This window comes from Hyla sarda, chromosome 3 (assembly GCF_029499605.1).
Source record: "Hyla sarda isolate aHylSar1 chromosome 3, aHylSar1.hap1, whole genome shotgun sequence".
NCBI lineage: Eukaryota > Metazoa > Chordata > Amphibia > Anura > Hylidae > Hyla > Hyla sarda.
In genome coordinates this window covers 316828578-316900666 of record NC_079191.1, presented here as the reverse complement: position 1 = coordinate 316900666, position 72089 = coordinate 316828578, and the positions used below count along the sequence as shown (strand labels likewise).

Sequence of the window (72089 nt, the reverse complement as noted above, 5' to 3'; positions counted from 1 at the left end):
AAGTCTATGGGCACATACATGATTGTCAGATTCAGTATGAATCTGAGAAAAATCACATAATGGCATTCTATATTGCAGTCCCCTTATATGGTTTCCTACGGATAATCCCATTGCACTATGCGAGTGCTTTACTTTGTAGAACCAGAGTGGCAAGGACTTTGTGTACCTCCATATAACCTCATGCACATGTCTCTGCAATGTGCACATGGCTTTAGAATCATTTTCTCCCATCTTGTAATTGTTTTTTACAGCACAACAAGTAATACAAAGTTATTCTTACTTTTATATTAAGTTATTGTAACAAAGTTTTGAAATTTCATTCTTGATTCCTAGAAGTATGTATTTTTTAACATTTGGTTTTTCTATCCACAATTTTCTCTGGAGATTCATTTTCTCAAAGTTTATTTTTACACTTTCTGGCATAAACAAGTCAACTATTTTCTGTTTCAATAAACTTCTGAGTTTTGAGTCATATCGAAGCTGGGATTGCAAACAGGATACAGTGGTCCCTCAAGTTACAATATTAATTGGTTCCAGGATGACCATTGTATGTTGAAACCATTGTATGTTGAGACCAGAACTCTATGGAAACTGGGTATTTGGTTCTGAAGCCCCAAAATGTCATCCAAAAATAGGAAAAAGTGAGGATTATAGAAAAATAAGTAGATAATAAAGCAAGTCCTTACATATAAAAAGTAAAAAGAGCTGCTGGGAGCTGTAAATCACTGTCTATGTCAGTGTTTCCCAACCAGGGTGCCTCCAGCTGTTGCAAAACTACAACTCCCAGCATGCCCGGACAGCCATCGGCTGTCCGGGCATGCTGGGAGTTGTAGTTTTGCAACAGCTGGAGGCACCCTGGTTGAGAAACAATGGTTTATGTAGAGGAAAGGAGCTTCATCAGGGTCCTATACAGTACACACAGTGTGCCAAATGGAGCCGCCCTTACTTGGTGTCCAAAGGAGCAACTAACCCTGGCACAGGTAAGGAGTAGTACAGAACTTGTAGTTCCTCCCTGTATTGTAGGGGGCGCTACCAGACAGCCAGTCAGTGCATGCACTTCAGTAATAGAGGTGATTTACCAGTAAAATGCCCATTCTGATTGGTCAGTTCCTCCAGTTGTGACACATTTCACAGATCTGGACTGTCCATAGCATTGTATGTTGAGTCTGGTTTCAAGTTACGATGGTCCAGAAAACACCATTGTATGTTGAAACTATTGTATGTTGATGCCATTGTAAGTTGAGGGATCACTGTACTACATATTTTGTTAGTATATTCTGTGTTTATCAATTTTTATGAATAATAGCAGTTTTTATCTTGATGACATATCACAACACTAAAGGATCACAGTGGAAAATGTGAACATTTTAGATGCTTTTCTTTTCCACCCAACAAGACATGTGTATGTTTCTTCCTTTCTTCACACACACACACACACACACACACACATCAAAACTAATACAGAAGATGCCAAATTAAATGCTCTACTTTCTTCATTCTACTGTAACATACCCAGAAAACACATTAAAATATGCATTTTGGATTGTGCAGACCATCTTGCTGATATATTATATTTTATTATTTGATATATTATAGATTAATGTATGCAGAATAACTTTACAATTGCATGTTATTAAAAAATATGCTTCTTTCTATTTAATTTTCCACTTTGAAGAAATGACCACTAGGGGTCTCCCTACCAGTCCTGGCAGCAAGCATTTCAGACTCATGCTGGAGTCCTAAACACTACGAGCTGCCAGTCTGCTTTGTTCACAAAGGAGAACACTCAGAGCTGCCAGCCTGCTTTGTTCACAGCCTGTTTGGCTGTGAACAAAGCAGGCTGGCAGCTCTGAGTGTTTAGGACTCCAGCATGAGTCAGAAATGCTTGCTGACAGGACTGATCGGGAAAAATACAATAGAAAGAAGCATATTTTTCATTAACATGCTATTGGAAAGTTATTCAACATTCATTAATCTAAAATATATCAAAAGTTTATTTGATGAGAGGTACCCTTTAAATATGTCTACCTCTAGGTGAAATCTAATGTTGCATTTGATGTCATTGAGTAAAAGTGCTTCACGTTGCTCATGAAGGGGTATTTACTTAAAGGGGTGCTCCACTGGAAAACAAATGTTTTCAAATCAATTGGTGACATAAAGTTAAACAGATTTGTTACTTCTATTTAAAAATCTTACCCTACATTTTCCACTTTCCCTACACTTTGCTTTTTTTACACATGCTCTGATCTGTAGGGTTTTCCTAAGCTGAAATCCACATTTTCTGTAGAAACCTTAGTAAATATGTATTTTTTTTTGTGTGTGTGAAAATGTTGAGAACGTGCCGCTTTTCGGTGACCGCGCCCCCTTTTCCCAACGGTCAAGCTTCTTTTAGTTGTTAGTTGTTTTTTTTCAGTTCTGGTGCAAATTCTGGTGCAGACAGAATTTCTGGGGCAATGCGCCAGAATCTGGCACACAGCCCGACAAAATATGTTGGGTTTGCAATAGTAAATGAGGGCCATAGTGTGCTATAGTATTACAAGAAAAATGTATGAATAGTTTTGAAATGCAACAGAATTTAATCCACAAAGTATGCAAAGATACAGATCATGGCTGAATAAAATGTTATTTGTCATTTGTTTTGTATACACTAGACAGATGTCTACTATTACACATGTAAAGTGACATCTTTCAATTACCTGGTTATCTGTATATATATGCAGTGGTCCCTCAACATACGATGGTAATTCGTTCCAAACGACCCATCGTTTGTCGAATCCATCGTATGTTGAGGGATCCGTGCAATGTAAAGTATAGGAAGTTATACTCACCTGTCCCCGCCGCTCCGGACCGGGTCCTCACCGCTCCCGATGCTGTCCAAGGGGCTCCCGATGCTGTCCCGCTGCTCCGGTGTCTTCTTCGCGATCCTCCGGCTTCTTCCGCATCTTCTGCAGGGTCCGGGCCTCGCTTTCTGGTGACGTTATTACGCTGCTGCGCCGGCGCGGCGTGCGTAGTGACGTAATAACGACGCCGGAAAGTGAGGCCCGGACCCCAGACAAGATGCAGAAGACGCCGGAGGATTGCAATGTGGACCCGGAGCAGCGGGAATAGGTAAGCAAACCTGCCAGGGATGCTTAAACTGCTATCCGACAGAAGCTTAAGCATTTTGCGCTGTCGGATAGCAGTTAATGCGATGGTCCCGACATATAAAAGCATCGTATGTCGATTTTATCATATGTTGGGGCCATCGCATGTCGGGGGTTACTGTATATATATATATATATATATATATATATATATATATATATATATAAAATATGTTACTTTTTTTCCAAGCTTTGTGTTATCAGGACATATAAAAAGTATTATGATCATTATTAAAGCTTTATTTCTTATCTTGCCATGGCACAGTGAGACCACTCATGCCTGCACCAAACTTCGCCGTAAACTCTGCCAAATCATCTGCACAAAGTCTGAGGCCACCAAAAACAACAGGACATACAAAATGAAGGGGCTATACTCCTGCACAACTGAGAATGTGGTCTTCATGGTACAATGTTCCAAGTGTGACATAGGATGTTACATTGGTAAAAACAGCTAAAAACTCAATAAAAGGATGAACCTACACAGATCTTCCACCAACAACCATAAAGAGAAAGACTATTGCACCCCAGTTGGACACCATTTCACTTAAACGGGTCACTCAATACATGACCTTAAAATCAAGATTCTGAAAGGAAATTTCAAAAACACCCAAGAAAGACATTTAAAGCATGTTTTATGATTCAAAGAACAGAGGACTTAACCCCTTAAGGACCAATACAGGTAAGTCTGTACGCCCCTGAAAGACCAGGGCTGTTTTTTCAAATCGGGAATGTCTGACTTTATTAGAGAATAACTCTGGTAACGTTTTGCCAATCACGATAATTCTGACATAGTTTTTTTGTCACAAGTCGTCCTTCATGTACATAGTAAAAGTAAGCCGATATCATTTGTAGTTTTTTTTTTTACAATGCAAAAAATCCTTAAATAAAAATAAATAAAGATTTTTTGCTATTTTAACACTAATAGGTTGCAAATATTTATACTTTCTGACCAAATAGTTTATGAAACTTATACTTTCAGATGTCTACTTTATTTTTGAAAGCATTTCTATTGTTTTTAATTAACATTTTAAATTAGAAGCCTAACAATTTAACTTGAAATTTTCAACATTTTAGAAAAGTACAGTACATCTTTTTTTTATGTGCTATGCAAGGTTTGCAGAAATTTGAAGGTGGTAGAACATAGGAACACCCTCCCAAATGACCCCATTTTAAAAACTAGACCCCTCAAGGTATTTGCTAGGGGGTACAGTGAGTATTTTAACACCACAGTTATTTGGCAGGAATTATTACAGTCAGTGTTAAAAATGCGAAATGTTCTTTTTTTCACAAATGCATCATTTGTGGGACATATTTTTTTCCCTTCTGATTTTGAAAGAAATGCACCCTATATTTTATTGAGCTGTTCGGCCCGTGTTTGGAAATACCCCCGGCAGGAGAGGAGAGCCATTTGGCTTTCAGGGAATCATTTTAGGTCAAATGGATTATAGGCCACACTTCATGCCTCACAATTGACCCCATTTTGGAAACTACACCCCCTAAAGTATTCACCTAGACCAAAAGTGAGTACTTTGAGTGCTTTTTGTGTGTTTGGAATGGTTACAAAGTCAGTGGAAAAATTTTAATTTTCTTTTTTTTCCTCAAATGCATCATTTGTGGGACATATTTCTTGTACATTGCATCTGAAAAGTAGAAATATGCGCCCCATTTTTTTTTACGCTGTTCGTCCCGTGTTCGTTAATACCCCGCTTAGGTCATATTTGGTTGCATGGCCAAATGGTGGGTCCCAAAAGGAGAGGAGCCCCATTCAGCTTTCAGGATATCATTATACAAATTATAGGCCACACTTCATCTTGCAAAGCATTCTAGCAGAAAAATACTGCACCCCCAGAAGTGACCCCATTTTCGTAACTACGCCCCCTAAAGTATTCACCAAGGGCAAAAGTGAGTACATTGAGCCCTTATTGTGTGGCTAGAATTATTTCAAAATCAGTGGGAAAAAATTAGCAATTAGCTTTTTTTCCCACAAATTCTTTATTTGTGGGACATCATTTTGGTAAGTCGCTTTTGAAATGGAGGAAATGCGCCCCATCTTTTATCACGGGCTAGGCCGTACCCCTACTTAGGCCATATCTGGTTTCCTGACCACCTGGTTGGACCAAGAAGTAGAGGAGCAACCTCCCTCTGTCAAAACATTTACAGCCCGCGGTCACTTCCGACCGCGGCTGTAAGGGTTAAACTGCCGGGACCGAAGTTTACTTCAGTTCTGGCAGTGTGGCAGAGTCCTGGCTGTGTGTTACTGCCAGTGCACCCACGAGATCGCGGCAGGGACTCGTGTATACTGGTGCGGGAACGTGCATCCTGCCTGGACGTGTATACACGTCCATGGTCGTTAAGGGGTTAATGTGGATTTGAGCTTCTTAGTCCATTATCAAAACTTCCTAAACCTGCGCTGCATTGTCTTCTGTTTCTCATCATGTCCTGCTGTAACACCATTCTCACCCCTGCTCCCAGACACCCCCCCCCCCCCACACACACACACACACCCCCGTCTCATCCTTATCGACAGAGTCTAACATCCTCTAGCTGGATTGTCTTCTCTCCTGCATCTCCCCATGTCCTGGTTAATGTAATCACCATTCTCACCCCTGCTCCCATTCCCACCCCCTTCTCATCTTTATCTATGTAGTCTATTGTCCTATAGCTATACAATTTATAGCCCAACTTAGTGTGAGTTATTTTTTTTAATAGTAACCCATGAAATTTAATCAAAAAAGCTAACTCCATCCCTTTTTGGATCGCTAAAGCAAAAAAATAAAATAAAAACAAAAAAAAAAGAATTAAAAACGCCTGCAAAAACACATGTTAAAACCCAGAAAGCTTTTTTTTTTTTTGCCCTTTTTTTTTTGGGGCCTTTTTTCACACCCATGGACTTCTATAGAAGAAAAACGCCAAGATTTTCAAAAACTGGTCATTTTTCAAAAGCTGCCAGGGAGCCCAAATGGCAACAAAAAATTGCCCAAAATTTGCCAAGTTGAAAAACACCAAGTGGATATGGCATTTTGTAGTTCCCGATTGACTTGCAGCTAACATCTGGCCACAGCGTTTTTTCACAGAAAAAATGCAGTGCAGCAGAATGGGCGTTATTGTAGTTTTTTGCAAAAATAAAACCAGTGGAAACCTAGCCTCAAGGGGAAAGGACGACTATCCTTATACAAATTAGATTGCTGTTAGTTCCTTATCTAGGGATTCTTACGTAATATTGATTCAGCCCTGAATTTGGTTATCCCCATGCTCCCCTGTTCCTGTAAAATATGTATCACAAATGGAAATAAGATTTTTAATCCTGAGTACCCCACAGAAACCCACCAGCATATAAACATATATTAGCCCCCCACCTCCACAAAAAATCTATCAACTCATATACATGCCGGTGGACTCCATGGTGTCCCTAAATAAACACGTAGGATATAATGTACATCTTCTGACAGAGAAATGAAACATCAAACTTATTTTTCTAAGACAGTCACCTCACAAAACACATGCAGGGCCCAGATTTATCAAACTGTGTGAGAGAAAAAATGTAGTGATTTTTCCACAGCAACCAATCACAGCTCAGCTAACAAGCTCTGTTAAAGTGAAAGCGGAGCTGTGATTGGTTGCTGTGGGAAAATCACTCCTCTTTTACTCTCACACAGTTTAATAAATCTGGGCCATGCATGGGTTATATTGAACCATGAAGCAAGGTAAGAAAGGACACATCTGTATGCTGTTGCTATTAAAATGTATCAGAAGTTTCTTTTATAAAGTGGTCAATAGTGATGAGCGGCATTGACCATATTCAAATTTTTCGCGAATATATAGACGAATATTCATCCTATATTCGAGAATTTTGCGTCTTCGTTATATTCGCATATGTGAATATTCACATATTCGCGTATTCGAGGAAGAAAACAGTGAGGGGGTGGGCAACTTTACTATAAGTTGCTAGGGATGTTGTTGATAACCTCTGACAAGTGTATTTGCATCATTCTAATTGGCCCACAAGTGAAAAGAAGGAATATGCGAATATTCACATATTCGTAATTTGGAATATATAGCGAATATAGTCACAATATTTGCGATATTCGTGAATTTGCGATATTCGCGATAAAAATTCGAAATGCGAATATTCGCGCCCAACACTAGTGGTAAAATCTGTTGTGAATAGGGATGCAAAGGGTCAAATTCTGCATTTGTTTACAAAGTTCTAGGCCTCAGCTACTGCCTTCTGACCTTATGTGGAGCAACAAAATCTTTCATTAGAAATGCATTGTACTTTATTACACTTGTATTGTGCTTCCTAGCCCAGAACTATTTCTTTACTCATCTGTTTCCTATTAGAGCCTCAGCAGTAGCAGAGAAGTTCAGTAGAGCCAAAGTTCCTATGAACATTGACATGCTTATTGTGTTTTACGAAGAAGAAGCCAAAAGTGAACAAAAATTGTTTCATGCTGTTTTTTTTTTTCAATGTACACATGCATTTTTGTATCTATTTTACTGTTTCCATTACCCCTTTGCTGTACAGAAAAAATGGTCAACCATATTATTATTTTGTAGGCCAGAAATAAATATATACGTTACAGTTCCTTCCCCCCCCCCCCCCCCCCCCCATAAAATTCTGTTTATGAAAATCATTGGCCCAGATCACGGCCCAGTCACAGCTCAGCTTTCTCATCTGATCAAGCTCTGGTAAAGTGATTTGCAATGCCCCGCCACCACCACACCTATCCCTCCTACGTCAGCACTGGGACCACTGTGTGACACACACACAGGTCCTCAGTGCATGCCCCCCCTGCTGTTAATGACGTGCATTTTTCGTGAATTCACAGACCACTAGCGCTCGCGGTCTGCATATTCTTGCCAGGCGGGACGTATGCACGTCATTAACAGCAGGGGAGCATACGCTGAGGACCTGTGTGTATCAAACAGCAGTCCCAGCGCTGATGTAGGTGGGATCGGCGCTGAACACCAAAATAAATAGATTTTCAGGCTGACAAAGTGAGGAAAAGTGCAGCCGAAGGTATGGCTGCATTGCATTTGTTATCACCAATGCAATTATGGCAGTAGTTTGGGGGGTTATAAATTGATGACAGTTGCGCTTTAACCCCTTAAAGGAGTACTCCAGTGGAAAAAAATTTTTTTTTTAATCAACTGGTGCCAGAAAGTTAGACTTCTTCCTTGTGGAGTGTGGAAGCTGGTGAGCAGAGTGCCTGGAGGCTTGGAAAAGACTTGCTTGATGCCACATGGCATGGACTTAGGTGTGAACGCAGGTGGACTTTTGTTACTTTTTCTTTGATCTGCATTTAAGACTGTTTGCCAAGTGTGAATAAAACACTGAACTTTGATTTGAAAAGTCCTGTTTTCGTGCCTCTATACTGCAACCGCACCTATCTGTAAGAGCGGGTCATCACAAGACTTACAGTAAACGTTTGACCTCTTTCAATGCCAAACAAGGGTATATAACAAAGTATTGAGATGAAATTTTGTTATTGACCAAACACTTATTTTCCACTATAACTTGCAAATTAATTCTTTAAAAATCAGACAATGTGATTTTATGATTTTTTTTTTTCTCATTATGTCTCTCATAGTTGAGGTTTACAGGCCCAGGGGTGAACAAATCACATGTGCAGCATGTTCAGCTGCACAGGGGCCCGCCACTACACATGGGCCCTCAGGCACTGGCCAAGGGCCCCCTTGAGAGAAAGGTGCAGCTGGTGAGGATCCAGGACAGTTGTCCCGATCCCCACTCAGACAAGCGCTATTTTTTTTTTACAATCCCTGCGCTACTCCTGCTCCGGTATCATTAGGTAGACAGGCAGTAGCACAGGGATGAAGGTATCTGATTCATGGCTCCGCCCCCAGCACAGGAAGAGGACGGAGGCCGAGAGCTGACAGGCCTCCCAGGAGCACAGCGGCTGTGAGGGGAAGTTATGTCCCCTGTCCTGCCTCTCTTCTCACTAGCAGTAAACCTGGGGCTGGGGGGTAGCAGCCCAGTGGGGTCACTTTCCCTGCTCCGGTGTCCACAGGTCACCTACAGGTCACATTACAAGAACAATTTTTGGGAAAAATTGTGGCAAAAATGGCGCGGTGTTACTGTGATTTTTCGAAATCGCGGTAAAACTGCACCATTTTTGCCGCGATTTTTCAAAAAAAAATTCTTTTAATGTGACCTGTAGGTGACCTGTGGACCCCGGAGGAGGGAAAGTGGCCCCACTGGACACACTGCTTGTTTATTTATCATCAATCCATTAAGGCAGTGTTTCCCAACCAGGGAGCCCCCAGCTGTTGCAAAACTACAACTTCCGGACAGCTAAAGACTTTTCGGGCATGCTGGGAGTTGTAGTTTTGCAAGAGCTGAAGGCACACTGGTTGGTAAACACTGAGATAGATAGATTGACTGGGCATAGATCAGTGTTTTCCTACCATGGTGCTTCCAGTTGTTGCAAAACTACAGTCAAGGCATGCTGGGAGTTGTAGTTTTGCAACAGCTGGAGAAACCCTGGTTGGAAAACACTATCTATCTACCTATCGATCTATCCATCCCACAGGGTGCCTCCAGCTGTTGCAAAACTACAACTCCCAGCATACCTCAACAGCCAAAGGCCCAGGAATTGTAGTTTTTTAGTTTTGCAACATCTGGAGGCACCCTGGTTGGTAAAAATATATCCATGTCCTATCTATCTATCTATCTATCTACTGTATCTATCTATCTACTGTATCTATCTCATATCTATCTATCTATCATCTATCTATCTACTGTATCTATCTCATATCTATCTATCTATCTATCATCTATCTATCCATCTAATATCTTTCTATCTATCTATCTACTGTATCTACTGTATCTATCTTCCATTTATCTATCTATCTATCTATCATCTATCTATCTATCCATCTAATATCTTTCTATCTATCTATCTACTGTATCTACTGTATCTATCTTCCATTTATCTATCTATCTATCATCTATCTATCTATCCATCTAATATCTTTCTATCTATCTATCTATCTATCTCACATCTATCTATCTATTCATCCATCTCATATCTATCTATCTCATATCCATCTCATATCTATCTGTCTATCTATCTCATATCTATCTATCTATCTATCTATCTATCTATCTATCTATCTATCTATCTAGCAACAGAAGAATGCAGCAGCACACTGCCAGCACAAGGATATAGGTGCAACATGAATATGCAGTTAAAACATGGAGAGCTATACAGCTATGGTGTAATAGATGCAAATGTGAAACTATGAAATAGTGAGGCACTTAGCTCACAAATTTGTCTCCGCCGGCGGTCAAATAGCTTGGACCGTCCCACCGCGATAAGGTGGCCTCATTGGGACGGACCCTACACTGTGAATATGCCTCTGTGTGAACAGTTCAGTAAGCATGGCAGGATCTGGAACATCCAAGACACCTTATATACACACCTGATAGAGGTGGGTGGGGTGCAAGGCCAACATGGAGGTAGCCACTCCCCCGTATGTGCAATACAGACAAAGAATTAGTCAGCCAGCACTTTAGTTGATACCAAACTATTATATGGACCTGGCCTACAGGTGTATCTATCTGTATCTATCTATCTATCTATCTATCTATCTTTCTATGCAAAAGGCAGCGGCACACCAATTTCCAAGTGAAAAGAATGAATGGCTTTTATTTCAACCAGACATCTATAGGAGCGACGTTTCGCCTGTCTCACACAGGCATTGTCAAGCCTGTGTGAGACAGGCGAAACATCGCTCCTATAGATGTCTGGTTGAAATAAAAGCCATTCATTCTTTTCACTTGGAAATTGGTGTGCCGCTGCCTTTTTGCATAACTACTTTGGACCTGGGACCGGGTTATCCTGCGTGCACCCCCCTTTTTGCCTATGTGTGCTGCCAAAAATTTATTTTCAATATCTATCTTTCTATCTATATCCATCTCATATCTATCTATCATTCATCTATCTATCACATATCTATCTATCTATCTATCTAATATCTATCTATCTATTTCATATCTTTCCATTTCATATCTATCTATCTCATATCTATCTATATATCTATCTATTTATCTCATATCTATCTCATATCTATCTATCTATCTCATATCTATCTATCTATTTATCTATCTAATATCTATCTATCTATTTCATATCTTTCTATCTCATATCTATCTATCTCATATCTATCTACCAATCTCGTATCTATCTATCTATCTATCTATCTATCTCATATCTATCTAATATCTGTCTATCTATCTCATATCTATCTAATATTTATCTCATATCTATCTCATATCTATCTATCTCTTAACTAACTATCTCTTATCTATCTATCTCATATCTATCTATCTCTTATCTATCTATCTATCTCATATCTATCTATCTCTTATCTATCTATCTCATATCTATCTATCTCATATCTATCTATCCATCTATCTCATATCTATCTAATATCTGTCTATCTATCTCATATCTATCTCATATCTATCCATCTCATATCTATCTCATATCTATCTATCTCTTAACTAACTATCTCTTATCTATCTCATATCTATCTCATATTTATCTCCTACCTTGACAATTGATGTATGGGGGGGGGGGGGGCAGGCACGTTCTTTGCACAGGGGCCCTATGCTGTCTGTGTCCGCCTCTCATCTGTTTAAGTGGGAGAACTTGCATAATTGGTGTCTGACTAAATACTTTTTTTTCCCACTTTATGTTCTTTTAAATGATTCCTCCTGCACTCAGGTGCATTTATACTCAAAAAGGAAATGCATAATGCTCTCTCTAGAGCTACTGTATGCCAGCAGTGTCAGAAAGGTGCAGGCAGTGATTAGGTCAGTGTCCTAAAGTCCCAACTAATAGCTGCAGAATAGTGACCATGTTGTGGGACATTGAGGGGGGTATGGCATGAGCTGGTATTCTGTAGGTATGGTGTACAGAACACGTTATGTCCTTTTTATTCAGAGGATGTAGTATAACACTACAGAGAATGTAAAGAACAAATTGCAGTGAACAATCTGAAAATGTATGCCACCACACGTGTGTTCTTTGTTGCACTATTTATCTGGGTGAAGAACTTTATGTACCATCTGAACAAGCTTTTGTATATACTATCTACTCAAATCTTACTTATTATTTAGATACTGTATTTACCTGTATTTATTTTAGCCTTGAATTTACTACTAGGAATATTTAAGCACTTTATAGCGTACTTTCTATTCATCAATGCACTGTATAGAACCAATAGGACAATGGATATTTTGAAAATACATGTTACTTTGCAGGCAATGTGTGGCATATAATCATGGCAATATGTGGACTATTTGGCTGTTATTAAGACTTTATCTGGGCAATCAATATGACAACTCACTATAAGGCTAAGTTCACACAATGTAAAGTCAATAGCAAAATACAGACATTAAAGGAATAATAGGAATATAATATGGGCACTTTTTTTTAGCAAATAATGTGCACAATGAAAGTCTATGGATAAGTGGCTGTCAGTGCACTCATTGGGGCCATTTACTAATATCATTCTGACTGGTTTTTATAGGGTTTTGTACCCAAATTATGTTGCATGCTTTACGTGCCAAAATTTGCCAGAAAAATCACCAAATTAGTAAATACCATGAACACAAAGAAAACTCCACTCTTAGTAAATCAGGGCCATTGTTTAACCTTTTCAGGACGCAGAGCATGTGGGTACGCCCGTGGGAATTCCGGTCCCTGCCGCTAGCCACTTTGGCGGAAAATAAGAGGGGTCGGGGATGTCCAAGACACCCCCGGTCCCCCTGAAGGGATAGGAGTGAGGTGGCAGGGGTGCCATCTCTCCTATTCCTGCTATTGGTCAGTCAGAAGACTGACCAATAGCAGATCAGGGGCAGAGGGGTTAAAGTTTGGTTTCCCCATTCTGCCCACCAACGGTAATCCGGGCAAAAGGGGGGAACTGTAGTGTGACCAACGGTGGCGGTGGAGGTCCCTTACCTACGATTGGCGGCGGGTGGTGATGACGTGCAGCTCCCTGGTTCAGCTCCCTGGTACAGACTACGGAAGACGATGAGCAGTTGCCTAGCAACATCTGGAAGGCTACAGTTGGGTACAGTCTCTAAACTGTAGCCCTCCATATGATGCAAAACTACAACTCCCAGCATGCCCAGACAGCCATTTGGGCATGCTGGGATTTGTAGTTTTGCAAGATTGAGAGTGGTACACTTTGGAGATCACTGTGCAGTGGTCTCTAAACTGTGGCCCTCTAGATCTTGCAAAACTACAACTCCCAACATGCCCACACAGCAGTTTGCTGTCTGGGCATGCTGGGATTTGTAGTTTTGCAACATCTGGAGGGCCACAGTTTGGAGATCTCTGTGCGGTGGTATCCAAACCGTGGCCCTCTAAATCTTGCAAACTACAACTCCCAGCATGCACGAACAGCAAAAGGCTCACCATTCTGGGAGTTGTAGTTGCGTACCTCCAGCTGTTGTATAACATCTCCCAGAGTGCCCTTCGGTACATGCTGGGAGTTGTAGTTTTGCAACAGCTGGAGGCACACTGGTTGGAAAATACTGATTTCAAAAGTACAACTCCCAGCATGCACGGTCTGTCTGTCCCATATGTGGGTGTAAAATGCTCTGCGGACGCACAACAAGGCTCAGGAGTGAGAGTGCCATGTATATTTGGACCTAAATTGGTGATTTGCACAGGGGTGGCTAATTTTACTGCGGTTTTGACATAAGCGCAAAAAAATAAATAACCACATGTGACCCCATTTTGAAAACTACACCCCTCACAGAACATAACAAGGGGTATAGTGAGCCTTAACACCCCACAGGTGTTTGAAAATGTTTTGTTAAAGTTGAATGGGAAAATCAAAAAAACTATTTTTAGTTTTATTTATAGCATTTTAGTGAAAAAAAAATCATTTACACATCCAACTTTAATGAAAAGTTGTCAAACACCTGTGGGGTGTGAAGGCTCACTGGACCCCTTGTTATGTGCCTTAAGGGGTGTAGTTTCCAAAATAGCATGCCATGTGTTGTTGTTGTTTTTTTTTGCTCTCCTGGCACCATAGTGGCTTCCTAAATGCGACATGCCCCCCAAAAACCATTTCAGCAAAATTTGCTTTTCCAAAGGCAAATGTGACTCCTTCTCTTCTGAGCATTGTAGTTCGCCCCTCAAAGCATTTTACGTCCTAACATGGGGTATTTCCATACTCAGAAAAGATGGGGTTGCAAATTTTGGAGGACATTTTCTCCCCTTACCCCTTGTAAAAATGTAAAATTTGGGGGAAAACTGCATTTTTGTGAAAAAAATAAAAATTCATTTACACATCCAAATTTAATGAAAAGTCGTCAAACACCTGTGGGGTGTAAAGGTTCACTTTGCCCCTTGTTACGTTCCTTGAGGGGTGTAGTTTCCAAAATAGTATGCCATGTGGTTTTTTATTTTTTATTTTTTTTACTGTTCTGGCACCATAGGGGCTTCTTAAATGTGACATGCCCCCCAAAAACCATTTCAGAAGAACTCACTCTCCAAAATCCCATTGTCGCTCTTTCCCTTCTGAGCCCTCTAGTGCAGCAAGAGAGCCCTTGACATACACATATGAGATATTTCCTTACTCGAGAGAAATTGGGTTAGAAATTTTAGGGAGATTTCTCTCCTTTTACCCCTTGAAAAAATTCAAAAACTGGGTCTACAAGACATGCGAGTGTAAAAAATTAAGATTTTGAATTTTCTCCTTCACTTTGCTGCTATTCCTGTGAAACACCTAAAGAGTTAATACACTTAGTGAATGTCATTTTGAATACTTTAAGGAATATTTTATGTGGTATTTCTAATATGAAGGCCCTTCAAATCCACTTCAAAGCTGAACTGGTCCCTGAAAAATTCAGATTTAGAAAATTTTGTGAAAAATTGGAAAATTGCTGCTGAACTTTGAAGCCCTCTGATGTCTTCCAAAGGTAAAAACTTGTCAACTTTATGATGCAAACATAAAGTAGACATATTGTATATGTGAATCAATATATAGTTTATTTGGGATGTCCATTTTCCTTAGAGAGAGTTTAAAAGTAAAAAAAAATGCTAAATTTTTACATCTTTCATAAAATTTGGGAATTTTTACCACTAACATAAAGTAGAATATGTCACGAAAAAATATTCTTGGAATCAGAATGAAAAGTAAAAGCATCCCAGAGTTATTAATGCTTAATGCTGATGCCTGATGAAGCAGTCTTACTGTGAAATGCGTTGCATCATGGGTGAAGTAACCTTGTTCCCTACATGTGTGCCCAGCGCCTTTGAATCCCGTTGTTGTATTGGAGGTTACTTTTGCATTCATATCGAATTGGACATGAAGCAGCTGCAGGCACCTAACACCATTGCTTTTATCCATGTTACACTTGGCGTAGTGTAACTCTGTGTGGTAAGCACCGCTTTTACCATTTCTATTCCATTTTAATAACGGTATCACACAACGGAGCGCTGTTTGTTTCTTGTTTTAATGCTTAACCTCTTAAGGACCCATGAAGTACCGGTACGTCATGAGTCCGCTCCCGTTCTATAACGCGGGGCCACAGCGGGCCGGGACCCGTGGCTATTAACCCTTTAGTTAGCTAAAGGGAAAGTAAAACCATGCCCATTAGCTCAGGGAGCTGTTTGGGATCGCCGCGGCTAAATCGCGACATCCCAAACTGCTTACAAGACAGCTGGAGGATCCCTACCTGCCTCCATGCTGTCCGATCGCCGAATGACTGAGATCCAGGCATGAGCAGTCAAGCGGCAGAATAATCTATCAGTGGTTTCTTATTAATGTAAAAGATCAGTGTGTGCAGTGTTATAGCCCCCTATAGGAGCTATAACGTTGCCAAAAAAAGTTGGGGAAAAAAAGTGAATAAAGATCATTTAACCCCCTTCCCTAATAAAAGTTTGAATCACCCCCCCCTTTCCCATAAAAAAAAAAACAGTGTAAATAAAAATAAACATATGTGGTATCGCCGCGTGCGGAAATGTCTGAATTCTAAAAATATATTGTTAATTAAACCACACGATCAATGGCGTACGCGTAAAAATAATTCCAAAGTCCAAAATGGTGCATTTTTGGTAACTTTTTATATAATGAAAAAATGAATAAAAAAAGTGATCAAAAAGTCTGATCAATAAGAAAAATGGTACCGATAGAAGATGACAATTTTAAACGTATACATTTTCCTGCATGTAGTTATGATTTTTTCCAGAAGTACAACAAAATCAAACCTGCATAAGTAGAGTATCATTTTAATCGTATGGACCTACAGAATAAATGTTTTCAATTTTGTCTCACAATGATTTTTTTTTTTTTTATTTCGCTGTAGATTTTTGGGTAAAATGACTGACATCATTGCAAAGTAGAATTGGTGGTGCAAGAAATCAGCCATCATATGGATTTTTAGGAGCAAAATTTAAAGGAGGAAAAAACGAAAATGCAAAAACGTAAAACCCCCGGGTCCTTAATTAGGTCCTTAAATGGGTTAAAGTGACAGTGGTCAGATTTGCACTTTCACTTTCCCATACACTTTCGTTGATGGGGCGGGTGTGATGTCACGAGGGGGTGGGCGTGATGTCACAAGGGGCGGTCCTGAAGCCGGAAGCCCGCACACACATCGTTTGGAACAATAACTTCCGGACGCTGGAAAGCGGAGCTCCGACAGCAAGGTAACGGAGTACCCCTTTAAGGTGAAAATGAGCTGCGTCTTTAAGGGGTTAAAAAAACAGGTGTAATTTGAATGCTGGAAGTGCGGACACTTTTTGAATTAGTGTGTGCACTAACAGATACTTTTCAATAAACTTACATTGTGCAAATTATTACATTAAAAATACATTTGCACTTTATTCCTATTTTACATGTGCATTTTGCTGTTGACTTTAGCAAACCAGTGTCGTTTTTAAATTAATTAACAAGTATGTAAAATCATTGAAATTGCGCAGCCCATTATTTATATGTTATAGCATATAAAGCGATATCTTAAAACATTATGAAATTGTGTCTCATTTATAAATTTGAATTGATTATTTTTTGCACATATGCTTTGTTCTTTCCACAAGCGAAATAGTAGTATTGCTGTTTTTGCTACATTGCCACATTTAGACTACGGTACCTTGAATAAAGACAGTTATCATATATCCTTATGCACAGCTAAATTATAGTTTTTTTAACTCTGGAGTTTCTTTAAGAGCAGAGCGGAGCTCACTTCTGTTGTGCAGGAGAGACTGTAACTAAATGCACAGTGTATAAACATATGAATCACCGCAAGCATAGTTTTCCCTCCGCTCTTTGTAAAGGCCGGTCTTTGACTTGGGGTCCCTGGGTACAGAGGGTAGTTATTACAACTCACACCCTAAAAAAAAGTTTAGATAAACTGAGCTGGGCTAAATTGTGTACAGTGACATAAGGTATGTTAACCCATTAAGGACAGAGCCCATTTTGGCCTTAAAGGGGTACTCCAGTGGAATTTTTTTTTTTTTTTAAATCAACTGGTGCCAGAAAATTTAACAGATTTGTAAATTCCTTCTATTTAAATATCTTAATCCTTCCAGTACTTATCAGCTGCTGTATGCTACAGAGGAAGTTCTTTAAAAAAAATGTATTTTCTGTCTGACCACAGTGCTATCTGCGGATACCTCTGTCCATTTCAGGAACTGTCCAGAGTAGGATAGATTTGCTATGGGGATTTTCTATTTCTCTGGACAGTTCCTGCCATGGACAGAGGTATCAGAAGAGAGCACTGTGGTACAACAGAAAAGAAATTCAAAAAGTAAAGAACTTCCTCTGTAGTATATAGCAGCTGATATGTACTGGAAGGATTAAGATATTTAAATAGAAGTAATTTACAAATCTGTTTAATTTTCTGGCACCAGTTGATTTAAAAAAATTGTTTTCCACTGGAGTACCCCTTTAAGGGCACAGACAATTTCATTTTTACATTTTCGTTTTTTCCTCCTTGCCTTCTAAAAGCCATAACTTTATTTTTCCATCCACAGATCCATACGGGGGCTTGTTTTTTGCGTGATCAACTGTAACTTGTAATTGCATTTTTAACCCCTTCAGGACCAGGCCAATTTTGGCGTAAAGAACCAAAACTCAGTTTTCAAATCTGACCTGTCCCACTTCATGTTGTGGTAACTTCGGGAAGCTTTAACTTGTCAAAGGGATTCTAAGATCGTTTTTTCGTGGCATATTGTACTTAACAATAGTGGTAAATTTTGGTCAATAGATTCTGCAGTTTTGTGTGGAAAATGCCAAAATTCCATGGAAAATCGGAAAAGCTTCAATTTTTTTCTGAATTCCAGATTCTCTTCTTGTCCAGATAGTCATGCCACATAAATTGGTTATTAATTTACATTTACATTATGTCTACTTTATTATGTTGACATCATTTGTTAAATGTCTTTTTCCTTTTTTTAGGACATTACGGGGCTTAGAAGTTTGGCAGAAATTTTTTTAATTTTAGAGAAAATTTCAAAATCAGAGATTTTTTGGAACCAATTCAGTTTTGAAGTAGATTTGAGGGGCTTGTATGTTAGAACCCCTATAAATCATCCCATTATAAAAAAAAGTGAACCTCTCAACGTAATTAAAATGACATTTGGGAAGTTTATTAACCCTTTAGTTGTTTCACTGAAATGAAAGTGTGGTGTCCCGGTACCGTATTGCATACCGTACCTTGTATGGTGGTCCCCAAAGTCACAGTAACTACGTTCAGGTAGGGTCCCCCAGGTGGGACAGCCCCTAGTCGCCTCTCTTCTACTCCAATGTTGTAGTGTTTGCATGTACGTATTTAATTAATTTAATAATAATAATAATAATAATGCATATTTAACCCCTTAAGGACTGAAGGTTTTTCCGTTTTTGCATTTTTGTTTTTTCCTCCTTGCGTTTAAAAGATCATAACTCTTTCAATTTTGCACCTAAAAATCCATATAGTGGCTTATTTTTTGCGCCAACAATTCTACTTTGTAATGACATCAGTTATTTTGCCCAAAAATCTACAGCAAAATGGAAAAAAAAATCATTGTGAAACAAAATTGAAAAAAAAAACAGCTGTTTTGTAACTTTTGGGGGCTTCCGTTTCTACGTAGTAAATTTTTCGGTAAAAATTACACCTTATCTTTATTCTGTAGGTCCATGCAATTAAAATGATATCCTACTTATATAGGTTTGATTTTGTCGTACTTCTGGTATTTTTCCTCGTATGGGACGGTATGAGAGCTAATTTTTTGCGCTGTGATCTGAAGTTTTTAGCGGTACTATTTTTGTATTGATAGGACTTATTGATTGCTTTTTATTCATTTTTTCTTGATATAAAAAGTGACCAAAAATGCACTATTTTGGACTTTGGAATTTTTTTGCGCGTATGCCATATGCGGTTTAATCAATTATATATTTTTATAATTCGGACATTTCCGCACGCAGCGATACCATATATGTTTATTTTTATTTACACTGTGTTTTTTTTTTTTATGGGAAAAGGGGGGTGATTCAAACTTTTAATAGGGAAGGGGTTAAATGATCTTTATTCACTTTTTTTTCACTTTTTTTTTTGCAGTGTTATAGCTCCCATAGGGACCTATAACACTGCACACACTGATCTATTACATTGATCACTGGTTTCTCATAGGAAACCAGTCATCGATGATTCTGCCGCTTGACTGCTCATGCCTGGATCTCAGGCACTGAGCAGTCATTCGGCGATCGGACAGCGAGGAGGCAGGTAGGGATCCTCCAGCTGTCCTGTAAGCTATCCCGAACAGCTCCCTGAGCTAACCGGCATGCTTTCACTTTCACTTTAGAGGCGGGGTTCAACTTTGAATGCCGCGTCTAAAGGGTTAATAGCGCGCGGCACCGCGATCAATGCCGCGCACTATTAGCCACGGGTCCCGGCCGTTGTTAGAGGCCGGGCCCGACCCGCTATGACGCCGTGGCCCCGCGTTATAGATCGGGAGCAGACTCATGACGTACCGGTATGTCATGGGTCCTTAAGGAGTTAATATAATGTATAGTACTTACCTTGTTAGCGTCGCAGGACCTTCGGTCATGTGACTATGTTTAATCCTCTATGGTATGTTAGAGGACCTTTGTAGGTCCTTGGGTCACATTCTACCCATAATTCTGTGTAAAGGTGATTGACAGCAGTATTGGACCAATCAGCTCTAGTCCAGTCCCTGCCCATATAAGGGAGCTGTAGCCAATTATCGCTTTCTTGGGTTGCTGCTCTCGTGGATGCCGGACTAGCAGGACGGATCTGCGCAACTTTCAAAGACAGTGTGTTCTAAACTAATCCGTGACTACTGGACTGCAACTAGCGTGACTACTGGACTGCAACTAATTCCCCTAAATCCAGTGGAACAGCGCATATCAGTCTAAGGACTCAAAATTGCTTAAGGTCCCAACCTTTGTCAATCTCCAAGAGAATTTGCATTTGCAGAGACTGTTCCTGTTTTGAAGCTTGCATAAAATCTTCAGTAAAAGTTCCAACTGTTTTCAGCAAAAACTCCGGTTGTGGACATTTAATTATTCTATACCTCCCTATCGCTCTTGGGAAGGGTGGCGGTAGAACAAGCATTACAGATAAGCCCTCACCCTGGCATCACGAATAACAAGGGTTAACACATACCCTTTAGTAACCGCACAGCTACACCCCATATACCCTACTCCCCCATGCTATCACAAAAGCAAAGTCCCCACCGCTGGGGACTTCCTAGATCTCTCCTGCAGCACTCCCGTTCATGAGCATCACAGATCGACGATATCTCGGCCCCTGGATCTTTGCTCCATGCAGCTCATGAACAGGGGTGCTGCAGGAGAGATCCCGGGGGGTCCCCAGCAGCGGGACTGCGGTGATCTGACATTTTATCCCTTATCCTTACCCTTTAAGCTCCTGAAATGCTTGCACTACTCTAGGCTGTAATCCACAAATTTCAGGCATAACAAAAAGCTGTGTTTCCTTTAACAATCATAAAAATGCAACCTGTCTGCAATTGCATTTGTGACTCCCTTAACAATAGAAAGTATACAGTATGTATCCACAGTGAAAAACATTGGCATCTGGTTATACAAGGAACATTAAATTAAATTTACTCATTTATCTTTACTTACTTCATAATAATAAATCAGCCAAAATTTAAATAAAGCAAATTTCTTTTTGTATGAAACAAAAAGGGCAATTGTTGAGAAGTAGTAGACTTGATGCCGAAGTTTCTGTGACTCATTTTCATCTGAATTAAGTTTTGAAATATCCAAATATCCATATAAACGCTGCAGAAACCACCCTGTTCACACATATGGAACTCATTTTTAATCATAGAAATTTCTGTATTTTATTAACTAAAATGCCATTTCATGTGATGCAAAATGGCAGACTTCTGATAATACACAATATAATATTTACAGTTTAACCCCTTAAGGACACAGCCCATTTTGTCCCTAAATGGGCACTGTCAGATACAAAAACTTTTTATATTTTGCACTTCTTTGCAAAACATTAACCTTTCTAATATACTTCATAAGAAAATGTTATTTCCTTTTTATAGAAATCATGGCTTCTAAAATCATGGCTTTGTCCAAGCTGAAGCACAGGCATGGACAAAGTCCAGTAAGTGAGGGTGAGCTAGATCCTCTGTGTTCTCTCCTGTCTGATAGGACTCCTCTGTGCTTTCTCCTGTCTGATAGCACTCCTCTGTGCTCTCTCCTGTCTAGTTAGTGTAGTTCATAATATAGTGTCTGTACCTGTGTGTGACGGTGGTCTCGCAATTCTTCTGTGATTTTTGCCCCACTATTCATTTTTAACAGAATACAAAATGACTGCTGTGTCAGGTTTTTCCAGGTTGCAATGTGGCCGAGACCTGATATCACAAGTCAGCTGATGACAGGGAGCCTGTCTGCTTCAATGGGTGGAGCGATTGCTTGGTGGAAAAGAGGGCATTCTGCAACTAATTGTATCTTTTCAACAGCTGTAGGCACTCTGGTTGGAAAACACAGGTCTTTTGAATGAATGCAGCTCATTTATGTTTCAATGGGGGGGATGGCTGATGCAAGGAAGGGAGGAAAATGGAATTATGGGATTTGTAGGGAAAGAAGGAAACTCAAACAGGAGATATCGTTTCACAAAAAGATAGCCACAGTGTTATGGTAATCTTACAACATAGCCATTTAGCCCTAAGACAAGCACATATCCTTCCTAAGCATGTCCATTACTGTCTGGCAGGTACGTGCTAAAATCACCTTATGGTGGATAGCCCCTTTAATGTTTTGCCAAGAGGTACAACATATAAAATGTTTTTTAATCTGACAGTGTCCATTTAAGGACCCGGCCAATTGTTACAGTTGCGCTCTGGCAGGACTCGTCGGCCGTGAGCGCTTTCTGTCCCCGCTGCTGGCGGGGCTGAGATTCGCATCGCGGGACGTGCCCGCATTCGAATCTCAGCCCGGTTTCACTTACGGTCCTGTGTCTCTGTTCTTTCTTAAAGGGCCAGTAGCCAATTAGTTAAAGTGCTTGCACCTGTCCCTGCTCCTTGAGTATCTGCTCCTCTCTGCTCCCTGGGTCGGATCTTGGTTGTCTGTCTTAGTCTTTGTTTGTCCATGAGTCAAGTCCTGTTCCGAGTCAAGTCCTGTTCCCGAGTCAAGTCCTGTTCCCAAGTCAAGTCCTGTTCCCGAGTCAAGTCCTGTTCCCGAATCAAGTCCTGTTCCCAATTCTGTGTACCTGTTCCTAGTTCTGGCCTGTCCTGTATCTGTGTTCCTGCCTTGTCCTTCTGCCCTGCAATGCCACGTACTGCCCGCCACGTCCTGCCTGCCACAGCAAGACCATCCCACTTTGCGGAAGGCTCTGGTTAAAACCAGTGGCACCTTAGACCCCGCTCCCTTGCATGGCTCAAGTCTATATCCACACAGGCCCAGAGAATCCACCTCCTGTTTTCATCTGCCGTGATCCCTAACAGTAAGATCCGGCCTGTTCTAACACCAATTTTAGTTTAGCATTTAGTTTTTTCCTCCTCATTTTCTAAGAGCCATATTTCTTTTATATTTCCATCCACATGTATTCTCTGGGTCAATACGATTAAAATAATACCCATACTTTTCTATTATTGTACTGCTTTAAAAAAAAAAAATTACTTTCTAATATTTCAGAAAATGAAGCTGTATGAGGGCAAATTTTTCACGCCCTGATCTGTAGTTTTTTCTTTTGTACAACTTTTGCATATATGTGACTTTTTTTAATCACTTTTCCTCAGTATCATCAGCGATCTTCTTCTCTGGTCTGTTGGAATGCTGACCAGAGAAAAAGGCCCCATGATGACGGCAAATGGCAGGTAAAGGGTCCTCCGTCGGTAACCTTTGCTGAAAAGATCACCATGGTTGTGCTGCAGGAGATCGGATCAGACATATGAAGCGCGTCATTGCCGCAGATGCCATGATCAGTATTGATCATGGTTAATGCTGATCATTAGCTGATGTCTGCCATTACCGACAGGTCCACGGCTGCTAATAGCAGCCAGGACCTGCCACGTATGAAGCAAGCACAGCTCCTGTGCTCCCTTCATGTATAGGCTGTATATGTAGATCTAGAGAATTCTGTCTCTAATAACAGAGAAAGCAGAATGAAACACAGGAATTGGGAAAGGGCTCAGCTGTTTCTATGTGTACGTGTGTTGCCCACGAGGTGGATGAGGGCAGAAGTTCAGGTTAGCTGGGTGTAGGGTGAATAAAAAATCCATCTGCTGCCATATCCCCACTGGACCTGCGCTGCACCCCCTTAATTTAAATGAGCCGACAGAGTCAGATAGTGACTAGACATGGAGAAACTACTGTGGCTAGACACTATAGTGAATTTACACATACCATCTGTGAATTAAAATGGTGAATATTAGAAGCAGTACCGGTATTGGCAAATGAGCATCTGAACAAAAAGCGTTAATTGCAGAGGGAATGTTATTCGATAACTGAACTCAATACTGTCGTTCCAACAGGACTGAATGAGATTTGTAGTTTTAAACCTTTTCTATGACCCGTATACTACATGTATATCATGTACATCACATTTTTATGTGTCTAGCACCTTTATTTATTTTTTTATTACACTTTTAATTTAGCTCACTAGTCAGAATTCCTCTCAAAGGGAGGGTGTGTGGCCTCACTGTGCAGGTCTCCGCCCCCTCTCTAAGTATGCTGTCTGCTCACATCTTCCCTAGCATTAGCAAAACTACAACTCCCAGCTTGTCCTCACTGACAGTAGCGGGACACAAGCTGACAGTGGGAGGATTTTTCCTCCAGCTGTGAGCCCTGTGCTCACAGCTGTCAATCAAGGAAGTGTGTCCATGATGCATGGACACAGCAGGACTAGTGTGTATCCAGGCAGGCGGGGGGGGGGGGTAGGGGGGGGCTGTTGATTTTGAATGCTTTACAAGATATCAAAAGTTTTTGTATCTGACAGTGCCCATTTAAATGCTGGATGTGTCTAAAGTACTATTTTAATAATGCATTGTGAATGTTATAATATTTTGTATATTTGTACTTGCATAATTAGGTCTATGGGAATATAAACCCTCCTATTTCCAAAACCTGCCATGCATGATTAAGGGGGCCCTTCTTCGAAACGCTGCTGCGTCCACAGTGTGAGCAATGGATATGAGCTGAAACTGTGGATCTTCATATTATGCTTGTATATGCTTGAAAGATGTAAATTTATTTAAAAAGAAAATGCAATAGAAAGAAAATATATAGAAGAGAGATGACTACTCATATAATATCTGCACTAGCTGGCAGAATATCCTGTTTTCCCTACTTATGTCTGGATTGAGTTACTAAAGGGGATTACTGTGGAGCTCTCATACATAGGGGACATTGTGATAGAATATTGGTCTATACTTGTGATAGTGAGTGAGTTGTGTTATACAACTACCAGACTTTGTCCATCTCATTCAAATAAATAGAGTGTGGCGCAGGTCTGGCAAGGATACGGCAGCAGACGATTTTTAAATTCACTTTGGCACAGAGTTGCAAAGTTACAGTTTTGTGGTAGGATTGTTGGGTCTGTAATATTCTGATATATTGATCGCTATATCTATACTCATATGCCTTTGCTAAATTCTATATACTCTTGCTAAAATATTGCAGAAGAACTTTGTTTTCCTTAATTCAAAAATTTCAGCTTGCTCTTTGCCTGTAATTAAGATGAGAACCTTGGATGGAGCCAAGATAAAAGAAGTTAGCAGTTGAAGTCTAAACATTGGGCTTTGTGGAAGGATGGAAAAATTTCAAGATAGAGAAGATGCAACATGAGTGACCTATGCTACGCCATGCTCAAATGACCAATAAGCATATAAAATCATGATTTGATGTGATAGTTTTACCCTCTCCTTTTTTTCAATTGAAAAAAACTAATGTGATTTTTTAATAAACGGCAGAGATCCTTGGGAGTCAGTGCTGAGAAGGGGATTTATACCAACATTGTCTGGTGTGAATTTGCTTATGTCGACACTTAGCAAAATAGCACAGCGGTAGTCACTCACAGTTTAAAGCCTCACTGCAAGGCATCCTTGACAGTTGGTGTCAGAAGTGGGATTGCGGTTCCCTGGATCACACTCGACGGAAGAGCCAAGTCTGGTATGCCAACACCTCTAACCGTTCAGGGCAATCTAGGGGCCTGATCAACTCCACGGAATGCGGTAAGTCTGCTGATTTCTTTATAAATCTGTAGCTTATCAGTGTTCATTGGATGGCTCTACAAGCCTGGGGGATGGTAATTATCAACCCGCTAGGACTAGCCCAAGCGACCAGGGATTTCCCCGCTGTGTGTGATTTCAATTTCTAAGAGTTCGGAGAGTTTCTGGTCGCCGGTGACTGACTGCCGCTTTAAATAAGCTCAGAAGGCATGAAAGCAGGGGAGATTTTTGCAGCCTTATAAAAAAAACTATTTCTTTCTCCTTTTCTCAGCACACTGTGAATGCCTTATCAAAAACTCTAAACACAGTGTACCAAAGCAAGGTCAAATGTACTCCTTAATGATAACAATGATTATCATGGAAATTTAACTATGAGAGACTTTTTTTGAGTCTTTAAAAATATAGTTTTTTTTCTTGCTTGGATTTAATTAAAATGTTTTGACTTTTTGATCTATCCAGTGGATTCGGTCAAGGGAGTTAAGAGTGCCGTAGATTTTTGTGTTTGAAGTCCCTGGTAACATTTGGTTGATTGTATTCCTGATATTTTTGTATGTATCAGATCTTAATCTGATAGCTTTTGATTTGTATCAGCTGAGTATCTTTTTCTGTATCAGAACACTTTTTGTGGCGGCTTACTGATATCTTTTATGGCGTACTTGAGCAAAAAATTGGCTCTCGTATCTTTTGTGGTGTATCAGTAAAAGATTTAGAGTACAAGATAATAGTAGTATCAGAGAAAAGCTTTAGTTGTCACTGTACACACCCTTTGTTTGGTGTTTAGTATAAATTTTTGTTTGGCCAATCCACTGAGAGTTTTTGTTAATAGTGTAATTGCAATCCTCACTTTCCCTGAGACTTTAAAAGCTTTAAAATTGTTAAATTCTTGCATTGATTGACTTTTAAAGATAAAGATGAACACTTTGCTGTCTTTGTTTAAAAGTCAGACTGTTTCTTTCCCTGGATATATAGAGGCATGTAAAATAGTCATACACCGTGAGGGAAAGAAGCATTTTGAAAAAAATGAAGATATTACAGGGGTACTCCGGTGGTCAACATGTTTTTCCGTTTTTGACTTACCCTAATTGTTTTGCTTCATTTCCTTTCTTGTTGTTTAGTCAATTCTATTTGGCTGGGTTCACACTACGGTTTGTCATTACGGTTCCCGTATACGGCTGGGAGGAGGAGTGGGCGGGGCTTAATCGCGGCGCCCGCACTCAGCCGAATTCGGGAACCGTAGTTAATGTATGTCTATGAGCCGACCGGAATGAACCGCAGCCTCTGGTCGGCTGCTTTTTCAGCCGTGTGCGGTTTCCCGACCGCAGGCAAAACGTGGTCGACTACGTTTTTGCCTGCGGTCGGGAAACCGCATACGGCCGAAAAAGCAGCCGACCGAAGGTTACGGTTCACTCCGGTCGGCTCTTAGACATACATTAACTACAGTTTCCGAATACGGCTGAGTGCGGGTGCCGCGATTAAGCCCCGCCCATCCCCTCCTCCCAGCCGTATATGGGAACTGTAATTACAAACCGTAGTGTGAACCCAGCCTTTCCGTTCTTTGTTGTCTTTTTATCCCCCACTTTGTTTTCCTATCTTTTCTTCTATTTCCTGTCTCTTGTTGTGCTGAAAACTACAAATCCTAGCAGGCCACATGCCTTGCTGGTTTGGGGCGGCTCCTTTTTTATTTATTTTTTGTTTGTTCCGCTCTTCACCCACCCTACTATTTTCCCGGATCGGCCCCCTTATACACAGCACACTAATATAATCTGCCCTGGTTGGGATACACTGGCATACATACAAAAGGGACTACAACTCCCAGAATGTGTCATTCAGGAGTCTTCAGTCTTTGGTATAACACCAGCATGCTGCCTCTGTAGTCTACTGGGGGTTGTAGTTCACCCCACCTCTATAGGGCATACACCAATGTTTCCCAACCAGGGAATACACCAATGTTTGCCTCCAGGTGTTGCAAAACTACTACTTCCAGCATGCCCGGACAGCCAAAAGCTGTCCGCGCATGCTGGGAGTTGTAGTTTTGATACAGCTGAAAACACGCTGGTTGGGAAACTATGCACTTTGTTTGTAATATACGGAATAGGTTAGGCCAGTGTTTCCCAATCAGTGTGCCTCCAAAACTAAAACTCACAGCATGCCCAAAGACTGTCAGGGAATGCTGGGAGTTGTAGTTTTACAACAGCTGGATGCACACTGGTTTGGAAACACTGGTGTAACATGATGACTATGCTGAATAGGTTAAGACAGTGTTTCCCAACCAGTGTGCCTCCAGCTGTTACAAACCTACAACTCCCAGCATGCCCAAAGTCTGTCCAGGCATGTTGGGAGTTATAGTTTTGCAACAGCTGGAGGCACACTGGTTAGTAAACTCTAGTATACACACACATAACAGGGACTACAACTCCCAGCATGTGTCATTCAGGAGTCCCTCCTCTTCACACACAAAAATCATCCCCAGTCCAAGATTTATTCCCCTGCAGTCTATACATCCCCAGCCTGTGCACTTTGTTATCCTCCCCTTCAGATAACACTTCTCTGTCTTCTTTCAGTGCAGACCTGCATCCTCAGAATCATGTCCTCTCTCTCCCCCTTCTCTGGCTTATCTCTCTCATGCTGTTCTGAAAGAACAGAGAAAAAAAAAGCCATGACATGTTGTCCACAGCCTAATCCAAACATGTGGATAACAGTAAGAGATCCAATACAGAACTACCGAACTTCCTTGTCCACAAACAGGTAAGAAAAAAAGACACATGTTACACAAACATATAATACATGTCAATTGCAAAAACATGAACATTAAAAGAAGATGCAATATAGCCAAAAATCGTAACCACCGGAGTACCCCTTTAATGTCTATCTGTGGCATTCATGAGAAGGGTAGACTGCACCCAGACATAGTCTGAGGCCATTAAGCAGCATAAAGGAATATTAGAGGATAATGATTTGTTGGCTGCTGCCCAAGCCTGGCACCGCACTTCATGTTCCATAAAAAAGAGAAATATGTAGAAGTGGAATGCAGAGATAAAAAAAATCTAACTGTAAATTCGTACTACAAAGATAAAGACCTGCCACCACCACATAAAGGTGGTGATTCGAACTGTTGGGTGTGGCCCCATTGTGCCCAGCAAAACCTGACCTTAGCGGAAAACAGTGTTTCTTGTAGCCAAACCTGGCCTTTAAATGCTCCTCCTTGTACTCCTACAAGCCCTTCCTGTACTCTTAAAATGGTCCCCACCCAAAATGTCCCCGCCGCACTATATCACATGTTACCTCCTACCGGTGGCGGCCATGTTGCTAACCCCCCCCCCCCTACCGGAACTTCCTCTAGCTGCTTTCCTAATGCAGGGGCACTTCACTTCATTCCAGTTATGACGCAAGATGGATGTGTCATGGATACTGTCTTGTGGGGGTGTAGGGTGTTTAGGGTGTTGCTGTTCAGGATAGTTAAGAGCGCTGTTAACCCTTGTCACTCCTGATGCCAGGGTGAGGGTTAAATGCTGTGTTTCTAGATAGGCCTATTGTCACCCTTCCCAAGAGCAATAGGTGATGCAGAAATAAAGGATTGTCCACAACCGCTGTTAACTGAAAACTTGCAGGAACTTTTACTGAGGAATTTCTGTACAGGTAGTAATAGTAACAGTCCAGATAACAGAGTCTCTTTACACATAGCTTGAGCAGTGACTGACAGTCGGTTGGGATCAGATAAGCCCAATTTAGCTTCTGAAGAATTGTATAGCAGAGATCCGCTGGATTTAGGGGAGTAATTAGGTCCAGTGATCTTGCAATTAGTAGCGGGGAATTGCTTAGTCTATCCACTATGTTAGAGGCCTAGGCCGCAAGGCTTTGGCCTAGTAACTCGTCTTGTAAGCTGCGGAGGTCCTACCTCTTCCAGAGTCAGCAACCCAAGAGAGGGATCAAGGTGGCACGGGTCCCTTATATGGGCAGGGGCCGGCCGTTTTGGATTGGTCCATACCGACTGTCACTCACCGTTACAGTGCATTGTGGGTGAACACGTCACGGGAACCTCCAAAGGTCCTGTAGCAAAACCATAGAGTTCTAACCTATTCATGTGACCCACAGGTCCTGCTACACTCCGAACAGGTAGAGGACTAAATATAGTTACATAGTTACATAGTTACATAGTTAGTACGGTCGAAAAAAGACATATGTCCATCAAGTTCAACCAGGGAATTAAGGGGTAGGGGTGTGGCGCGATATTGGGGAAGGGATGAGATTTTATATTTCTTCATAAGCATTAATCTTATTTTGTTCCAGGAATGTATCTAATCCTGTTTTAAAGCTGTTAATTGTTCCTGCTGTGACCAGTTCCTGAGGTAGACCGTTCCATAAATTCACAGTCCTCACGGTAAAGAAGGCGTGTCGCCCCTTGAGACTAAACTTTTTCTTCTCCAGCCCGAGGGAATTCCCCCCTCGTCCTTTGGGGGGGTTTAACCTGGAACAGTTTTTCTCCATATTTTTTGTATGGGCCATTAATATACTTATATACGTTTATCATATCCCCCCTTAAACGTCTCTTCTCAAGACTAAACAATAGTGTTGAGCGGCATAGGCCATATTCGAATTCGCGAATATTCGCGAATATATGGACGAATATTCGTCATATATTCGCGAATATTCGCATATTCGTTATATCCCCGTTTTATTTTCGCATATGCGAAACTTCGCGTATGCGAAAATTAACATATGTGAAAATTAGCATATACAAAATCAGTGCACGCGAAAATTCACATATGCGAATTTCCGCTCACCAGTCTCACACAGTAGTATTATAGTCTTCCTTACACCACACAAGCTGGAAGCAGAGAGGGGTGATCACTGTGATGTGTACTGTGAAGAAAAGAAAAAAAAAAAAAACGAATATTCGTCATTACGAATATATAGCGCTATATTCGCGAAATTCGCGAATTCGCGAATATGCGATATTCGCGAATAATATTCGAATTGCGAATATTCGCGAGCAACACTACTAAACAATTGTAACTCCTTTAATCGCTCCTCATAGCTAAGATGTTCCATGCCCCATATTAGTTTAGTCGCGCGTCTCTGCACCCTTTCCAACTCCGCAGTGTCCCTTTTATGGACAGGTGCCCAAAACTGAACAGCATATTCCAGGTAAGGCCGTACCAATGATTTATAAAGGGGGAGTATTATGTCCCTGTCCCTTGAGTCCATGCCTCTTTTGATACATGACAATATCCTGCCGGCTTTGGAAGCAGCAGCCTGACATTGCATGCTATTCTGTAGTCTGTGATCTACAAGTACACCCAGATCCTTCTCTACCAGTGACTCTGCCAGTTTAATCCCCCCTAAGACATACGATGCATGCAGGTTATTAGTACCCAGATGCATAACTTTACATTTATCCACATTGAACCTCATTTGCCAAGTGGATGCCCAGACACTTAGTCTATCCAAGTCATCTTGTAACTTATGCACATCCTCTATAGACTGTACCGTGCTACAAAGCTTGGTGTCATCTGCAAAGATAGAAACAGAGCTGTTAATACCATCCTTTATATCATTGATAAATAAATTAAACAACAGCGGTCCCAGTACTGAACCTTGGGGTACACCACTAATAACCGGGGACCAATCAGAGTACGAATCATTGACCACCACTCTCTGGGTACGATCCATGAGCCAGTGTTCAATCCAGTTACAAACTAAAATTTCCAAACCCAAAGACCTTAATTTAACTGTCAGACGTCTATGAGGGACAGTATCAAACGCTTTAGCAAAATCCAGAAACACTATATCCACAGCCATTCCTCTGTCAAGGCTTCTACTCACCTCTTCATAAAAGCAAATTAGATTGGTTTGACAACTTCTATCCTTAGTAAACCCATGCTGGCTATCACTTATAATACAATTATCCCCTATGTATTCCTGTATGTAATCCCTTATAAGTCCTTCAAACAATTTACCCACAATGCACGTTAAACTTACTGGTCTATAGTTTCCTGGGGAAGACCTAGAGCCCTTTTTGAAGATTGGCACCACATTCGACTTGCGCCAGTCCCTTGGCACAATACCAGACACCAGAGAATCTCTAAATATCATGAACAGGGGTACAGATATTACTGAACTAACCTCTCTAAGAACTCTTGGGTGTAGTCCATCCGGTCCTGGGGATTTGCTTACATTTATATCACTTAACTTACCTTGTACCATCTCTACATTAAGCCAGTTCAGTACATTACATGATGTGTTACCAGCACTGACCTGGCCAATGTCAGCTCCTTCTTCCATAGTGTATACAGAACTAAAGAACAAATTCAGTAGCTCCGCCTTCTCTTGATCGCCTGTGACAACCTCCCCATTATCATTATTAAGGGGTCCTACATGCTCTGTCCTTGATTTTTTTGCATTTATATATCTAAAAAAATATTTAGGATTAGTTTTGCTTTCTTTGGCCACCTGTCTCTCATTTTGAATTTTTGCTGTTTTTATTACATTTTTACAGATTTTATTAAGCTCCTTGTACTGTTTAAATGTTATAGCTGACCCATCAGATTTGTATTTTTTGAAGGCTATTTTTTTGTTGTGTATTGCTCTTTCAACATCATGTGTCAGCCATGTAGGATTTAGTTTTAATCGTTTATATTTGTTCCCCTTTGGTATATATTTAGCTGTATAGTTATTTAGAGTTGATTTAAAGATGTCCCATTTACCTTCTGTATCAGTATTTGACAACACCTCCCCCCAGTCTATGTCCTGTAGTGCAGCCCTCAGCCCAGGGAAATTTGCCTTTTTAAAGTTATATGTTTTTGCCTTCCCCGCCTGTCTTTGTTTTCTACATTTTAAGTCAAAAGTAACTATATTGTGGTCGCTATTACCAAGGTTTTCCCGCACAGTTACATTACCAACCAGCTCTGCGTTGTTGGAAATTGTCAGATCCAACAAGGCATCACTTCTTGTTGGGTCCTCCACAATCTGGCCCATAAAATTATCCTGCAATAAATTTAGGAATTGTCGCCCCTTTGTAGTTTTAGCCAACCCCAGACCCCAATCTATATCTGGATAGTTAAAATCTCCCATTATTACCACTGTACCTGCCCGGGCGGCCCTCTCTATTTGTTTATGAAGCCGAACTTCTATCTCTTCAGTGATATTAGGGGGTCTGTAGATTACACCAAATACTATTTTTTCAGTATTTCCCTCCTTTTGTAATTCTACCCACAATGATTCCACATCCTCAGAATCATCACACACTATGGCATCGTTCACACTGACTTTCATACGACTTCTTACATACAGACAGACTCCACCACCTTTTCTGTTCATTCTATCCTTGCGAAACAATGTAAACCCCTGCAGATTGACAGCCCAGTCATGCGAGGAGTCCAGCCATGTCTCAGTGACCCCAACTATATCAATATGTTCCTCCAGTATCAAGGCCTCAAGCTCCCCCATTTTATTTGCTAGGCTTCTGGCATTTGTGAACATACACTTTACATTTCCATCCTTTATGTTATTGGGGTTAATGGGATTCAAGGGTGTAAGTTTTATTTTCCTATGAAGCCTATTCCTATTAACTATTCTAACCCCTCCCTCCGCTCCACCCCCAGGTTCATTTATAATTCCCAACTCTCTATCTACACTATCTTCCCCCTCTTTGCTGTAGGTTCCCTCCCCCCAAGTCCCTAGTTTAAACACTCCTCCACCCTTCTAGCCATCTTCTCCCCAAGCAAAGCTGCACCCTCCCCATTGAGGTGCAGCCCGTCCCTACGGTAGAGCCGGTAACCGACAGCGAAGTCAGCCCAGTTCTCCATGAACCCAAACCCTTCCTTCCTACACCAGCTTCTGAGCCACTTGTTTACCTCCCTGATCTCCCCCTGCCTCTCTGGTGTGGCTCGTGGTACTGGTAGTATTTCAGAAAATACTACCTTGGAGGTCCTTGCCTTAAGCTTGCGGCCTAAGTCCCTGAAATCATTTTTAAGGACACTCCACCTACCTCTTACTTTGTCATTGGTGCCAATATGTACCATGACTGCTGGGTCCTCTCCAGCCCCGCCCAGCAACCTGTCAACCCGATCCGCGATGTGCCGAACTCGTGCGCCAGGCACACAACACGCTGTTGTCATGAATGCATCAACAGTCAGATGGTCAGAGGACCAAATGATGAACACATCGGATACATACCTCCCATACCATGCGAGGCATGTGGAAAATGGATTGGTGTCAGAAAAAATTAACTGCTCCTCCCACCAAAAAACAAAAAGCTTAGCCCGAGCTGGTGATGACTTTGCTCCCATTGAAGCACCCATGCGCTGCAAATAAAAATTGTTACCAAACATAAAATAATTGTGTTTTAACACAAAATCTACCACCTCAATAATGTAATGTCTCAAATCCACAGAATATTTAGAAAATCTCATCAGTATATTCGAGATAGCTGATAATGCTAGGTTTTGCGGAATACTGGAATAGAGCGATTCAATGTCGCAAGTGAGCCACGACAGAGAATCGCTATATGTGAATTCATCCATGATTTTTAGCAAGTGCTTAGTGTCCTTGATATAACTTGGGCATTGCATAACCAGAGTCCAACCACCATAGGTGCTCGTTAAGGGATCCGATTCCCACCACGATCGGACGCATCGGCGGCGGGAATCGGTCCTTATGCAGCTTGGGTAGCGAGTGGAAGATAGGAATAATTGGAGCAGGCACGAAAATATAATCCACTTCCTTTTGGGTCAAAATAGATCTGGCTTTCCCCTCTTCCAACAGATTCAACAGTTCTTTTTCTAAATGTTCAGTGGGATCCCCACAAAATTTAAGGTAAGTTTTATCATCAGATAGTAGATTTTCATTTAAATTGATATACAGTCCCGTGTCCATAAATACTACCGAGCCGCCTTTATCGGCGGATCGGATCGTCAAATTTTTGTTTTTCTTTAATTTCTTTATGGCAGCAGCCTCCTTTTTATTCAAATTAGGACGAGTTGTATTGGACATTACTTTTGATTGTAGATTAACCAAATCTTTCATGATAAGGTCCTGGAACCAATCAAAAATTGCTGGTCTGGTCTGTATGGGGTAAAAATTTTGGTTTTTAGTGGAGAAGGTATGTGCAGTATTCACTTCATCACAAATTGATATCCCAATATTTTCAAGAAAACAGAGATCTCTAAAAGCAATTTGTTCTGCTAACGTATGCATTAGTGGTAAATCAGGGTTTATAGAAAGTTGAGGTGGTTCCAATGGTTCATCAGCATTTTCCACAAAAAAATGTTTCTTAACTGTTAAAGTTCTCACAAATTTATTTATATCCAAAATTGTCCGATAAACATCAAAATGATGTGTAGGAGAGAAACCCAATCCTTTCCACAGGACCGAGGTTTCTTCATCTGTAATGATTTGTGCAGAAATATTAATGACTTGAAAATCCTCTTTTATTACTTTTTCCGTTTGTCCTTGTTACGCTCCGAAGCTCTTCTTCCTATGTTTTCTGCCACCGCACCTTCCTCGTTTTTTGACTGTCTTCTCGCATTGCGATTCTTGTGAGTGTTCACATATTGCGGTTCTGAGTCCCCGCTAGTGTCCGTGGTATCTGAACAATCTGAATTTTCAGTAAACTCCTGGTCAGAAGAACTAAATTCACATGGAGCGATTCTCTGTTGTGGCTTACTTGCCACATTGAATCGCTCTATTCCAGTATTTCGAAAAACCTGGCATTATCAGCTATCTCGGATATACTGATGAGATTTTCTAAATATTCTGTGGATTTGAGACATTACATTATTGAGGTGGTAGATTTTGTGTTAAAACACAATTATTTTATGTTTGGTAACAATTTTTATTTGCAGCGCACAGGTGCTTCAATGGGAGCAAAGTCATCACCAGCTCGGGCTAAGCTTTTTGTTTTTTGGTGGGAGGAGCAGTTTATTTTTTCTGACACCAATCCATTTTCCACATGCCTCGCATGGTATGGGAGGTATGTAGATGATGTGGTCATCATTTGGTCGTCCGACCATCTGACCGTTGATGCATTCATGACATATATCAATAATAATCGGTTCAATCTTAAAGGGGTATTCCAGGCAAAAACTTTTTTATATATATCAACTGGCTCCAGAAAGTTAAACAGATTTGTAAATTACTTCTATTAAAAAATCTTAACCCTTTCAGTACTTATGAGCTTCTGAAGTTAAGGTTGTTATTTTCTGTCTAAGTGCTCTCTGATGACACCTGTCTCGGGAAACGCCCAGTTTAGAAGAGGTTTGCTATGGGGATTTGCTTCTAAACTGGGCGTTGCCCGAGACAGGCGTCATCAGAGAGGACTTAGTCAAAAGATTAAAATATATAAACTAAGACACTGGGAAGTATGGGGATAAACTCGGCAGGCCTGGAGAATTTTTTTTCTAAAAGATGTTTTTATGTACTTGATGTATTTCTAGGTGTATATTAATATATATATATATATATATATATATATATATCTATATATATATCAGGTGTGTATATAAGGTGTCTTGGATGTTCCAGATCCTGCCATGCTTACTGAACTGTTCACACAGAGGCATATACACAGTGTAGGGTCCGTCCCAGGAGGCTACCTTATCGCGGTGGGACGGTCCAAGCTATTTGACCGCCGGCGGAGACAAATTTGCGAGCTAAGTGCCTCACTATTTCATAGTTTCACATTTGCATCTATTACACCATAGCTGTATAGCTCTCCATGTTTTAACTGCATATTCATGTTGCACCTATATCCTTGTGCTGGCAGTGTGCTGCTGCATTCTTCTGTTGCTGTATATCTAGCCTAGTAGCGTGCACCTGTAGGCCAGGTCCATATAATAGTTTGGTATCAACTAAAGTGCTGGCTGACTTATTCTTTGTCTGTATTGCACATACGGGGGAGTGGCTACCTCCATGTTGGCCTTGCACCCCACCCACCTCTATCAGGTATGTATATAAGGTGTCTTGGATGTTCCAGATCCTGCCATGCTTACTGAACTGTTCACACAGAGGCATATACACAGTGTAGGGTCCGTCCCAGGAGGCTACCTTATCGCGGTGGGACGGTCCAAGCTATTTGACCGCCGGCGGAGACAAATTTGCGAGCTAAGTGCCTCACTATTTCATAGTTTCACATTTGCATCTATTACACCATAGCTGTATAGCTCTCCATGTTTTAACTGCATATTCATGTTGCACCTATATCCTTGTGCTGGCAGTGTGCTGCTGCATTCTTCTGTTGCTGTATATCTAGCCTAGTAGCGTGCACCTGTAGGCCAGGTCCATATAATAGTTTGGTATCAACTAAAGTGCTGGCTGACTTATTCTTTGTCTGTATTGCACATACGGGGGAGTGGCTACCTCCATGTTGGCCTTGCACCCCACCCACCTCTATCAGGTGTGTATATAAGGTGTCTTGGATGTTCCAGATCCTGCCATGCTTACTGAACTGTTCACACAGAGGCATATACACAGTGTAGGGTCCGACCCAGGAGGCTACCTTATCGCGGTGGGACGGTCCAAGCTATTTGACCGCCGGCGGAGACAAATTTGCGAGCTAAGTGCCTCACTATTTCATAGTTTCACATTTGCATCTATTACACCATAGCTGTATAGCTCTCCATGTTTTAACTGCATATTCATGTTGCACCTATATCCTTGTGCTGGCAGTGTGCTGCTGCATTCTTCTGTTGCTGTATATCTAGCCTAGTAGCGTGCACCTGTAGGCCAGGTCCATATAATAGTTTGGTATCAACTAAAGTGCTGGCTGACTTATTCTTTGTCTGTATTGCACATACGGGGGAGTGGCTACCTCCATGTTGGCCTTGCACCCCACCCACCTCTATCAGGTGTGTATATAAGGTGTCTTGGATGTTCCAGATCCTGCCATGCTTACTGAACTGTTCACACAGAGGCATATACACAGTGTAGGGTCCGTCCCAGGAGGCTACCTTATCGCGGTGGGACGGTCCAAGCTATTTGACCGCCGGCGGAGACAAATTTGCGAGCTAAGTGCCTCACTATTTCATAGTTTCACATTTGCATCTATTACACCATAGCTGTATAGCTCTCCATGTTTTAACTGCATATTCATGTTGCACCTATATCCTTGTGCTGGCAGTGTGCTGCTGCATTCTTCTGTTGCTGTATATATATATATATATATATATATATATATATATGTATATATATATGTGTCAAAGAAGAAAGAAGCACTCCTAAAGTGTGAGTAGGTGCCTCCAGCTAGGATCCGGGCCCAGGATCCTGCATACGTAGTTCCAAGGAAAATGCTGTGGCACTCAAGGTATGGTGAAAAAATGAAAACTATTTATTTATCCCAAATGTGCAAAGAGCAACGTTTCAATGGTCTCACACCATCATTATCAAGTGGCATTTTTTCACCATACCTTGAGTGCCACAGCATTTTCCTTGGAACTACGTATGCAGAATCCTGGACACGGACCCTAGCTGGAGGCACCTACTCACGCTTGGAACTATATATATATATATATATATATATATATATATATATATATACACACACAAATCAAAAAATATGTTGCAGTCTCTTGTAATACCTTTTTTATTGGACTAACAGAATTTTGTAGAGACAAGCTTTCAGGATTCCTCCCTTTATCAAGTCCAATAGACAAGGACTAATGATCAAAGGACTTTATAAATTATCAGGGAGGAATCACAAAAGCTTGTCTCTACAAAATTCTGTTAGTCCAATAAAAAAGGTATTACAATCTGCATCACTGGACTAATACGGATACTCACATTTACTATACAGATATACACATACCTGAAGATGGTTTAGAACCCTGTGATGTCACACATGCTTGTGATGATGTCACCGTAAGCTGTACAAGGAGGTGCGCGCCGGCTGCAGTCTCTTCAGTGTGTTTTGCATTCACAACCTGTGGTGCAAAGTGTTTGTTAGAGAGTTTCTATTTGCGATAGAGAATTCAAGATTTTGACCGTTCCTTGTCTGAAGAGAGAACCACAAGGTAAGTCGCAGACGCTTCTATTCATACATACACAGGGCTTTTTGTTTGACAGTTTTTTTTTATTGTTGTTGCTTTTCTTTTTAGCAAAAAAAAAAACAAGAAATTAAATTCCAAAAGAAATAACAAAAGTTATATTTCTCATAGCATTGTGACAATACTTGGCTTAGGCATTAAACATAATAAAACGCACAGATAGTATCATGACCAGAGCTTTTTCTTGCAAAACTGCTAAAATGCAATTATGCCCAAAAAAGCGCCCAAGAAAAAGAGTCCTAATTCATGAAGTTCTAAAAGATATAAGTCTATGAGAAAGTTTTGGTGATGTAGTAAAAGAATGACAGAAAGATTAGGGCAGAAATATAATATTATATAATAGAATTCTGTGTGTACTAACAATAGAAATACTCCGGGTACTCCAAAAGGGAAAACATTTTTCAAATCAACTAGTGGCAGAAAGTCATATAGGGTACGAATAGATCCCAATGAGATGGGGTAGGTTCATTATTAGTAAATGTATATAGCGGAATAGCCCAATTGTATCTACAGTATGAAGTTCACATGGCCCAGTGACCATACAGCCAAGCCCTTATAATCCGCCATTACTAGGACAGATTCAGGGTTATCAGATATTACTATGACCGGAGAGGTTCAGGTTTATCAGATATTACTAGGACCGGACAGGTTCAGGGTTATCAGATATTACTAGGACCGGACAGGTTCAGGGTTATCAGATATTACTAGGACCGGACCGGTTCAGGGTTATCAGATGTTACTAGGACCGGACAGGTTCAGGGTTATCAGATATTACTAGGACCGGATAGGTTCAGGGTTATCAGATATTACTAGGACCGGACAGAATCAGGGTTGTCAGATATTACTAGGACCGGACAGGTTCAGGGTTATTAGATATTACTAGGACCGGACAGGTTCAGGGTTATCAGATATTACTAGGACCGGACAGGTTCAGGGTTATCAGATATTACTAGGACCGGACAGGTGCAGGGTTATCAGATATTACTAGGACCGGACAGGTTCAGGGTTATCAGATATTACTAGGACCGGACAGGTTCAGGGTTATCAGATATTACTAGGACCGGACAGGTTCAGGGTTATCAGATATTACTAGGACCGGACAGGTTCAGGGTTATCAGATATTACTAGGACCGGACAGGTTCAGGGTTATCAGTTATTACTAGGACCAGACAGGTTCAGGGTTATCAGAAATTACTAGGACCGGATAGGTTCAGGGTTATCAGATATTACTAGGACCGGACAGGTTCAGGGTTATCAGATATTACTAGGACCGGACAGGTTCAGGGTTATCAGATATTACTAGGACCGGACAGGTTCAGGGTTATCAGATATTACTAGGACCGGACAGGTGCAGGGTTATCAGATATTACTAGGACCGGACAGGTGCAGGGTTATCAGATATTACTAGGACCGGACAGGTTCAGGGTTATCAGATATTACTAGGACCGGACAGGTTCAGGGTTATCAGATATTACTAGGACCGGACAGGTTCAGGGTTATCAGATATTACTAGGACCGGACAGGTTCAGGGTTATCAGATATTACTAGGACCGGACAGGTTCAGGGTTATCAGTTATTACTAGGACCAGACAGGTTCAGGGTTATCAGATATTACTAGGACCGGATAGGTTCAGGGTTATCAGATATTACTAGGACCGGACAGGTTCAGGGTTATCAGATATTACTAGGACCGGACAGGTTCAGGGTTATCAGATATTACTAGGACCGGACAGGTTCAGGGTTATCAGATATTACTAGGACCGGACAGGTGCAGGGTTATCAGATATTACTAGGACCGGACAGGTGCAGGGTTATCAGATATTACTAGGACCGGACAGGTTCAGGGTTATCAGATATTACTAGGACCGGACAGGTTCAGGGTTATCAGATATTACTAGGACCGGACAGGTTCAGGGTTATCAGACATTGGTAACCTCAGGGAAGACGTCTCCATATAAAACACTTATAGAGAAGCGTCTTCTTCTGAGGCTGCGATGGTCTTAGTGTTATCTTGTGGTTCTGTGCTGGACATTTCTGCTCTGTATGAAGGATCTATTGTATAATGACAGGAATGATGACATGTTGTCTAATGTGTTCACTTATCTCTCTCTCTAGTGTTTTCAGGCTCTGACCTGTGACCATGGCCTCTCCACAAGACCCATTGCTGAAGGAGGAGGAAGAAGCAATGGAGGACCATAGTGATATGGATGTAGAAAAGGGCGATATCCCTGAGAGGCAGAACCTGCCATCTCTAAGCGTGATGTCCACCGCACGTTCCATCATCACCGTAGTGATCCTCGCCTTTGTTAATTTGCTCATCTATGCAAATCGCTCCAGCGTGGCGGGGGTGCTGCCTTATATACAGAAAGCATATGACACCAATGCTAGTCTGTCCGGCTTATTGAATACATTGTTCATTGGAAGCTACGTGCTGGTCGCACCAATTGCCGGATATTTGGGCGACCACTGTAATAAGAAATATACTGTTTGCGCAGGAGTCATCGTTTGGCTGAGCATGACACTTACCCTGTCATTCATCCCTGACGGGTACTTCCTGCTCTTCCTGCTGACGAGTGGACTGGTTGGAGCCGGAGAGGCGACTTTCTGCACCATCGCCCCCTCCATCATTGCAGACCTTTTTACAAGTGACCAGCGGACCCGCATGCTGAACGTGTTTTACTCCGTCATACCTGTAGGCTGCGGACTAGGATACATCATCGGGCCCAAAGTGACTGATGCAGCAAGGGGCGATTGGCACTGGGCATTTCGGGTCACCCCTGGCCTGGGCCTCATAGCTGTGGCTTTGATGATTTTGGTCACAAAGGAGCTTCCAAGAACAACTACAAACGGGAAGAAGAACAACAAATCCCAGAAGTTTGCCAAATGGGCGACAGATCTGAAAAAACTATTTAAAAATCGAAGCTTCATGTTAACCACCATGGGATCGACGGCGGTATCCTTCATAGTGGGAGCCATAGGTGTATGGGGTCCGTCATACCTGACCCACGCACGAACACTCCTACAAGAGAAGGACCCTTGCCGTGCTGAACCATGTGACTATCACGACATCCTAATATTTGGTGTGGTTACAGTCGTTTCCGGCATTCTGGGAGTTGTAGCAGGGACGGAGATAAGTAAAAGATATCGCAAATCCAACCCACGGGCGGACCCACTTGTGTGTGGATGCGCGATGATGCTCTCCGCCCCTTTTCTTCTGTTGGCATTGACTTTTGGCAACATCAGCCTCGTTGCCACCAACATCTTCATCTTCATCGGAGAGACGCTTCTGTCAGTAAATTTCACCCTCATATCTGACAGTATACTAAAAGTAGTAACTCCGTGGAGGAGATCTTCAGCCCTGGCCGTGCAGATGACAATCTATCACCTCCTAGGTGACGCCGGCAGCCCGTACCTCATCGGCCTGATATCTGACACCTACGAACGAGGATATGCCAAATCCCCTCTTCTGAAATACCGCAGCCTGGAGTATGCCCTCATGACCTGCACCATAATGGCAGTCATCGGAGGGGCCTTCTTCATGGCCACGGCCCTATATATAGAGAGGGACGAAAAAGAAGCAGAGATGGAATCAGAACCTCCGTCATCCTCCTCCTCCTCACTGCTTCCTGCCGATGAGGACCGCGCTTCAGACTGAGGAAAAGTCATTGCTTACCTTTATCTCGTTTACTTCATTAAAAAAAATTAAGAAAAAAATAACTGCATTTGTTCTATGTTCCACTTTACCCCTTATTCTCTAAAGAAGTAGATATCACCAGGAAGTAGATACCGCCTAGATAATAACTTGGAGAATTAGAGGGCCACTGCTCAAGATTGATGGATTAAAGGGGTATTCCAGGCCTAAAAACGTATCCCCTTCCACAGGGTATGTGTGTCTGATCGCAGTTATTGTGTGGCTAAGGAAACCCTGTTCACATGTATAGCTGCTATTTTGTCAAACTGCTGTTTCAGCAAACACTGAGCTGTAACACATACACAGATGTGTAAGGATTAACATTTGCACTTTTAGTGCCATCCATGGTGGATTGCATAGCTGTAAAGGATGAGTGGATCATTGGTGACAGACAGTTTCTATATAGAAATCTGTAGAATGGCTGAGGGGGGAGTTACCAAGTCCAAGTCTTCTCTGCCCAGTGGGCTGGACCCCCAAAAAACAGAGCATTCTGTTCTATCTTAGACTAGAGTATAGAACAACCTGTCAGCTCTCTGCTTAGTCTGATCAGTACAGTTAGGCCTAGTCAGTAGCTAATCTGAACCATGGCCTGCTGCAGGCAAGACAACCAAGACTTGTAGGCAACAGAGAACCAAGTAACATTCCAGTTACTTGAATCTAGTAACCTGAGACATATCTGGGTCAAGATCATAGTTAGGCTGGGTTCACACCACGTTTTTTAAATACGGTAACCGTATACGGTTTTCCGCAAAAAAACTATTTATGTATCTATCTATCTTTCTATTTATCTATCTATCTCATATCTATCTCAGATAGATGAGAGATAGATGAAAGATAGATAGATATGAGAGATAGATGATATATAGATACATAGATAGATATGAGATAGATAGAAAGATAGATTAATAGATGATAGATAGATGATAGATAGATATGATATAGATAGATAGATAGATAGATAGGAGATAGATGGATAGATAGATGATTGATAGATAGATCAGTGTTTCCCAACCAGGGGGCCTCCAGCTGTTGCAAAACTACAACTCCCAGTATGCTCATAAAGCCAAAGACATGCTGGGAGTTGTCGTTTTGGAATAGCTAGAGGCCCCCTGGTTGGGATACACTGATCTATCTATCTATCTATCTATCTCATATCTATCTATCTCATATCTATCTATCTCAAATCTATCTGTCTGTCATCTATCTATCTCATATCTGTCTATCAATCTCATATCTATTATCTATCTATCTATATATCATCTATCTATCTATCTACAAAACTAAAGATCCAGCGGCACTCCCAGATATTGTGCAAAAACAAAGTGTTTTCTTCCCCCATGTATGTGTGACGTTTCGATAGCATCCCGCCATCTTTATCATACGTACAGTTGTACATTCTGTAGTCTCTGTGACATCACTGTGCTTCATAATAAACTGTGACATCACTGTGCTTCATAATAAACTGTGACATCACTGTGCTTCATAATAAACTGTGACATCACTGTGCTTCATAATAAACTGTGACATCACTGTGCTTCATAATAAACGGTGACATCACTGTGCTTCATAATAAACTGTGACATCACTGTGCTTCATAATAAACTGGGACATCACTGTGCTTCATAATAAACTGTGACATCACTGTGTTTCATAATAAACTGTGACATCACTGTGCTTCATAATAAACTGTGACATCACTGTGCTTCATAATAAACTGTCATCACTGTGCTTCATAATAAACTGACATTACTGTGCTTCACAATAAACTGTGACATCACTGTGCTTCATAATAAACTGTGACATCACTGTGCTTCATAATAAACTGTGACATCACTGTGCTACATAATAAACTGTGACATCACTGTGCTTCATAATAAACTGACATCGCTGTGCTTCATAATAAACTGTGACATCGCTGTGCTTCATAATAAACTGTGACATCGCTGTGCTTCATAATAAACTGTGACATCGCTGTGCTTCATAATAAACTGTGACATCGCTGTGCTTCATAATAAACTGTGACATCGCTGTGCTTCATAATAAACTGTGACATCGCTGTGCTTCATAATAAACTGTGACATCGCTGTGCTTCATAATAAACTGTGACATCACTGTGCTTCATAATAAACTGTGACATCACTGTGCTTCATAATAAACTGTGACATCACTGTGCTTCATAATAAACTGTGACATCACTGTGCTTCATAATAAACTGGGACATCGCTGTGCTTCATAATAAACTGGGACATCGCTGTGCTTCATAATAAACTGTGACATCACTGTGCTTCATAATAAACTGTGACATCGCTGTGCTTCATAATAAACTGGGACATCGCTGTGCTTCATAATAAACTGTGACATCACTGTGCTTCATAATAAACTGACATCACTGTGCTTCATAATAAACTGTGACATCACTGTGCTTCATAATAAACTGTGACATCACTGTGCTTCATAATAAACTGTGACCTCACTGTGCTTCATAATAAACTGTGACATCACTGTGCTTCATAATAAACTGTGACATCACTGTGCTTCATAATAAAATGGGACATCACTGTGCTTCATAATAAAATGGGACATCACTGTGCTTCATAATAAACTCGGACATCACTGTGCTTCATAATAAACTGTGACATCACTGTGCTTCATAATAAACTGTGACATCACTGTGCTTCATAATAAACTGACATCACTGTGCTTCATAATAAACTGACATCACTGTGATTCATAATAAACTGTGACATCACTGTGCTTCATAATAAACTGTGACATCACTGTGCTTCATAATAAACTGTGACATCACTGTGCTTCATAATAAACTGTGACATCACTGTGCTTCATAATAAACTGTGACATCACTGTGCTTCATCCTGTAATTTGATGTCACTGTGTATAACAACCCTGTAGTGACATCACAGTTTATTATTCTTGAATGCTGACTTCACTGTGTATATTTTCCCGGTACAATGACATCACTGTATAGTTACCCTCTACTGTGACAACACTGCGTTTATTAACCCTGTAGTGGCAAAACTGTTTATTGTCCCTGTACAGAGACATTACTGTTTATATTAACTCTAAACTGTGATGTCACTGTGCATATTTACCCTGTATTGTCACTTGCAGTGCAAGGTAAATATGTACAGTGGCATTAGGGTATACAGGCTTAATATATACAGTGATGTCACAGTGCAGTGTAAGTATCAACAGTGATGTTGCAGTATAGAGATAACACACAGTGATGTTATAGTTCAGAGATAATATACACAGTGATGTCACAGTACAGGGATAATACCCACAGTGATGTCACAGTACAGGGATAATACACACAGTGATGTCACAGTACAGGGATAATATACACAGTGATGTCACAGTACAGGGATAATACACAGTGATGTCACAGTACAGGGATAATACACACAGTGATGTCACAGTACAGAGATAATACACACCGTGATGTCACAGTACAGAGATAATACACACAGTGATGTCACAGTACAGGGAGGGATAATCTACACAGTGATGTCATAGTACAGGGATAATACACAGTGACGTCACAGTACAGGGATAATACACAGTGATGTCACAGTACAGGGATAATACACAGTGATGTGACAGTACAGAGATAATACACACAGTGATGTCACAGTACAGGAATGATACACAGTAATGTCACAGTACAGGAATAATACACAGTGATCTCACAGTACAGGAATAATACACAGTGATGTCACATTACAGGAATAATACACAGTGATGTCACAGTACAGGGATAATACACAGTGATGTCACAGTACAGGGGTAATATACACAGTGATGTCACAGTACAGGGATAATACACAGTGATGTCACAGTACAGGGATAATACACAGTGATGTCACAGTACAGGGATAATACACACAGTGATGTCACAGTACAGAGATAATACACACAGTGATGTCACAGTACAGAGATAATACACGCAGTGATGTCACAGTACAGGGATAATACACACAGTGATGTCACAGTACAGAGATAATACACACAGCGATGTCACAGTACAGGGATAATACACAGTGATGTCACAGTACAGAGATAATACACACAGTGATGTCACAGTACAGGGAGGGATAATATACACAGTGATGTCATAGTACAGGGATAATACACATTGACGTCACAGTACAGGGATAATACACAGTGACGTCACAGTACAGGGATAATACACAGTGACGTCACAGTACAGAGATAATACACACAGTGATGTCACAGTACAGGAATAATACACAGTGATGTCACAGTACAGGAATAATACACAGTGATGTCACAGTACAGGAATAATACACAGTGATGTCACAGTACAGGGATAATATACAGAGTGATGTCACAGTACAGGGATAATATACAGAGTGATGTCACAGTACAGGGATAATACACAGTGATGTCACAGTACAGAGATAATACACAGTGATGTCACAGTACAGGAATAATACACAGTGATGTCACAGTACAGGAATAATACACAGTGATGTCACAGTACAGGAATAATACACAGTGATGTCACAGTACAGGAATAATACACAGTGATCTCACAGTACAGGAATAATACACAGTGATGTCACATTACAGGAATAATACACAGTGATGTCACAGTACAGGGATAATACACAGTGATGTCACAGTACAGGGGTAATATACACAGTGATGTCACAGTACAGGGATAATACACAGTGATGTCACAGTACAGGGATAATACACAGTGATGTCACAGTACAGGGATAATACACACAGTGATGTCACAGTACAGAGATAATACACACAGTGATGTCACAGTACAGAGATAATACACGCAGTGATGTCACAGTACAGGGATAATACACACAGTGATGTCACAGTACAGAGATAATACACACAGCGATGTCACAGTACAGGGATAATACACAGTGATGTCACAGTACAGAGATAATACACACAGTGATGTCACAGTACAGGGAGGGATAATATACACAGTGATGTCATAGTACAGGGATAATACACATTGACGTCACAGTACAGGGATAATACACAGTGACGTCACAGTACAGGGATAATACACAGTGACGTCACAGTACAGAGATAATACACACAGTGATGTCACAGTACAGGAATAATACACAGTGATGTCACAGTACAGGAATAATACACAGTGATGTCACAGTACAGGAATAATACACAGTGATGTCACAGTACAGGGATAATATACAGAGTGATGTCACAGTACAGGGATAATATACAGAGTGATGTCACAGTACAGGGATAATACACAGTGATGTCACAGTACAGAGATAATACACAGTGATGTCACAGTACAGGAATAATACACAGTGATGTCACAGTACAGGAATAATACACAGTGATGTCACAGTACAGGAATAATACACAGTGATGTCACAGTACAGGGATAATATACAGAGTGATGTCACAGTACAGGGATAATATACAGAGTGATGTCACAGTACAGGGATAATACACAGTGATGTCACAGTACAGAGATAATACACAGTGATGTCACAGTACAGGGATAATACACAGTGATGTCACAGTACAGGGATAATACACACAGTGATGTCACAGTACAGGGATAATATACAGAGTGATGTCACAGTACAGGGATAATATACAGAGTGATGTCACAGTGTAGGGATAATACACAGTGATGTCACATTACAGGGATAACACACACAGTGATGTCACAGTTCAGGGACAATACACAGTGATGGCACAGTACAGAGATAATACACAGTGATGTCACAGTACAGGGATAATACACACAGTGATGTCACACTACAGGGATAATACACAGTGATGTCACAGTACAGGGATAATACACACAGGGATGTCACAGTACAGGGATAATACACAGAGTGATGGCACAGTACAGAGATAATACACAGTGACGTCACAGTACAGGGATAATACACATTGATGGCACAGTACAGAGTTAATACACAGTGATGTCACATTACAGGGATAATACACAGAGTGATGGCACAGTACAGAGATAATACACAGTGATGTCACAGTACAGGGATAATACACAGTGATGTCACAGTATAACCATCTCACAGCCGGACCACCATGTAATGTCAGCAGAAAATAAAGCAGGGTCTCATGTTCAAATTTCGCCTAAGGCCTCAAAAAGTCTAGAGCCGCCTCTGGTCGGCCCTACCATGGGACTCAGTGGGACCATAAGTCCCAGGTGGCACTTTTCAGGGGTGGCATTTTGCTGCCCGTTTTTTTTTTTTTTTGTGCCTAGTAGGTTCATGGTAGGGTTGGCGCCGCCGCTGCTCACTGTTCTAAAGCAGCTGCGGGGTATAATAGCGCAGCAGGCACTTTAGACAGTGGGTCTGCCTCCGGCCGACCGGGGTCTGACGAGGGACGTCGCACAAGTGACGTACTTCTGCAGACCCGGTAAGGAGGACGTCAGTGACGTCACTTGTCAGGCCGCTGCCGGAGAGGAGAAGCGCTGTGTAGGGCAGGTAAGTGTGTCTCTGTGTGTGTCTGTCTGTGTGTTTGGGGGGGCTATGGCTACCTAATGTGAGGAATCTATGCTACCTAATGTGGGGAAACTATGTTACTGTTATGCCGAGCGCTCCGGGTCCCCGCTCCTCCCCGGAGCGCTCACAGCGTTCTCCTATTCGCAGCGCCCCGGTCAGACCTGCCTACCGGGTGCGCTGCGATAATGTTCCCAGCCGGGATGCGATTCGCGATGCGGGACGCGCCCGCTCGCGATGCTCATCCCGACTCGCTTACCAGACCCGTTCCCCGTCTGTGCTGTCCCGGCGCGCGCGGCCCCGCACCCTAGGGCGCGCACGCGGCGGGTCTTTGCGATTTAAAGGGCCGGTGCGCCACTGATTGGCGCATGAGGTTTTAATCAGTACCTTCACCTGTGCACTTCCCTACTTATACCTCACTTCCCCTGCACTCCCTTGCCGGATCTTGTTGCCATTGTGCCAGTGAAAGCGTTTCCTTGTGTGTTCCTAGCCTGTGTTCCAGACCTCCTGCCGTTGCCCCTGACTACGATCCTTGCTGCCTGCCCTGACCTTCTGCTACGTCCGACCTTGCTGTTGTCTACTCCCTTGTACCGCGCTTATCTCAGCAGTCAGAGAGGTTGAGCCGTTGCCGGTGGATACGACCTGGTTGCTACTGCCGCTGCAAGACCATCCCGCTTTGCGGCGGGCTCTGGTGAATACCAGTAGCAATTTAGAACCGGTCCACCGACAAGGTCCACGCCAATCCCTCTCTGGCACAGAGGATCCACCTCCAGCCAGCCGAATCGTGACAGTAGATCCGGCCATGGATCCCGCTGAGGTCCCGCTGCCAGTTGTCGCTGACCTCACCACGGTGGTCGCCCAGCAGTCGCAACAGATAGCGCAACAAGGCCACCAGCTGTCTCAACTGACCGTGATGCTACAGCAGCTACTACCACAGCTTCAGCAATCATCTCCTCCGCCAGCTCCTGCACCTCCTCCGCAGCGAGTGGCCGCATCCAGCCTTCGCTTATCTTTGCCGGACAAATTTGATGGGGACTCTAAATTTTGCCGTGGTTTTCTTTCACAATTTTCCCTGCATTTGGAGATGATGTCGGACCAGTTTCCAACTGAAAGGTCAAAGGTGGCTTTCGTAGTCAGCCTTCTGTCTGGGAAAGCCCTGTCATGGGCCACACCGCTCTGGGACCGCAATGATCCTGTCACTGCCTCTGTACACTCTTTCTTCACGGAGATTTGAAGTGTCTTCGAGGAACCTGCCCAAGCCTCTTCTGCCGAGACTGCCCTGCTGAACCTGGTCCAGGGTAATTCTTCTGTTGGCGAGTACGCCATCCAATTCCGTACTCTCGCCTCCGAATTGTCCTGGAATAACGAGGCCCTCTGCACGACCTTTAAAAAAGGCCTATCCAGTAACATCAAAGATGTGCTGGCCGCACGAGAAATCCCTGCTAACCTGCATGAACTTATTCATCTTGCCACCCGCATTGACATGCGTTTTTCCGAAAGGCGTCAGGAGCTCCGCCAGGATATGGACTTTGTTCGCACGAGTCGGTTTCTCTCCCCGGCTCCTCTCTCCTCTGGTCCACTGCAATCCGTTCCTGTGCCTTCCGCCGTGGAGGCTATGCAAGTTGACCGGTCTCGCTTGACATCTCAAGAGAGGACACGACGCCGCATGGAGAACCTTTGCCTGTATTGTGCCAGTACCGAACATTTCTTGAAGGATTGTCCTATCCGACCTCCACGTCAGGAAAGACGCACGCTGACTCCGCACAAAGGTGAGACAGCTCTTGATGTGAACTCTGCTTCTCCACGTCTTACTGTGCCTGTGCGGATTTCTTCTTCTACCTTCTCCTTCTCAGCTATGGCCTTCTTGGATTCCGGATCTGGAGGAAATTTTATTTTGGCCTCTTTCATCAACAGGTTCAACATCCCGGTGACCAGTCTTGTCAGACCCCTCTACATCGCCTCTGTTAATAATGGAAGATTGGACTGTACTGTGCGTTACCGCACGGAACCCCTCTTAATGTGCATCGGACCCCATCACGAAAAAATTGAATTTCTGGTCCTCTCTAACTGCACTTCGGAAATTCTTCTTGGATTACCGTGGCTTCAACGTCATTCCCCAACCCTCGATTGGACCGCCGGGGAAATCAAGAACTGGGGTACCTCTTGCCACAAGGACTGTCTTAAGCCTGCTCCCTGTACTGTCAGTCAAGAGCCTGTGGTTCCTCCGATATCTGGTCTCCCCAAGGCCTATCTGGATTATGCTGATGTTTTTTGCAAAAAACAAGCAGAGACTTTGCCTCCTCACAGGCCTTATGACTGTCCTATTGACCTCCTCCCTGGTACTGCTCCACCCCGGGGCAGAATCTATCCTCTGTCTGCTCCGGAAACACAAGCCATGTCGGAGTACATCCAAGAGAATTTAAAAAAGGGGTTTATCCGCAAGTCTTCCTCCCCTGCCGGAGCTGGATTTTTTTTCGTTTCCAAAAAAGACGGCTCCTTACGCCCTTGCATTGATTATCGCGGACTTAATAAAATCACTGTAAAAAAAACGCTATCCCCTACCTCTTATCTCGGAACTCTTTGATCGCCTACGAGGCGCCCACATCTTTACCAAGCTGGACTTAAGAGGTGCATATAATCTCATCCGCATCAGGGAGGGGGACGAGTGGAAGACCGCATTAAACACCAGAGATGGACACTTTGAATATCTGGTTATGCCCTTTGGGCTTTGCAACGCCCCTGCCGTCTTCCAAGACTTTGTAAATGAAATTTTTCGTGATCTTCTATATACTTGTGTTCATAGGCGTGCGCACGGGGTGTGCCGGGTGTGCCTGGGCACACCCTAATCAAGCCCAGGCTCCCGTCAAATTCGGGATATCCAGGGAGCGTAGGAATCGGGGGGACACATCCCCCCAGAAAATCATGCAGGGGGACAGATCATGGGGTAATCCTCCCCAGTTCTGCCCGCAAACTTTGCTGTATTATATGCTCCCTGGGTCTATTTAACCCAGGGAGGCATTTATAGCTGTTCACTCTCTGCTGGAGCTTCTGAACTGTGTGCGCACACAGTTCAGAGAAGGCCGTGACCCCTTCCCAGACGCAGGCGCTGATGACGTCAATCATCAGCGCCTGCACTGTGGAGAAGAGAGAACGCGGCCCGGCTCTTCAGGAGATCGCTGCGTGGGACTAGGTGAGTTTTTTTTGTTATTTTCTTTGGTACTTTGGGATGGGGAATCGTGTGGGGTGGTGACCAGGTGGGGGGCTTTGGCTGTCCAGGCATGCTGGGAGTTGTAGTTTTGCAACACCTGGAGGCACCCTGGTTGGGAAACACTGATCTACTGGACCCTTTTCACATAGACACGCTATTATGCAGTTACTTCTGTTAATGTTTATTACTGCTCTTTATTTTGCAGTCCAATTATATATGAGTTAATGTTCTTTGTATGTTTAGTTCACAAATAGAGCAACTGATGGAGTGCACTTCATACAATCATAGATGCAGAGCCTCTAGTGCAGTGGTCTCCAACCTGCGGACCTCCAGATGTTGCAAAACTACAACTCCTAGCATGCCCGGACAGCCAAGGGCTGTCAGGGCATGCTGGGAGTTGTAGTTTTGCAACATCTGGAGGTCCATAGGTTGGAGACCACTGCTCTAGTGTTATTCAAAGTGCATATATAATTAGGTGTTACTGTTTTTTTTTGTGTAAACTGCGCATTCATAAACATAACATGCATAACTTTGCCTTGATGTCAGGACCCTTCTTGTATAATTGCACAAAGTCCTGTATATTACATGGGGTCCCTATATTAGCACCAGGTTATGTATTCACTGTTCACTTTATTGCAGATGTCCCAACACTGCGCTATTGCACTAGTGCCCCTCACTCCATTTCCTAATCCACACATGTACACAGCTTCCTTTGTTATGCATTGGCTGCAGATTGTATAACACTAAGCCATTGCACTTCGCTGTTTCCTAGGTAGTGGTAGCTGGTTTCAAGTATTTGGGCTCCGTTCACATTGCCATAGGTGATCCTACATGCTTTAATTAATCAGGGATCACGTTGTAGCGTGTATTCTTCTAATATCGCTTCACGGGCCACCAGTGACGGGCACTAATGCAATAGCGCAGTATTGGGACGTGAACAGTGAATACATTACCTGGTGCTAATATAGGGACCCGATGTAATACACAGGACTTTGTGCAACTATACAAGGGTCCTGACATCAAGGCAAAGTTATGCACCTTATGTTTATGAATGTGCAGTTTACACAAAATGTGAAACAGTAACACCTAATTATATATGCACTTTGAATAACACTAGAGGCTATGCATCTATGATTGTATGAAGTGACTCTATCAGTTGCTCTATTTGTGAACTAAACATACAAAGTGTGAAGTGACACTGTGTATTGTGATCTGACTTTGCCTACATGCTATCTACCTAGCTATCAACTACCAATCCACCTAGCTACCAACTGACCTAGCTAGCTCAAAACCAACCTACATACCTTTATAGGCACTGATTTGAATAGGGACCTTCCATATGATAAAATATACCTTTTATTAAGTTCCATTTAACCCCTTAACGATGAAGGACGTAAATGTACGTCCTGATGACGTGGTACTTGACGCACCAGGACGTACATTTACGCCCTAAGCATAACCACGGGCATCGGAGCGATGCCCGGATCATGTGCGGCAGGTCCCGGCTGTTGATCGCAGCCAGGGACCCGCTGGTAATGGCGGACATATACGCGTGCGGCGTGAGTTTGTGCTTTAGGGTGCACACCCTAATGCAATAGGCTGCGCACGCCTATGCTTGTGTTGTGGTTTACCTAGACGATATTCTGATTTTTTCTGCTAACCTAGAAGAACACCGCCAGCATGTCCGCATGGTTCTTCAGAGACTTCGGGACAATCAATTATATGCCAAAATGGAAAAATGTCTCTTTGAATGTCAATCTCTTCCCTTCCTAGGATACTTGGTCTCTGGCCAGGGACTACAAATGGACCCAGATAAACTATCAGCCGTATTGGATTGGCCACGCCCCTCCGGACTCCGTGCTATCCAACGTTTTTTGGGGTTTGCCAATTATTACAGACAATTTATTCCGCACTTTTCCACTATTGTGGCTCCTATCATGGCCCTAACCAAGAAAAACGCCAACCCTAAGTCCTGGTCTCCCCAAGCGGAAGATGCATTCAATCATCTCAAGACTGCCTTTTCTTCTGCTCCCGTACTCTCCAGACCTGATCCATCTAAGCCCTTCTCGCTGGAGGTAGACGCCTCCTCGGTGGGAGCTGGAGCAGTACTCCTACAAAAAAAATTCTTCCGGGCATGCTGTTACTTGTGGTTTCTTTTCTAGGACCTTCTCTCCGGCGGAGAGAAAAACTACTCCATTGGTGATCGAGAACTACTGGCCATAAAATTGGCGCTTGAAGAATGGAGGCACCTGCTGGAGGGATCCAAACATCCAGTTATTATATACACTGATCACAAGAATCTCTCTTATCTTCAGTCTGCCCAACGGCTGAACCCTCGCCAGGCTAGGTGGTCGTTGTTCTTTGCCCGTTTTAACTTTGAAATTCATTTTTGCCCTGCTGACAAGAACATTAGGGCTGATGCCCTCTCTCATTCATCGGATGCCTCTGAAGTGGAAGCTTCCCCGCAACACATTATTCCTCCGGACTGTCTGATCTCCACTTCTCCAGCTTCCATCAGACAAACTCCTCCAGGGAAGACCTTCGTCTCTCCACGCCAGCGCCTCAGGATTCTCAAGTGGGGACACTCCTCACACCTCGCAGGCCATGCTGACATCAAAAAATCCATCCAGCTCATCTCTCGATTTTATTGGTGGCCTACCCTGGAAGCTGATGTTATTGATTTCGTGCGGGCTTGTACAGTCTGTGCCCGGGACAAGACCCCTCGCCAGAAGCCTGCTGGTCTCCACCATCCTCTGCCTGTTCCTGAACGACCATGGTCTCAGATTGGTATGGACTTTATTACTGACTTACCTTTATCCCATTGCAACACAGTTATTTGGGTGGTCGTTGATCGATTCTCCAAGAAAGCACATTTTATCCCTCTTCCAGGTCTTCCTTCTGCGCCTCAGTTGGCGAAACAATTTTTTATACACATTTTTCGCCTTCATGGGCTGCCCACGCATATCGTCTCGGATAGAGGCGTTCAATTTGTGTCTAAATTCTGGAGGGCCCTCTGTAATCAGCTCAAAATCAAATTAAACTTCTCGTCTTCTTATCATCCCCAATCCAATGGGCAAGTAGAAAGAATTAATCAGGTTCTGGGTGACTATTTGCAACATTTTGTTTCCTCCCGCCAGGATGACTGGGCAGATCTTCTACCATGGGCCGAATTCTCGTACAATTTCAGAGTCTCTCAATCTTCCGCTAAATCCCCATTCTTCGTGGTGTACGGCCGTCACCCTCTTCCCCCTCTTCCCACTCCCATGCCCTCTGGTTTGCCCGCTGTTGATGAGGTGACTCGGGACTTCTCCACCATATGGAAAGAGACTCAAAATTCTCTCTTACAGGCCTCATCCCGGATGAAAAAACATGCCGATAGGAAAAGAAGAATTCCCCCCATTTTTTCTCCCGGAGACAAAGTATGGCTCTCCGCCAAGTATGTCCGCTTTCGTGTCCCCAGTTATAAACTGGGACCACGTTATCTTGGTCCTTTCAAAATCAAGTGCCAAATCAACCCTGTCTCTTACAAACTCATTCTTCCTCCTTCTCTCCGTATTCCTAATGCTTTCCATGTCTCTCTCCTTAAACCTCTCATCCTTAACCGCTTCTCTCCCAAAGTTGTTTCTCCCACTCCAGTTTCCGGGTCCTCTGACGTTTTTTCGGTGAAAGAAATTCTGGCATCCAAGACGGTCAGAGGTAAAAAAATGTTTTTGTTTGATTGGGAGAATTGCTGCCCAGAGGAGAGATCATGGGAACCTGAGGACAACATCCTGGACAAGGATCTTATCCTCAAATTCTCAGGTTCCAAAAAGAGGGGGGAGACCCAAGGGGGGGGGGGGGGTACTGTTACGCCGAGCGCTCAGGGTCCCCTCTCCTCCCTCCGGGTCCCCTTCTCCTATTCGCAGCTCCCCGGTCAGACCTGCCGACCGGGTGCGCTGCGATAATGTTCCCAGCCGGGATGCGATTCGCGATGCGGGATGCGCCCGCTCGCGATGCGCATCCCGACTCGCTTACCAAACCCGTTCCCCGTCTGTGCTGTCCCGGCGCGCACGGCCCCGCTCCCTAGGGTGCGCGCGCGCCGGGTCTTTGCGATTTAAAGGGCCGGTGCGCCACTGATTGGCGCATGAGGTTTAATCAGTACCTCCACCTGTGCACTTCCCTACTTATACCTCACTTCCCCTGCACTCCCTTGACGGATCTTGTTGCCATTGTGCCAGTGAAAGCGTTTCCTTGTGTGTTCCTAGCCTGTGTTCCAGACCTCCTGCCGTTGCCCCTGACTACGATCCTTGCTGCCTGCCCTGACCTTCTGCTACGTCCGACCTTGCTCTTGTCTTCTCCCTTGTACCGCGCTTATCTCAGCAGTCAGAGAGGGTGAGCCGTTGCCGGTGGATACGACCTGGTTGCTACCACCGCTGCAAGACCATCCCGCTTTGCGGCGGGCTCTGGTGAATACCAGTAGCAACTTAGAACCGGTCCACCGACACGGTCCACGCCAATCCTTCTCTGGCACAGAGGATCCACCTCCAGCCAGTCGAATCGTGACAGTTACCTAATGTGGGGAATCTGTGCTATCTAATGTGGGGAAACTATGCTACCTAATGTGGGGAAACTATGCTACCTAATGTGGGGAAGCTATGCTACCTAATGTGGGGAAACTATGTTACCTAATGTGGAGAATCTGTGCTACCTAATGTGGGGAAACTATGCTACCTAATGTGGGGAAACTATGTTACCTAATGTGGGGAATCTGTGCTACCTAATGTGGGCAAACTATGCTACCTAATGTGGGGAAACTATGTTACCTAATGTGGGGAAACTATGTTACCTAATGTGGGGAATCTGTGCTACCTAATGTGGGGAAGCTATGCTACCTAATGTGGGGAAACTGTGTTACCTAATGTGGAGAATCTGTGCTACCTAATGTGGGGAAACTATGCTACCTAATGTGGGGAAACTATGCTACCTAATGTGGGGAAACTATGTTACCTAATGTGGGGAAACTATGTTACCTGATGTGGGGAATCTGTGCTACCTAATGTGGGGAAACTATGTTACCTAATGTGGGGAATCTGTGCTACCTAATGTGGGGAAACTATGCTACCTATTGTGGGGAAACTATGCTACCTAATGTGGGGAAACTATGCTACCTAATGTGGGGAAACTATGCTACGTAATGTGGGGAAACTGCTACCTAATGTAGGGAATCTATGCTACCTAATGTGGGGAAACTATGCTACCTAATGTGGGGAAACTATGTTACCTGATGTGGGGAATCTGTGCTACCTAATGTGGGGAAACTATGCTACCTAATGTGGGGAAACTATGTTACCTAATGTGGGGAATCTGTGCTACCTAATGTGGGGAAACTATGCTACCTAATGTGGGCAAACTATGCTACCTAATGTGGGGAAACTATGCTACCTAATGTGGGGAAACTATGCTACGTAATGTGGGGAAACTGCTACCTAATGTAGGGAATCTATGCTACCTAATGTGGGGAAACTATGCTACCTAATGTGAGGAAACTATGCTACCTAATGTGGGGAATCTATGCTACCTAATGTTGGGAATCTATGCTACCTAATGTGGGGGGCTTGAATGAGCTGCGGCATATAGGAGGCCTTAATCAATAATTAGAAACTTATACAGCAAGTGACATATGGGGGTCCACCTGAGTAAGTGACACATGGAGGGGGGGTGCTGAACAATTGATGTTTTGGGGGGGGGAGGGCACAGGCACATTCTTTGCTCAAGGGCCCTCTGCTGTCTGTGTCCGCCCCTGGGTAGAGAATAAGGGGTAAAGTGGAACATAGAACAAATGCAGTTATTTTTTTCTTAATTTTTTTTTAATGAAGTAAACGAGATAAAGGTAAGCAATGACTTTTCCTCAGTCTGAAGCGCGGTCCTCATCGGCAGGAAGCAGTGAGGAGGAGGAGGATGACGGAGGTTCTGATTCCATCTCTGCTTCTTTTTCGTCCCTCTCTATATATAGGGCCGTGGCCATGAAGAAGGCCCCTCCGATGACTGCCATTATGGTGCAGGTCATGAGGGCATACTCCAGGCTGCGGTATTTCAGAAGAGGGGATTTGGCATATCCTCGTTCGTAGGTGTCAGATATCAGGCCGATGAGGTACGGGCTGCCGGCGTCACCTAGGAGGTGATAGATTGTCATCTGCACGGCCAGGGCTGAAGATCTCCTCCACGGAGTTACTACTTTTAGTATAATGTCAGATATGAGGGTGAAATTTACTGACAGAAGCGTCTCTCCGATGAAGATGAAGATGTTGGTGGCAACGAGGCTGATGTTGCCAAAAGTCAATGCCAACAGAAGAAAAGGGGCGGAGAGCATCATCGCGCATCCACACACAAGTGGGTCCGCCCGTGGGTTGGATTTGCGATATCTTTTACTTATCTCCGTCCCTGTTACAACTCCCAGAATGCCGGAAACGACTGTAACCACACCAAATATTAGGATGTCGTGATAGTCACACGGTTCAGCACGGCAAGGGTCCTTCTCTTGTAGGAGTGTTCGTGCGTGGGTCAGGTATGACGGACCCCATACACCTATGGCTCCCACTATGAAGGATACCGCCGTCGATCCCATGGTGGTTAACATGAAGCTTCGATTTTTAAATAGTTTTTCCAGATCTGTCGCCCATTTGGCAAACTTCTGGGATTTGTTGTTCTTCTTCCCGTTTGTAGTCGTTCTTGGAAGCTCCTTTGTGACCAAAATCATCAAAGCCACAGCTATGAGGCCTAGGCCAGGGGTGACCCGAAATGCCCAGTGCCAATCGCCCCTTGCTGCATCAGTCACTTTGGGCCCGATGATGTATCCTAGTCCGCAGCCTACAGGTATGACGGAGTAAAACACGTTCAGCATGCGGGTCCGCTGGTCACTTGTAAAAAGGTCTGCAATGATGGAGGGGGCGATGGTGCAGAAAGTCGCCTCTCCGGCTCCAACCAGTCCACTCGTCAGCAGGAAGAGCAGGAAGTACCCGTCAGGGATGAATGACAGGGTAAGTGTCATGCTCAGCCAAACGATGACTCCTGCGCAAACAGTATATTTCTTATTACAGTGGTCGCCCAAATATCCGGCAATTGGTGCGACCAGCACGTAGCTTCCAATGAACAATGTATTCAATAAGCCGGACAGACTAGCATTGGTGTCATATGCTTTCTGTATATAAGGCAGCACCCCCGCCACGCTGGAGCGATTTGCATAGATGAGCAAATTAACAAAGGCGAGGATCACTACGGTGATGATGGAACGTGCGGTGGACATCACGCTTAGAGATGGCAGGTTCTGCCTCTCAGGGATATCGCCCTTTTCTACATCCATATCACTATGGTCCTCCATTGCTTCTTCCTCCTCCTTCAGCAATGGGTCTTGTGGAGAGGCCATGGTCACAGGTCAGAGCCTGAAAACACTAGAGAGAGAGATAAGTGAACACATTAGACAACATGTCATCATTCCTGTCATTATACAATAGATCCTTCATACAGAGCAGAAATGTCCAGCACAGAACCACAAGATAACACTAAGACCATCGCAGCCTCAGAAGAAGACGCTTCTCTATAAGTGTTTTATATGGAGACGTCTTCCCTGAGGTTACCAATGTCTGATAACCCTGAACCTGTCCGGTCCTAGTAATATCTGATAACCCTGAACCTGTCCGGTCCTAGTAATATCTGATAACCCTGAACCTGTCCGGTCCTAGTAATATCTGATAACCCTGAACCTGTCCGGTCCTAGTAATATCTGATAACCCTGAACCTGTACGGTCCTAGTAATATCTGATAACCCTGAACCTGTCCGGTCCTAGTAATATCTGATAACCCTGAACCTGTCCGGTCCTAGTAATATCTGATAACCCTGAACCTGTCCGGTCCTAGTAATATCTGACAACCCTGATTCTGTCCGGTCCTAGTAATATCTGATAACCCTGAACCTGTCCGGTCCTAGTAATATCTGATAACCCTGAAACTGTCCGGTCCTAGTAATATCTGATAACCCTGAAACTGTCCGGTCCTAGTAATATATGATAACCCTGAACCTGTCCCGTCCTAGTAATATCTGATAACCCTGAACCTGTCCGGTCCTAGTAATATCTGATAACCCTAAACCTGTCCGGTCCTAGTTATATCCAACAACCCTGAATCTGTCCTAGTAATGGCGGATTATAAGGGCTTGGCTGTATGGTCACTGGGCCATGTGAACTTCATACTGTAGATACAATTGGGCTATTCCGCTATATACATCTACTAATAATGAACCTACCCCATCTCATTGGGATCTATCCGTACCCTATATGGCTTTCTGCCACTAGTTGATTTGAAAAATGTTTTCCCTTTCGGAGTACCCAGAGTATTTCTATTGTTAGTACACACAGAATTCTATTATATAATATTATATTTCTGCCCTAATCTTTCTGTCATTCTTTTACTACATCACCAAAACTTTCTCATAGACTTATATCTTTTAGAACTTCATGAATTAGGACTCTTTTTCTTGGGGGCTTTTTTGGGCATAATTGCATTTTAGCAGTTTTGCAAGAAAAAGCTCTGGTCATGATACTATCTGTGCGTTTTATTATGTTTAATGCCTAAGCCAAGTATTGTCACAATGCTATGAGAAATATAACTTTTGTTATTTCTTTTGGAAATTAATTTCTTGTTTTTTTTTGCTAAAAAAAAAAAAAAAGCAACAACAATAAAAAAAACTGTCAAACAAAAAGCCCTGTGTATGTATGAATAGAAGAGGCTGAGACTTACCTTGTGGTTCTCTCTTCAGACAAGGAACGGTCAAAATCTTGAATTCTCTATCGCAAATAGAAACTCTATAACAAACACTTTGCACCACAGGTTGTGAATGCAAAACACACTGAAGAGACTGCAGCCGGCGCGCACCTCCTTGTACAGCTTACGGTGACATCATCACAAGCATGTGTGACATCACAGGGTTCTAAACCATCTTCAGGTATGTGTATATCTGTATAGTAAATGTGAGTAGCCGTATTAGTCCAGTGATGCAGATTGTAATACCTTTTTTATTGGACTAACAGAATTTTGTAGAGACAAGCTTTTGGGATTCCTCCCTGATAATTTATCAAGTCCTTTGATCATTAGTCCTTGTCTATTGGACTTGATAAAGGGAGGAATCCTGAAAGCTTGTCTCTACAAAATTCTGTTAGTCCGATAAAAAAGGTATTACAGGAGACTGCAACATATTTTTTGATTTGTGTGTATATATATATATATATATATATATATATATATATATATATAGTTCCAAGCGTGAGTAGGTGCCTCCAGCTAGGGTCCGTGTCCAGGATTCTGCATACGTAGTTCCAAGAAAGTTAAACTGATTTGTAAATTACTTCTATTAAAAAATCTTAATCCTTTCAGTACTTATGACCTTCTGAAGTTAAGGTTGTTTTTTTCTGTCTAAGTGCTCTCTGATGACACCTGTCTCGGGCAACGCCCAGTTTAGAAGCAAATCCCCATAGCAAACCTCTTCTAAACTGGGCGTTTCCCGAGACAGGTGTCATCAGAGAGCACTTAGACAGAAAATAACAACCTTAACTTCAGAAGCTCATATGTACTGAAAGGGTTAAGATTTTTTAATAGAAGTAATTTACAAATCTGTTTAACTTTCTGGAGCCAGTTGATATATATAAAAAAGTTTTTGCCTGGAATACCCCTTTAAGATTTAACCGATTATTATTGATATATGTCATGAATGCATCAACGGTCAGATGGTCGGACGACCAAATGATGACCACATCGTCTACATACCTCCCATACCATGCGAGGCATGTGGAAAATGGATTGGTGTCAGAAAAAATAAACTGCTCCTCCCACCAAAAAACAAAAAGCTTAGCCCGAGCTGGTTATGACTTTGCTCCCATTGAAGCACCCGTGCGCTGCAAATAAAAATTGTTACCAAACATAAAATAATTGTGTTTTAACACAAAATCTACCACCTCAATAATGTAATGTCTCAAATCCACAGAATATTTAGAAAATCTCATCAGTATATCCGAGATAGCTGATAATGGCAGGTTTTTCGGAATACTGGAATAGAGCGATTCAATGTGGCAAGTAAGCCACGACAGAGAATCGCTCCATGTGAATTTAGTTCTTCTGACCAGGAGTTTACTGAAAATTCAGATTGTTCAGATACCACGGACACTAGCGGGGACTCAGAACCGCAATATGTGAACACTCACAAGAATCACAATGCGAGAAGACAGTCAAAAAACGAGGAAGGCGCGGTGGCAGAAAACATAGGAAGAAGAGCTTCGGAGCGTAATAAGGACAAACGGAAAAAGTAATAAAAGAGGATTTTCAAGTCATTAACATTTCTGCACAAATCATTACAGATGAAGAAACCTCGGTCCTGTGGAAAGGACTGGGTTTCTCTCCTACACATCATTTTGATGTTTATCGGACAATTTTGGATATAAATAAATTTGTGAGAACTTTAATAGTTAAGAAACATTTTTTTGTGGAAACTGCTGATGAACCATTGGACCCACCTCAACTTTCTATAAACCCTGATTTACCACTAATGCATACGTTAGCAGAACATATTGCTTTTAGAGATCTCTGTCTCCTCGAAAATAGTGGGATATCAATTTGTGATGAAGTGAATACTGCACATACCTTCTCCACTTAAAACCAAAATTTTTACCCCATACAGACCAGACCAGCAATTTTTGATTGGTTCCAGGACCTTATCATGAAAGATTTGGTTAATCTACAATCAAAAGTAATGTCCAATACAACTCGTCCTAATTTGAATAAAAAGGAGGCTGCTGCCATAAAGAAATTAAAGAAAAACTAAAATTTGACGATCCGATCCGCCGATGAAGGCGGCTCGGTAGTATTTATGGACACGGGACTGTATATCAATTTAAATGAAAATCTACTATCTGATGATAAAACTTACCTTAAACTTTTTGGGGATCCCACTGAACCTTTTAAAAAAGAACTGTTGACTCTGTTGGAAGAGGGGAAAGCCAGATCTATTTTGACACAAAAAGAAGTGGATTATATTTTCGTGCCTGCTCCAATTATTCCTATCTTCCACTCGTTACCCAAGCTGCATAAGGACCGATTCCCGCCGCCGATGCGTCCGATCGTAGCGGGGATCAGATCCCATAACGAGCACCTATGCGAGTGGTTGGACTCTGGTTATGCAATGCCCAAGTTATATCAAGGACACTAAGCACTGGCTAAAAATCATGGATGAATTCACATGGAGCGATTCTCTGTCGTGGCTTACTTGCGACATTGAATCGCTCTATTCCAGTATTCCGCAAAACCTGGCATTATCAGCTATCTCGGATATACTGATGAGATTTTCTAAATATTCTGTGGATTTGAGACATTACATTATTGAGGTGGTAGATTTTGTGTTAAAACACAATTATTTTATGTTTGGTAACAATTTTTATTTGCAGCGCACGGGTGCTTCAATGGGAGCAAAGTCATCACCAGCTCAGGCGAAGCTTTTTGTTTTTTGGTGGGAGGAGCAGTTTTTCTGACACCAATCCATTTTCCACATGCCTCGCATGGTATGGGAGGTAAGTAGACGATGTGGTCATCATTTGGTAATCTGACCGTTGATGCATTCATGACATATATCAATAATAATCGGTTCAATCTTACCTTTACCTACACATGATGTAAAAGTGAAACCCCCTTTTTGGATGTCATATTACGTGGCAACCCTGATACAAATAAAATTGAGGTTGATCCTTACAGAAAAAAGATATCAGGCAATACCATCCTAAGGGCGAATTCATGCCATTCCAAACAAACAGTAAGAGCCATACCAGTAGGTGAACTTATACGAATTAAGCGGAACAGTTCTTCCGCCGAGGTATACCGCAGGGAAGCTGATGCAGCATGCACACGCCTGGCGGCTCGAGGTTACCCTGGATGGCTCTTGAAAAAAGCTCGGTCGAGAGTGGATCCTATGGATCGAAAATCCCTTTTTACAAGTAAGCAACCAACTGAATCACAAGACTGTCCTACATTTGTCACCACGTACAGTCCAGAATTTAATGACATCAAACGAATTGTAATTAAACACTTAGCTTTGCTATCTACAGATCCCACGGTAGGGGAGATTATAAAGTCAGGTGTGAGATTTGCAGCGAGGCAGGCACCTACTCTATCCAATCTCCTTGTTCCCAGTATGGTGGACACGGCTAGTGTTACCACCCAGTGGATTAGCACCAAGGGCTTCCACAAGTGTGGTAAATCGCGGTGTGTGGTATGTCCCTTTGCCGAAAAATGCCAGAAAATAGAAGGTACGGTGGATGGCAAATGCCATGTCATTCACAACTTTATAAACTGTGATAGCACTTTTGTTTTATATAAAATCATGTGCACACAATGTCACTTAACATATGTGGGTTCCACCAAAAGGTCCCTTAAAAAACGCATGCAAGAGCACATTAGACATGCTGCTGGCCCTTTAAGCTCGAACATTTGTAACATATCTAAACATTTTCTAATATGTCATAATTCAGACACCACTTCCCTCAGGTTCTCAGGCATTGAGAAGGTGAACCTAAATAAAAGGGGAGGTGACCATATTCGATCCCTCCACAATAGGGAAATCATGTGGATTTATCTTTTGAATTGCATTCAACCCCATGGTCTAAATAGCAAAACAGATTTAATATTACATTACTGATATGTCTCCGAATAATTTATCTGTGTTTGGTCCCATGTTTTTGTTTTAATCACGTGCACATGTGATGTGGGCCTGTCCCTCCCCTTCCTGTGGGAATGGGGAATATGCCCTGGAGTATATAAGGGTGCCTCATTTGAGGATCTACAGGCTATGAGTAAGGATCGATAGATCAGAAACGCGTCAGCCATGCTTGGGACCCCCCTCTGTTTGTGCAATATTTCATATTTTTGATATGTTCACGGTTTGTCTGCCACCGTGAAGGCTTTTAAGGAAGAACCCTGAATAAAGACGGACGTTTTACTTGTACTTGCTGGCTTTTTTAGTATTTTATTTTAGTTTTATCCACTGTGCCAGGAATGAAAATTATTCCAAAAGAAACTAACTCAACTGTCTATGCTCCCCCGTTGCTCCAATATTGGTGTCCCGTTCTCTGTTCGCCGCCTTCTGCTTTTCCTGCAGGTCAGTGAACGACCGTGCGCTCAGTGTCATCATTGTTTCAGCACCAGTTTTATAAATCAGTGTGCCTCCAGTGTTACACCAGTGTTTACAAATAAGTGTGCCTCCAGCTGTTGCAAAACTATAACTTCCAGCATGCCTTGACAGATAGAGACTGTCCGGGAATGCTGGGAGTTGTAGTTTTGGACCACCTGGAGAGACACTGTTTTGAAAACACTGCCTTAGTCAGTATTTTCCAACCTGGGGACTTCCAGCTGTTGCAAAACTACAACTCCCAGCATTCCCCTGACAGTCTTTAGCTGTCCAGGCATGCTGGGAGTTATAGTTCTGCAACAGCTGGAGACACTCAGGTTTGCTAGGTAGGTCCTTATTCCATTGTTTTCCAACCTGGGTGCCTCCAGCTGTTGAAAAACTCTAACTCCCAGCTTAAGACTGTCCGGGCATGCTGGGAGTTGTAGTTTTGCAACAGCTGGAGGCCCCCAGGTTGGGAAACACTAACTACGGCAGTGTTTTCGAAGCATTGTCTCTCCTTCTGTTGCAAAACTACAACTCCCAGCATGCTCGGACAATCTTAAGCTGGAAGTTAGAGTTTTGCAGCAGAAGGTGGCATTTTGGTGGGTAGTTGGGCCCTTAGTCCAGTGTTTCCCAACCTGAGTGCCTCCAGCTGTTGCAAAACTACAACTCCCAGCATGCCCAAACAGCCAAAGCCTGTTTGGAAAACACTGGACTAAGGGCCTACCTACCAAATGTAACTTGGCCACCCACCTACCAACCAAACATATACCTGCCTACCTACCAACCAAACATATTACCTACCTAGCAAATGCTTTTTCTGCCTACCTAACAAACGTATACCGTATATACTCGAGTATAAGCCGAGTTTTTCAGCACGATTTTTCGTGCTTAAAACACCCCCCTCGGCTTATACTCGAGTGAACTCTCCGCCCTCAGTGGTCTTCAACCTGCGGACCTCCAGAGGTTTCAAAACTACAACTCCCAGCAAGCCCGGGCAGCCATCGGCTGTCCGGGCTTGCTGGGAGTTGTAGTTTTGAAACCTCTGGAGGTCCGCAGGTTGAAGACCACTGCGGCATTCGACATCATCCAGCCCCTCTCACCCCCTTTAGTTCTGTACTCATCTCCGCTCGGCGCTGGTCCGGTGCTGCAGGACTGTCCGGTGGGGAGGTCGTCCGGTGGGATAGTGGTGACGGGCTGCCATCTTCATCAGGGGGGCTTCTTCTCCGCGCTTCGGGCCCGGAATAGTCACGTTGCCTTGACGATGACGTCATCGTCAAGGCAACGCCTCTATTCCGGGCCCGAAGCGCAGAGAAGAGGCCCCCCGGTGAAGATGACAGCCCGGAACCACTATCCCACCCGACGACCTCCCCTCCGGACAGTCCTGCAGCACCGGACCAGCGCCGAGCGGAGGTGAGTACAGAACTAAAGGGGGTGATAGGGGGCTGGATGATGTCGAAGGCCGCAGTGGTCTTCAACCTGCGGACCTCCAGAGGTTTCAAAACTACAACTCCCAGCAAGCCGATGGCTGCCCGGGCTCCCGGGCTTGCTGGGAGTTGTAGTTTTGAAACATCTGGAGGTCCGCAGGTTGAAGACCACTGTATCAGACATTGACAAGCGGTGCTGATGATGACATGTGGTGATGATGACAAGGGGATGATGAAGGGGGGGTAGTGGGATTATGACAAGGGGATGATGAAGGGGGGGTGTGGGATGATGACAGGGGGATGATGAAGGGGGGGTGTGGGATGATGACAAGAGGATGATGACAAGAGGATGATGACAAGGGGATGATGAAGGGGGGTGGGGATGATGACAAGGGGATGATGAAGGGGGTGTGTGGGATGATGACAAGGGGATGATGAAGGGGGATGGGGAAGATGACAAGGGGATGATGAAGGGGGATGTGGGATGATGACAAGGGGATGATGACAAGAGGATGATGAAGGGGGGTGTGGGATGATGAAGGGGGGATGATGACAGGTGGTGATGATGAAGGGGGGATGATGAAAGGGGGATGATGACAGGGTGATGATGATGAGGGTGTTAATGACGGGGGTCTGGATGATGACAGGGGGGGATGATGTATTTCCCACCCTAGGCTTATACTCGAGTCAATAACTTTTCCTGGGATTTTGGGGTGAAATTAGGGGCCTCGGCTTATATTCGGGTCGGCTTATACTCGAGTATATACGGTAACCTACCTACCTAGCGGCAAACCTTTTACTTGCCTTCCTACCAACTGAACTTACTACCTGCCTAAATAACTTGCAAACTTACTACTTGCCTACCTACTTAATGTTCTACTTACCTAATTTACTACTTGCAAACGTACTACCTGCTTACCTATCAAACATATTACCTGGGTGGGGGGGGGGCAGGCATATTCTTTGCACAGGGGCCCTCTGTTGTCTGTGTCCGCCCTTGACTTCTTAGCTGAGGGCAAAGCTAAGTATACAGCCTCTGAATTTAGGGAAGCTATGGGCATGATTGCTCTGTATTAAGACATGGTTTGGAGCCACATTGGAGGATTGGGAATAAGCTGTGAGACACCTACAGATACCCAAGATGTAAATCGAGCATTGTATAGACAGTTGCTAATTCTTTATAAAATAAGCAAGTATAAGTTATTGTACTGTAAGTCATTATTGCTACTTTATTGTAGCAATAGTGTATTATTTTGGCTTCTTGGCCTATTTCCTTACATTTTCATATGAATATCTTTCTCAGCCATGACAGTAAACCTAAACATAGCATTCTCATTATCAATATAAGATATTTTATTTGGCTGCTGTACTATAACTATAGATAATTCCTATGGCTTAGTTTAGTTTACACTTTCAAACTATTTCTTCTGCAAATTGTTCTGAATGTAATTTGTCATTTGCTGAACAACAATAGTGGTGACATCAGTAAATGACTCAGATTTATGGAAATTTGAGTCACATTATGACCAGCGGGATCATTTGCTATGACTAGTTCTAAATATATTACAGTTTTTATGTGATCTTTGTACTGAACTCAGTCATGAACATTTATACACATAGTGTAGGCCAGCAACAATAACTAATCCTAACACATTGTAAGCCAGGACATTTTAATGGAAACTGTTGAACAGTATAAGCCATAAAGGGATACTGGAATAGATAACTTTATTTTGTAGAAACAAAAAAAGAAAAATGAAATTATGTATCTCTGTTGAACATAGCTATGGTAGGTGACAATACGTTACCGTATAAATAATTACTTGTTATAGCATATAAGTCTATTACATTACCATGTGATCATATAATGTACAGCTGTAATAGTAGGGGGCAGGAAAGGGGGCAGATACAGCTGCACCACTGTATCTACCTACTTGGTATTGCAGCTCTCAACCTGGCAATGGTCCTTACTTAAAGGGATATTCCAGTGCTTACACATCTTATCCCCTATCCAAAGGATAGGGGATAAGATGCCTGATCGCGGGAGTCCCGCAGCTGGGGACGCCCGCGATCATGCACACGGCACCCTGTTTGTAATCAGTCCCCGGAGCGTGTTAGACCGCAGGGCCGGCGGCGTGTGACGTCACGCCCGCGCCCCGTGTGACGTCATGCTCCGCCCTTCAATGCAAGCCTACGGGAGGGGGCGTCACACGCTCCGGGGACTGATTACAAACGGGGCGCCGCGTTCATGATCGCGGGCGTCCCCAGCTGCGGGACTCCCGCGATCAGGCATCTTATGCCCTATCCTTTGGATAGGGGATAAGATGTGTAAGCACCAGAGTACCCCTTTAATTGCACAGGACCTAATCAAAGGAAGGGAAGAATGATCATAATAAAAAGTCAGAATCAGCCAGGCATGTTAAGAAAAAAATCAGGACCAGTTACATAGTCAGTAGTCAAAGCCAAAGTCCAAGCCAGGTGGTTATGCCAGGCATCACAAATATCACTTGTCCACCACTGCCTGTTGTCCTCTGGCTACAACTAGCACTAATCCACTGATTAACTGCTCTCAGGTGTATAAAACTAACTGGGATACTCTGTGAGCCTTGCTCTGGCTGAGCCTCTCTGAAGCTTGGTTTGTATTCTAAAGTGTTGTATTCTTAAGTGTGAACATCTGAGAAGTTTTATATGCAGAAGTACATGTGCTGAGTGTAAGTCTGTAAGCTTGGAGTGTTTGAATATAGTCTAAAACAAGTTTGGGTTGGTGCAGATACTGTAGATCATTGTTTTCCAACCAGGGTGTCTCCAGCAGTTGCATAACCCTTGCATTTTTTTCCTCAGGTCTGTAGCACAGCTGGGGGAGGGGTTAATTGATTAACTGCTCTCAGGTGTATAAAACTAACTGGGATACTCTGTGAGCCCTGCTCTGGCTGAGTCTGTATTCTAAAGTGTGAACAGCTGAGAAGTTTTATACGCAAAAGTTTAAAAAGCAGGAGTTGTAAGCAGGACCCACTGTAACTGTAAGTATTACACTCCCTTGATAAAAGTCGTTTTTTTTTAATAGTTAATAACAGCTGTTTGTCACCAAGGATATGGACAGCAGGATTGGAGGTTTTCTTCAGTGCACATTGTGCCACATGTATACATCTCTGGAGCAGCAGCTTCAGGGTGAATACCGCTATGATAAATGTGAGCATGTTGCCCACCTGGAAGCTCGTATTAGAGATCTAGAGGAGCAAAATGCAACATTGAGGGTGATTGACAATCTTGAAGGGAGCATACTGCTTACAGAGCAAGCAGTTAGTGGGGTAGAAATGGAGGTTGGAGAAACTAGCCAGGAGGCCCAAGTAGGGGGCTGGGTTAATGTAGTTAGAGGGACTGGAAAGGGGGCAAGGAAAGGGAAGGCCACTTCTGCTTCTGATTTCCCAAGTAAAATTGCCAAGTTGGGCGATGATGCGAAGGCCTCAGTATCAGAGATAAAAGAAAAGAAAAAAAACTCCAAGGTGGCGCTGTTCCAACAAAAACATGAACTTCTGGTATTTCGCTTAAAAAACCATATTAATTAGTCAAATCGGTTTAGCAAGCCCATTGCAAAGCAAGACGCGTTTTGGGTCCCTGCGTACCCTTTCTCAATTGCAGATATATAAGACAACTTACTGGGGCTGTTTTATACATAAAAAAAGACCGCCAACTTAGGAGGCATGGTTGGTCCGTTAGTCATATACATTAAAAAAAAGGCATAAATCGAACAACAAAGGCATAAACCTTTTTTAATGCCTAATAAATATGTTTTTTTAAGCGAAATACCAGAAGTTCATGTTTTTGTTGGCACAGCGCCACCTTGGAGTTTTTTTTTCTTTTATTTTGTTGAATCACTGGACCCAAAGCCACGGTACCCAGTCAAGCTCCTATGGCCTGCAGTTCCATTGATACCCCAATAGCTGGGGTGATATGCTAAATATCAAGAGGTTCAGCAGGTGAGAGTCCATATACTAAACCCTCCCCTTCACTGAAGCTCGCAGGATTACACGAGGCGCTGCCCTCTCTTTTTTTCTTTTTTTCTCTATCCATATTCAGTATCAGAGATGGCAACCCTAGTGGATACTAGTCTCCCTAACAGCCGGGGGAACAGCTCAACTAGTAGTGTGGGGGATGGTAATGCAGGTAGGCCAAGACAGTTAGTTGTGTAGGGGATTCTATAATCAGGAAGACGGATAGAATAATTTGTCGCCAAGACCACCTCAACCGAATGGTTTTCTGTCTCCCTGGTGCCAGGGTTCGGCATGTGGTGGAAAGGGTAGACAAATTACTAGGGGGGGCTGGGGATGACCCAGCGTACGTGGTCCATGTGGGAACCAATGACAGAATACATGGTAGATGGAGGTCCTTGAAGAATAATTACAAAGAACTAGGTGCCAGGCTGAAGGGAAGGACCTCTAAGGTTGTGTTCTCTGGAATACTTCCTGTGCCATGCGCATCGCAGGAAAGACAGCGGGAGCTTAGGGAGTTAAATGCATGGCTTAAGTCGTGGTGTAAGGGGGAAGGGTTTGGGTTTTTAGAGCACTGGGCTGACTTTTCATTGGGGTACAAACTCTATTCTATGGATAATTTGCACCTGAATGGAAGGTGGTCCGCTGTGCTGGGGGAGAGAATCCTGGAAGGGGTGGCAGAGTATTTAAACTAGGTATGTGGGGGGAGGATAATAAAGCAAAGAAAGCAGACAGTGTGATGGATAGGTTAGAGAGGGGTCAGGACATAATGGTGGGTGGAGAGAAGTCCTGTGGGGGAGGTTAAGAGCAGTGGATAAGGAGATCCATGGGTTACAAACGAGTCGTAAAAATAAATGTAGCCCGAAAAATTGTAAACCCAATAATTAAAAAAATTCCATTAGCCCCAATAACTCAAAAACTACAATAAGCCCCATTAACTCAAAAAATACCATTAGCCCCAACAACTTAAATAATAACGTTAGACTCAATAACTCAAAAAATCCCATTAGCCCCAATAACTTAAATAGTACAATTAGCCCTTATAACTCAAATAATAACATTAACCCCAATAACTCATAAAATCCCATTAGTGAGACTATATGTGCAAAACTTAATGGAAATGTAAAGTGTATGTTCACAAATGCCAGAAGCCTAGCAAATAAAATTGGGGAGCTTGAGGCCTTGATACTGGAGGAACATATTGATATAGT

General features: G+C 42.7%; 2 protein-coding genes across 2 annotated transcripts; one reads left to right on the top strand and one right to left on the bottom strand.

Annotated features, from left to right (window-relative positions):
• Positions 1-38743: 38743 nt before the first annotated feature.
• On the top strand, positions 38744-42606 carry LOC130360782 (protein spinster homolog 1-like). Its single transcript, XM_056563350.1, has 2 exons — positions 38744-38841; positions 40990-42606. Exon 2 carries the CDS (start codon positions 41015-41017, stop codon positions 42527-42529), a length of 1515 nt encoding a protein of 504 aa, XP_056419325.1. The 5' UTR covers positions 38744-38841; positions 40990-41014; the 3' UTR covers positions 42530-42606.
• Positions 42607-58098: 15492 nt separating this feature from the next.
• On the bottom strand, positions 58099-61328 carry LOC130360781 (protein spinster homolog 1-like). Its single transcript, XM_056563349.1, has 2 exons — positions 61061-61328; positions 58099-59715 (listed from the first exon to the last, which is right to left on the bottom strand). The coding sequence occupies exon 2, from the start codon at positions 59688-59690 to the stop codon at positions 58176-58178; it is 1515 nt and encodes a 504-aa protein (XP_056419324.1). The 5' UTR covers positions 59691-59715; positions 61061-61328; the 3' UTR covers positions 58099-58175.
• Positions 61329-72089: the final 10761 nt, after the last annotated feature.

Excerpts from the sequence above, each read along its gene's own strand:
- LOC130360782 (XM_056563350.1), top strand. The coding sequence starts at position 41,015 with ATGGCCTCTCCACAAGACCCATTGCTGAAGGAGGAGGAAGAAGCAATG.
- LOC130360781 (XM_056563349.1), bottom strand. The coding sequence starts at position 59,690 with ATGGCCTCTCCACAAGACCCATTGCTGAAGGAGGAGGAAGAAGCAATG.